Genomic DNA, 72,089 nt, shown 5'->3' on the forward strand with positions numbered 1-72,089 from the left:
TTATGCCCATTCCCAATACTACTCCAACATAAACCTAAATGTTTGCAAAATTATGATCGTCTTTTCAGTGCTTTTTCTTTGAATTTTATCTCTGTACTATTAACCACTGACTCTTCTACCCCAGCTGAGTAATTAGAACTCAGGCAGTTCACTGAGGCAGTTTTATATCTCATCCTTTACCTGTTTGAGAGGCAAAACCAAACAAATGCAGCTGTGTTTTCATCATTGAAACTGAACTGATTTTTCTCTTTAATAAAGATATGTAACAGATGCATCTTAAAAACCACACAGTAATACAAAAATTGTAAATCCAACAGATAAAAAATTTAATTTGCAAATATTGTCTTTGGGCTGACAGCTTCTGTATGACACTTAACAAAGCACAATTTACAGTCAGGGTTACAGATAGACCTTTAGAAACCGAACTGCTAAGGAAGCACCACCACTTAATAGTAGCAACACTGTGCAGGGTATGTTACCTAACATATTTCTGTTGCAGACCTGAATTTTTAGGGGAATGAACAGATTAAAGCAGCTTTCTTTAAAAAAAAAAAAAAAACAAAAAAAACAGATTAAAGCAGCTTTTTAAAAAAAAAAAAACCGAAACCTTAAAAAATCTTTAAAAAATGAAATAAAAACAAAACCACACAACTTTAAAGATATCAGTTCTCTGCTCTCCATAATTATTTCTTAATTTTCTCCTCTACCCTTCTTCCTCTGTGAATATTCAAGTCAAATGCCTATCTTAAAGAACTGCCTGTTCTAGGATCATTACAAAGTAAAGAATTTGCCTTGGACATAGTAACAGTGAAAAAAAATAGAATGATATTTAGGACTCATTCATCTTGGAACACTGGCAATCATCAGACTGTATCCAGAAGCATTAATATATTACAAGTTTAGTCACTATGACAAAGATACAGAAAAAACAAAGTAAGTAAATGTGAGAGAAACAAAAGCAATGAGACAATGCAGATGGATCTGGCTTTTACCATTTACCTTCTACTGTTTTCATTTCAGGGTCTTGGCTGGTATTGCCCCATGCAGTGTGCCCCAGCTCCCCCCAGCTATAAAAAAAAATTAAGCTTATACCATGTGCATTCTTGCTTTATGTTTCTTTTACCTTTCTGAAGTTCTCTACTGCCCCTTCAACTCTCAGGAAAACTAGAACCAGCCATCCAGTACCATCCATACTGCTTAGGTACTCAACCTTTGGATTATTGGCTGATCCGTTATTGTCTGGAGCTTCATGACTCTATACACACTATGGTAATGCATGAGTGAATGGGGTTCAAACTCTGAGAACACAAAGAGGAAAGTGGACTAAATTCCACTCTGCTAGTGTAAAACATAATTTCCAAAGAATCATTTTTCTTTTATTTATATTATCATTCAGAATGTTTACTGAGAACAGAGATAGGAGAAAAGAATATTTTGCCTGTGATACAGAGAAATAAATAGCAACTTGTATTTTACAGCTGATGAATATTCACCCCTAGAGGTTATATGACAGTTGGGTGAGTTTTCTGTCAGGGAAAAATAAAATCAAAAGATGATTCTGCAATGGAAAGTATATTCCCACTGTGAATTACTTTCACCTTGAAATACTCAAGAGAAAGCAGTTTATTTTTTTCCAATTAATCTGACCTTTATCAAGAGCTAGCACAGAAGAAACACTCATGGAACTAAGTACTTGTAGTCAGAGTGAGAAACATTGTAAATATATAGGCAGTATGTTATACAAACTGATGGAGAGGGTCTTTTAAGAGCATGTAGTAATAGGACAAGGGGTGATGGTGGAAGAGTGAAGATTTAGATTAGATATCAGGAAGAAGTTCTTCCCTGTGAGGGTGGTGAGGAGCTGGCACTGGCTGCCCAGAGGAGCTGTGGCTGCCCCATCCCTGACAGTGTTCTAGGACAGGCTGGATGGGGCTTGGAGCAACCTGGTCTTGTGGAAGTTGTCCCTGCCCATGGCAGGGGGTTGGATGTGTATGAGCTTTAAGGTCTTTCACAACCCAAACCATTCTGTGACATGATTCTGTGAGATACATTCAAGTGCCAAGGAGAAGTGGTCAGGAAGCCCTCCCTGAGTAGAATGCTCCTCACTGAGTAGAATGCTCCTCAAATTCATATCTTTGTAGACAGGACACACAGTTAAGCCTCAGCACCAATTTTTGTCTTCCCAATAGTAGGGACCTGAATTACCAAAAAGTCTGTCAAAGAGCAAAGCCTGCTGTCATTCACACAGTGAAGCCCTGGCTGGGGAAACAGATTTGGAATTGTTTGCAAAAACAAAAATATCTTTACTCAAAATCCCAGCTTGTGGCTACATGAACTATAATGTCAATATTTGGATTTTTTTTAATTCCCTCCTACTAACACTAAAGAGTGAAAAAGCTAAAAGGTAAGTCTGAAGGTTGATTGCTTTCACAAGCTAGAACCACACTCTCAACAGAATTGGAGGGTACTGGGTTGAGAATTGTGAAAATTAAAGAAAGCTCCAGACACAGAAGGATGGATTACAGGATCATCACAAACTCAAAATTGCCTCAAGCTAAATTCAGCCTGCAGTGTGCTCTGAGAGCACACTGATTGCTCTGAGAACAGAGGGACTAGACCTGAGAAAAACGGAAGAGTAGGTACTGATTTTCCTGTAAATGATCCAACCTTGTGTTAAGTCGGAGCACATGGTTATTTTTTATTTAACCATTTTCAAGTAAATTTTATCATCCCTCTCCCCACAATGCATTTTTCTCTGGTCTGTTGATGTGCAGCAAATGGGCATCTACCTTAGCCATCAAAATATTCACCTTATATTTGAAAACCCTATCTTATTACAAAACTGCCATAAAGTCCTAAGTGTGAATTTCACATAACTTCTTCTGTGTCACACTGGCAAAGACAAAAAGGTAGAGTTTAATTAGGCTGCTTCTCTCTAGGGCATATATTTCAGTTACAGTAATTCTTTATTGGTTTAGGAATATCAGATTTCAGTACAAAACCATTTTGGATAATTATGGGAACACAAAGTCTACTCACATTCATTGAGGGTACATAATCTAAAGTGACAGATCTTCCTTCCTCTTATAGGCTGAAATTATCAATCTGAAAGCTAATTTTAAAAAGTGAAATTGGAAAATGAGAAATTCCACTGGAATTTTTTTTTCTTCATTAATTCTTGACTGCAACTTGTGTAACTGACTGCAAAAAAAGAGAATACCTTGTAGAGGAGCAGGGACATATTGGAAGCAGGTATCTGCATCTGTGAGGAAACTATTAAGCAATAGGTAATGCTGCATGCTTTTTGTGAGTTTATTGCCTTCTACTTAATCTTACATTAAATTTACTTTACCATAAATTGTGGCTACAGGACTCTGCAGGATCAACCTCTAGCTGCAAATATATAAAGCATGTGCAAATGCTGTCAGTGCCACAGTTGCCAAGTGTTTTTGGCTAGGAAGCCTAAATTGACTTGTAAGTACTGCTATTCCCAGCCAAAAATAAGTGTGTATTGCCTTACATTTTTCTTTCCACATTTGTCATAGACATTTACATCAACACATAATGAGTAGAGGAAACACAAAGACATTTGAACAGAATTTTCTTTAGCTTGTCAAAAATGCCTTTTTCTCCCTTTTTCCTCGCATTAACATTAATTGGAAATGGGCAAAACCCCTCACATTAATAGCAATAAAAGCCGCACTAGTACATTAGATTTAATTAGCATCTAAAGATCCTACAGCCTGCAAGCAATTTCCACCCAGGAAACATTTTGTCTGACAACCATGTGCAGCCAGTTCTGATATGGTGTGGGGCAGCTTTTCCAGATCTACAAGAATAAAGGGGAGAGGACACAAATTCAACTAGAGGGGCAAGGATCAGGTAAGTAGGTCACACTAAGACTAACTGGGACAGCAGGGCAAACATTGCCCTCCTTATGAAAGAAGACTTTCCTATGAATAAAATCAAAACATTTATCAAAGATAACTGAAATCATGTTTACTGCATAGCTTCATAAATCTGAAATGTAGAGCTGCACAGACACCATTCAATCCTGGTAACATCATAATAAATCAAAAGACCAGTAACTTGAAAGTCTTTTATGCTTTTTAGAGTAACTCAAAGACTTATTCACAGCATTTGTTTTTTTCTGCCCTCCTTTATTTTCTGTCTTGTAGAATGTGTGTTGCCATCTATATTTAACAGCAAATGCAAAATACAGACAGCCTTACAGATCAGAAAGACTAAAGTTTCTTCTTGTTCTTCTGTTCCCTTCAGCTCACTCCAATACCTCCACCCCCTCTCTGCTCTTGTTTTTCTCATCTCCACACTGTTTCATTTATCCTCTCTTCCTCAGTCCCCACAGTTCCCTGTTGCTTCTCTTTCTCATCTTTCAGCTTTACCTCATCTCATTCCAGCTCTTGTGTTCTGATCTCTTATTTTCAAAAAATACCAGACAAGAAGGTACTAAAGAAATCAAAAGCTCTCAGTAAAGCTGCTGTTCTCTAAAGTACCTAATCAGACATTGTGCTACTTTTATTTTAAGATTTTTTTTTTTAGGACAGCTCTCTTTTTTCTTCTAATGTGAAGATTTTTTAATCTAAAACTTGTCCAAGTTAAAAAGCATTATTACTCCTTTTAAAGAGCACAGACATTTGCTAATAGAAGAAGTTTAGCTAATTCAAAATAACAAAATAACAGAACTTTATCAGTGATTCATTACATTTCCAGTTACTCCTGCCTATTAGTCTCCTTAGTCACATCGGTTTTGTTTGTTCTATATATATATTTTTTTTTGGTATGTTCTGGAACCACAGAGTTAATTTTGCCTCTGGGTCAAAACTGAACAGCCTGATATTCCCAGATCACAGTTCAAGCCAGATCTTGGGCAAACTATTTTAAACATAGTTCTGATCCATTTATGCTCTTTGTTCAACTTAGCCTTGCATTCTAGTTCTTGATGAATTATCTCAGAATCAGCTCTTTGGTCCTCTTGGTAAGAAAAGAAGACAAAATATCCCATCATAAAAGATTTCAAATGGATTTAGCACTCGGTTGTCTATAAGAAATAAGAGCACATTTAAATGCCTGGTTTGGAAATGGCACGTGTCTATTAAGTGAACTGGCCATTTCCACATACAAATGCTCAATTTGTGCATGCAGTCACGGTAACTGGATAGCTAACTTGCTTGAAAACATGGCTTAGCTTAAACTGCACATAAACAGACATCTCTTAAAAAATATCTGAGTATAAAGTTTTAATGATTCTTTCCAATGGGGCTTAAAGGGGTTTCTTTTTTAAAGCAGTTGCTTCCAGGCATATGCAAACAATTCTGTTCACTGCCACTGATTAGCATCACACAAACCACACTAAATCTCTTGTGATCTAAGAAAAAATTTATTTCCTATTTATTTTTGAGTACGCCAAAAGAGGGACCTTGAGGTGGTCAAAGTAGTGCTAGAGATAAGATGAAAAATTGTGATAGTCTGCCCCAGCTTTCTACAGAGTTTGTGCATACCATAATGTATATCATATACATTATAATTTTAAAAGAGACTTAACAGCAATAAGCAGCAAAACATGAGTTCAGAGTATTTTTGAATAAACACTGAAGGTTTCTTAGGTACATTGCACTGTTTATTCCATTACCATCATGATGTAAAGTTTTTTTTTTTCCCCAGGAGGGGATGAGGGGAGAAAGTATGTTAAAGTTCATCTAGAGCTGTAGAGCTGGCACTATATACTGCAGCTTTCTGTGTACTGTCAGTTCGCTATAACAACTGATACCTTGGATGAGGATGAACTGTGACATTGTCAGAAAGCAAGGACTGTATTTTGCACAGATTTCTGACACTATTTGAGACTGGTAAGATTAAAACTGTTGTGATTTTGTTTTGATGGGAGCTACTGTAAAAGTGCACTGCACTGTCTCCAGGGCAGGGCTGTGCATTCCTGGGTACAATGGGGGAGGAGAGAAGGATGCATTATGGTACAGAGACTCTGTTTTTCTAAAACTGAACTTAGAAATATTGACAAGCTGAGGGTAGTATGAATGTGATGATTGTTAAGGCATGGCATTAGAATTGTCTACTGTACAGTGAAATTTCCAAGTAGGCAGGTGAACGGGATACCCACATAAAGAAAAACATATTAATACAAAACACATATAAATTAGGGTGTATATTAAGAGAACAAAGCATGAGAACATCTGAACATAGCAAGAAAGGAAAGGTCCTTTTGATTGTGCACAGAGCAGACATCCTCCAGCAAGTGCCAGCCTCAGTCAGGAGTGTCAAATACCACACCACCATAGGAATGTGTGTTATCCTGTTTCTAGTCATCCTGCAGTACCACCTGGCTGCCTTTGCATTGTGCAGCTCATTAATCCAGAGTCTTTATTCTTGAGTGTTGACAATGCATATATATCATGATGACATATCTTACCGAGAGTGCAGCAAGAAAACGGGGAAAAGAAAGCACTAACACTAACTAAGCTCTGTTAATCTTCCACTAAGAGTTGCACCTCTCTGTTTTCAAAGAATCAGATCCAAAAGCTTGTAAAATTACTAGAACTCTAGAGAAGTCAACAGGTCTTTGGAATAATTATATATACACTGCAAAATGTAGAGCAAGCTTCTTGTGATCAGTAGGATTGGACTGATTCCTGTTGCTTTAACATTTCTCATTCCTTCAGCTATACTGTATAATGATTCCCTCATTTATCTTTTCCAAAATGGAAAGACATACAGGACTGGAGGGGATTTCCTGAGTAACCAAGTGTAACCTCTTTCCACCCATGGGAACAATAACACAGAAACCCTTTCACTCCCAATCGGTTCTTCCGGATAGGGCAGGGCCCTTCTGTCAGAGGAACACTCTACAATCAAAAAAATACCGCAAAAGCCAGAGATGCTGAACGATTAAAAAAAAAAAAAAAAAAAAGAGGGAGACAGAGATAAGTAATACAGATGGACCAGGCTTCCCACCCCAAGCATTTTCTGACCTATGTCACTTGTTTATAGATTACTCCAAATCTCTTCTCTCATCTTTGTAACTAATAGCCTGGAGTATAAAATTCTCACGTTTAGGCAATAAAGACAAGAAGCAATCCTACAGAAAAAAATAGTAGTCATGCCTATAGCTTCTCATCGGCATTTTCCTGTGTCAGGTATGTAGGTTTGTTAGGTTTTTCTGCTGCTACAAGTGAACCCACGTGAAGCTGCCTAAAGAACAGCTGCTGTGATCTGGTCCAGCATTGTGGGAACTCCTCCTGTGTGAAGAACTATCAGACAGCAGTGCTGTATGTCAGCTCCGGCTGCAGACCTGCGGAAAGAACTGATTCTAACATCACATAAGGCTGGTTAAAGCTTGCTTTGGCACTTGCTGAATAAATACATGATAATTAGATCAGAAGCATTATTGTCGACCTCACAGTCACTAACTCAGGGCATTTGTAACAGGCTGGTTAAATGCCATTACTCTCTAGAAGCCTACAAAGAAAGGATTAAACTATTACTGCTATTAATATTAGAAATAGTGCTGTTTGTTCAGGTGGTTGTAGCTGAGATGCATGGTTCTGTTCCTACATGTCTTAGGTTCTTCTGCTAATGATTTATGACAGAGGGTTTTATGTAGGCATGAAACTACTCACTGTGGCAGAAGATCTTCTAGATACAACTGCCCCAATGAAGGACCATTACAGGGCCAGTAACATTTCTCTGTATAGTTAAAACTTTATTTTTCCTCATTATTTATCTATTGGCTTCCAATACTAAATCAGTGCCTAAGAAAACCAAATCTACACTAAATCTATGGAGGTAGATTTTTTGCTTAACAAATGTCCTACAGTTGTTAGAAAAACATGTTGATTTTTAAAGAATTGAGAAATTGGCTCTGGCAAACTGTGGTAAAAAGTACAGGTTTTTTTTCTGCATTGATTTTTCAGAATACATCCTCAGTGCCATGTAATGCTCTATAGACATGATATATGATTATACAGCTGTGACTAAGAAATGATGTATGAAATAAACATCCCTGAACAATGCAGTGGGAATACAGAGTCTGTAAGGTACTGCATGCACTGGTAGCTGCCTTTTGTTCCATTTGGAGTCAAGGGAGCCAATGCATTTCAGTGAGGACCCAAATACCAACTATATTAAAAACCTTTCAGAATATACATATGTTCTCTTGAATGTGCATTATGCATTGTAAGGCTGAACACGAGAGTCGTTTGGGATCTTTGTTCAACCTGGGAAGGCAGGATGCTGAGTATCTATTCTAATCCCCTCTAAAGGGCCCAGAGCCGGTGGCTGTGTGCCAACAGCACTCCCAATCCAAGACCACCCCTGCATCTTTTACCGGGATTTTTTGCTCAGTTGCAGCAGTAATCAAATCAGAGTGACAACGCTTTACACACTTCTAGTATAAGCCTAAAATACAGAGCAATAAGAAATTAATTTTATTGTGACCGCTGGCACATTACTGCAAGTTTTCCAACTTAAGCTGCCAGAAATTTAAAAAAAAAAAGAAAAACAACAAAAAAAAAAAGGAAAAAAAAAAAGGGAGGGCTGGAGGAAGAAGAAGAGAAAACAGCCCCCCTTCCCAAAGACTGAAAGGAAGCCGACATAACAGAGCCTGTTCTTTAGGTAACAAAAAAACAGTTTCACCAGCCAACATCTAACTTGTTCCTCTTGTTCCTCCCAACCACAGAAAAGCAAGTACAGAGCTTCTAAAATTTTTCATCAGATTTTAGTTGGAGTAATGAGACATAATTGAAGCTGACTATACAGGTTTTTACTTCCATTAGAAGTTCCCTAAAAGTTGCTCTTCTGAGAGTCATAGACCTTTCACTGTGACATCAGCAAAACACTGTCCAGAGCTTGTGACCATGCTGTTAAAGTTTACCTGTCTTTGCACTATCTTGGTGTTTCTTTCAACAAATGCAGCAGCAATTTCTGACTTCAGGTCTGGTGTATAAACCAAAACTATTTCTTTCTGCTGAGGAAACTTCTGCTTGTTTCTGTATGCTTATAACACCTATGGAAAGGGTAGAATATTTTCATTTCTGTGAAACAAGCTGATCTTCCTGCCTCTGCCTTCCTCACCAATCCCAAATGTCAAGCCTTACACTTCTACTTATAATTCTAAACAAATAGAAAAATTATTAGGTATCCTTATTGTACAGACGAGAAATTATTTCTAAGTGAGGCTGAAAGGTGGTAAGCAAATCCAGAGTGCTGCTGCACAGCCTTTATGTGCTGGTGGAAATGTAGTTGGAAGTTCAACAGTGATAAAAATATCAAACTTCATTATTAGCTGCTTTTGTGAATGAAGAGTTTGTGTGCAATCGTTCACAAAAAAACTAGCACCAGCAGACAGCATTGGAGAAGACCCCCAAAAAGTATTAAATCAGGGGCTAACATATGTGTGAATATAAAACCAGATTCTCTAATAGTGTGTACTGAACCCCCCCATAATCCTTTATGTTGTCATGCTAGAAGAGCATGGTTTCTTAGCAAAGGCTGAGTACTGAAGAGGCTGCAGCAGTTCCCACTGTGAACACACTACCAGGATTCAGATAAGATCAGAAATACACAGTGTCATTATTCTTTTTGTTGTTGTTTTTTGTTTGGTTTTTTTTTATGAAAACTTCTCAGGGTGCTATTAATAAATAAAATAATACAATTATATTACATAGCCCTCCCAGCAGCTCTGTACTGGGATCACTACAGTAACAGCCCAGCAGTGCACCATGTAAAAGCAGCCCAATGCAGATAGAGCAAGGGAAACCCCAGTGTGAGCTCTGCTGTACTGCCCATGCTCATCGCTGCCAGTAATGCACCCACCCAAATCACAAAGGAGAAAAAAGCATACCTGGTACTGCAACAACTGCAGGCTTCAACAGATTCAAATACTTTGCCTGCAGACCAGCAGGGAAAAGCAAAACAATTTTAAAGCTTTTGTCTTTTGCTAATGGCATTCTCTGAGCTCTCTATTAGCTCAGCAAATAGCCAAGTTTTCTTTCTCTGTAAAAGATCTATTAATTCAAAATCAGAGTAGACAACACTAAGTCTGTGGTGCCTTATGAAGGGAGATTGGTTAACCCCTTCTTTGTAGAGAAGCCTCTGTCTTTATTTTTGTGCCTCAGTAGGTCCAAGTCCTCTTGGTTATTCTGTATATTTCTATAAAAGATTTACACCATTTTTCTCTGAACTCTACCTGAATTTATCACTTCCACTCACAGTAAAGTACAGACCACACAACGGCACTATGTGATTCAACATTCCATTTCTAATTCTGTCTTCAGATGAATACTACTAAGCTGATGAGAACTTCTTAGACTCTGGCAGCTTCCACTGACGTCAACTGGAATTGCAAGTTTGCAGTCAATTTAGTCCACTGCAACTAAAAGCACCCATGGGCCACTGATCTCTAATCTTCTTCCTCCCTTATAATTTTCCTTCTCAAATTGCACAGCGCATTCTGCATTTAGGGCACACTAACTCCTTATGGTAATGTGACTCACATTACATATGCCAATTTGGCAAAAATTGTTTTTTTTAAAAAAGTAGTCTGTTACAAATGTGACATTATAATGATAAATTACAAATATTGGTAAAAGGATTGGTATAAGACCAGTTGTTATTTAATTATTTTAATATCAATCAGAATTAGGCTTCCAAATTCTGATGAGTTATGGAATAATAGTAATTAGTTACTCCATTAGGAGGCTATTACTGCATGCCAGTGTTGCATTCTAATTCCCTAAAAGCTCTACTACAGTGTCTGTATGCATGCAGATAGAGCAAGGGTATATGAAAGAGCAACACAGTAGTCAGCAGGAATACTAAATTAACGTACAATGATGGGAACGTATGTTTATGGACAGTAGTTTAGAACATTAAAAATCAAAACCTGAAATTCTTCTTTGAGAAATATCAGGATGTACATGACAGCAAAATCCTAAATGAAACAATCTACTGAAATGAAGAAAGATTAAGTAACTTGTGGAGGGGCCTTGAACTTTTAATTCTCTGAGAAGATTGTGCATAAAATATGTAGACAACATAAGAAGAACCACAACATTAGCAATCCGGAAATTATACAGCAAATATATTACACTGAGGTGAAAAGGAAAACGATAATTCACTGTGAGGTTTTAACAGAAATAGAATGATATATAATTTTAATGAAACTTAATGAAACAGCTTGGCATTAAGGCAAAAAAACTGCCACTCAGAGGAATGATAAAGAAGTATAAAACAGAGAACTATTTCAAAATATGCATGGGGCTTGTGAGCATGGCTTCGTGATGGGTATGATGTATAAATGTCAACCTCAGAAAAGAAACACCAAAGTAGTAATGGCAGCTGAGGCTTAATATTTCTCAGTATTTTCGTTTTAGTTAGAAATTATTTTTATGGTTCATTTCAGTCATTATTTAAACATTGTTATTTCTGCAAACATGCCACACTGAGATAAGGTTTCATGCTGTATCACATCAAAATGCAGATTGGTACGTAACATCGGAAAGAGCTTTTATTGAGGTAACCATTTATTAAGCCATAGAGGAACGAAATTGCAAATTCTTAAAGAAAGGCAAGCAGAGGGAGAAGAGGCAGAGATATGTTACATTCTCTTTAATCATGAGATTTGCACAACATCAGAACAGTTATGATCTAAATAAAGTTTCTAGAGTCATCAGGATATTATACTGTAGCTGCTTCATTTAATCTAATGGTTTCCATTTAGGTAATTTTCATGCATTTTAATGTATTTAATGATCACCTTCCCTTGGCTGATTTCCTACCTCTGAAACTATATTGTACTTTATCTGCAAGATTTCAGATTCCAGACAATGATATGCAGAGAAAGACCTAAAAAGTTTAGTAAAGATGCTATTTTGCATTTTAAATTCCTGTTTACCATACCATTTTACTAATGTAGAAAAGCCTGAATATAATTTCAACCTGTAGAAAAACAATACTTGAGAGACTTACAGAGAAAGAACTTGACCTAGATTTTGGACTATTTCACATAAACAGAAACTGATGAAATTTCAGACCCTGACGGCACACCAAAATAAGCAGGAACTGCAATTCTACATTCAATATTTGGCAAACATGAACTATTGAGTAGCTTCACAGCAGGCTAACAAGCAGCCCACTGTCTGAATGTGCTTTGGCTTACGTAGGGAGGGGAGCACATTCTAGGTGTGATCAGAACCTGTGCATGGATTATCATACCCCATTAGCACACTGCCTCTGCTGCTAAGCACAAACACAGCACCTTCATATGAGCATAAGCAGTGCAGGCTTCTCCTGACAAACTGGAAATACCTCAGAGGCTCAACAAGGAGGATGCATCTTCCTCAGCAGACTTCCTCTTTCCTCCCCGTGGTGTCATGCAACTCCGGATTGTCCTGATCCACCAGAGTAGTATCCCCTAACCACTAAACACCAACCAGCTCTCCAAGATGGCTTTATCACTATAACACAAGAGTGTTTTCTGAATACACAAAGTAAGGGAATAACATTGCACCAGACATTTTAAAACTAATCTGAATGCAGAGCTGCTATGACTGCATGTGTAAATTAGGTAATTATGAATGCAAACAACTAATTATGTTCACCTGCTTGTGCAGTTACCCGCTTCGTGTTGGGCAGTTGAAATAATTGTGTGTGCAAATTAGACACACAGCTGGATGCAAATTTTACACTATACTGAAAGTTGGGTGAGGATTCAAAGGGGGTTGGGGTTATGGTTTTGTATTTTAAAAATACAATCCTGGATTTCAATAGGGTGTAATTTCACAGGTACTTGAAAAATGTCTTGAGTAGTGCAGTAACCTGAAGTATAGAAGGAAGTAGTAGATACAAATTTCTTATATATACATTTTTGGAAAGGAAAAACTTTGCTAAAATTACGAATGGTAAAAAGGAAGTAAACTCCACTAAATTTTGGATGTCTGAGTAGATTTAGCAAGTAGAAAATAATGAGATGGTGAAATTCACATTATAAAAAGTAAGATAATTAGCAAACCCAAAATGTCTCAGGGATGTTTTACAGTCCAAATAACTCTACTGTGGAACTAGAGATCTGAACGTTATACAGCTAAGATACCAACAGCATGAAGGTTCAAACATATTTAAGTGGGTGATTTAAAGGACCAAGAGTAAAAGAAGAAAAATGTTATCTGTCGTACCTGCAATTTATGCATGGTCAAAGGTTTGCTGGTCTTTGGTTTGTTGGTTAGTTTGAAGAGGAGTGTTGTGCTTTCAGACCTGTAGAAAGTCCTAGATGCTCTTTCCACTGCTTGTTTAGACACAGCTGTAGTTCCTGCAAATACTTTTTCTTTTTTATTCTTAATCTCTGGCATTTATTGTTCTCATATATTAATCTTTGGTTACTTTAAATCCAGCTAATCACTCAACATGTGCATGTCACAAATATTTGCAGCACTCTAAGCGTAAAACTAAAACCTCTTCAGAGCACATACAAAGTTCAAGGTGGGGTTTTGATTATAACTGGCAATATCCAGTCTGGATCATTTCTGGATTATCAGTAATAGAACAGCTTCCTTGTTAAAACAACAAACATGTGTCTGTTTTCTTTTAGCTCCTGATGACATCCAGTCTGACAGCAAAGGAAGCTACAGCACATTAATGTTTTAATCTAATGTGTTTCAGAGAAGGAACTTAATCTTTTCTTCTTAGTCCAAAGCCTAGCATCAGCAGATGGATGACAACAGAAGTCAGAATCTCCAACTATATTCTCTAACAGCCTCCCAACAGAAAAGTCAATTAAAACTTGACAGTGTACACCCTACAGATACCTAAACAGACAGAGAGCAAGAGTGCACAGAGACCTGCTGAGAAAGAGCCTTTGTGGTAGGTGAACAGTAGCCTAACACAGTCCTTGAACAGGCAGCAGCAGAGCCACTCTCCATTGATGGTACATGCTATTGCCAAAACTGCAATACTTTGCAGTCAATGGCCTCAAATCTTACTAGTTATCTTAGCAGCTTCTTTAAAATTAGTACCTTGTTTCTTGATGAGAGTGTTGTAATACATGTACGTGTTTTAAACCAGGATTGCAAGCTGGGGTTTTCTCAGTTCTAATGTCTGCTTCAGATTCTCTCTCACACATCCACACCTGCCATCAAATATAATTCATCTCCCTCCCAAATAAGGGGTACCGCATAAAATGGCCAAGAGCTGGCAGCACAGGTATGTTCATTACAGCCTGCATGCAAACAATCAGGACACTGCTACAGATCTCACAAAGATTTGTGAAGCACTCAGAGAATGTACAATGTGAATCAGATAATAGTTACCAGCCGCTCACTTGTTTCAGAGAGCATCTCCAATGAAAATGCAATACCAGCAAGTAGAGCAAGGACATATTATTATTCCTTTCTTGAAAGGAAATTTTCATTTATGTTTTTATTTTTAAAACTTAATAAAAACAAACTAAATTGATTCATCTTCATCGTAATAGCACGACATTGATAAAATAATGCTGGGTGATTAGTCCTCTGGTAAGCAAAACTATTGGTAAATTAGTTACAAAAACAGATACAGTATTTTGGGTGACAAGAATTTTAATTCTTTAGAAAAAAATTCAACATGCTATCACTCCAAGAAGTGATTAGATTGAAAAATTTGGGTTGTCACAAGAACAGATTTATTCTGAGTTTATGAATTCCTAATGAGGTTGTTTTTCATAATGATTAATGATAATTATCTTTCTAAAGTCTGATCATTTACCTGAATACTTCCTATTTGTTAGATACCATGAGTAAATAAGAATACTTCTTGCACAGAAGGTCTCCTAACTGCCTCCTAACTCTGCAAAGACATAGAAATTAATCTTGGAAATAAAATAATATATATATTTGTTAAATATGAAGGGACAAGATTCCTTCATACCATGCATCCTACCAAATAATAACAGAGAATGAAAAGAAAAGGAGCATTTTTTCCAACACAAAATCCAAAATAGGTGCCTTCTATAAGTCTGTAGGAAGATGGGGGAATTCGCAACTTCTCCTAGGAGAGGAATCCATGTGAGCAGCACTCTCCTGTGCACTCAACTCATTCCTGGACCCTCCCCTCTGTTGTGCTGCAGCTGAAACTAACCAAAGAATAGTAGAAACAGGGAAAACAGAAGTACATACTTGGAAGCTGCTGTTCTTTTGTTCCCATGAAAATAAAAGTGAAACTGCTCTGAGGAACCACAGCAACAACAAAGTCACTGATTTAAGTCATTGCATTCAGACTTTTTCTCTTAGAAACAGACATAATGAGTAGTACAAACAGGTTGGTTATAGGACATTTAGGAATACAGGACAGTATTTCACACAGTGCAATGCATCTTTTTGGTATTGTTATCCCCAAGCAAGGCTGTTTTGGTTACAAAGGTATCTCAAAAATGTGCTCTCCAGTCTTCCCCTCCTTCCAAAAGACTATAACTCTTTTTTTTTTGGCATGTGACAGCACATTTTGCTGTAGGAAACAAGGGTGTGTTTTAATAGTGAGACAAGAGATGTATTCTGCTGGAATAAATCATAAACCACAAACCACATTTTTAGTGTTTTTCTTTGGTTCCAGTCTTTGTTAAGCCTGGGTACTATTAGAACTCTACACTTCCCTGAGTTTTGCAGTAGGCTCTTGGCTAGGGTTTTTTTTTGGTTTGTTTTCTTTTTTCTTTTTTCTTTTTTAGTTTGTTGGTTTGGTTGGTTGGTGGGGTTTTTTTGGTTTTGTTTTCGTTTTTTTTGGTGTGTTTTTTCTTTTTGTTCTTTTTTTGTGTTTTTTTTCAAAACTTGAAGAATATCTGGAACTAGGGGATGTCTAGTATAAGGCAAATGATGTTTTCAAAGACTAGATCTCTATACTTACAGTGGTAACTCCCTGAGTGACTGTCCAACCATAACAATGGGATAAACACGTGTGTCATTCCAAGATTGATTCTTAATCATACACATTTCCTTATTTTAACTGTGATGTGCTGTACATACACTTTTCCTTCTCAGTTTGTATACAGCAAAACCACACTGAAATTGCTAATGGTATAGTACCAGAATTTGTACACTGAGTGATCCAGTGGCATCAGAGTATAAACAGAAGAGGTCAAAGCATTCAGATAAAGTATTTATTCAAGCTATCCAAGAATAAAACTGAATGCTTAAGTTTAGATCATCAAAAATATATAGATCAGGTATTTAGTACAGGAATGCTTTAAAAATACCAATTAAATCTAAAAGCTGAAAAATATATTCTCTTAAGAGAAAAATAGTCTTCTTACTTAAAAGACTTAAACATATTAGATGCACTTGGGCACTTTCCTGTTTTGGAAATTGGGCTAAACTTCAGAGTCACTTATTTCTTAAATAAAAAATCCTTTCAGCATAGAAAAGTGTTTTAATTTCACTCTTGAACTAACTGCTGGATGCCCGAAAAGAACATCAGGGATGTGTAAGATTGCCTGTGCATATCTCAGAAGTAAAAAAAAAACCAACCTGTTAATAGTTTTTGCAGTAAAATATGACTACAACTGTGAGACTTGTACCCACAATTGTTACTACTAAACTACAGTGAAGCATGCCCAGTTTAAGTTAAAATTCAATGGTAAGAACATGGTCATGTTTTGGAGCATACTTTGAGTTGGATATATATTAAAAGACACCAACATCAGAATAACTCCTTCAGAAATATTTTCAATAAGGAGAACAAAGGGACTATGTTTCATTCCTTACACTTAGAAAATGTTAACAGGTAGGGTTAGATGATTTAACAAACGCTGTTTTAATGAGACATCACTTTAACACTTGGTGCTGCAAAGGTCATATATGTTCTGCGTGTCTAATGCTCAGATTTCTTACTCAACAAGACTACTTAACTTTAATGAAGCAGCTACATGTAACTGTCTTTTTTTCTTTTTTTTTTTTTTTTTTTTCTCTCATAATTGTTCTGAACCATGGAAGACCCAAGGTACCTAATGATCTCTAGTTTAGCATTTTTTGGAAACAAAGAAAAACTGTTAGACTATAAGAAAAAAACACATCCTCAAGTATGCTAATGTAAACCAGGCATAAAATCAAATCAAAACAAATAAAATACAACCCAGCTTCTAAGACAGATTCTGAAATGCATGAATTCAGTCAGATTAAGAGATACGGTTACACTGTTGAGCCAAGATATTACATACCTTCATCTCACTGTGCATCACAGGTGAGCCAAACTAACATCATGAGCAGGAAGAATTTATCCCTGTCTGATACAACCTCATAGAAACCTCATGTTTCCCACACTCAGCAGTACCTGGAAGTATTTCCTACACAGGCAGAGCAACAAATGTGGGCTTCTACAACTGATGAGACCAAGATTCTGCCCTGGGAAAAAAACAGCTCCTTGACCTTAGTATAATTTGGATCAGGTCCAGGTAGGGCAAGGAAAGGAAGAATGGCACAGACAATGACAAAATCCAGAGACTTATTTGTTCTAATTGCCAAGTGAAAATGAGAAAGTTTGCTGTCTCTCTACTTCTTTAGTATGAAAAAGGCTGAGTATTGTCTTCAAAGGCTCTAAGAAAGTCCTCACTAAGATTTTGGAGTCTTGCAGCAAGAAACACTACAGCAAAACACCCTTGCAGTAAGGAAGTGCTAAGCATGTAACCATCTGCTAGATTTGCTCTTTTGTATTTTTTTCCGCTCTCAAATATTACTTTGAAAAGATTATGCATATAGCATCTTTTTTAAAGTTCAGTGGCTGTCCAGACAATCTGTTAAATATCTTTCTCAAAATTGGTCTAGAAATCCCTTTGTCATATTGATTCATCTTCAAAAGCACCTTTCCCATATCCTGAGTAATTGAAAGTTTCCCTTCAAGCCTCACTTATTAGAAAAAAACACTCCATTCAACTTTAGCTTTTTTACCACATCTTTCCCAGGAACTGACTTTTTATAACAAGTAGGAGTTTCTTTTTACTAAAGATCATTTGTTAGAACAAAATTATACTCTGCAAAAAAGATAATTAAAACTGAAGAATTAAACAAAAAAGCAGATAATCTATCATCTAAATTTAAGGAGAAAAGAAAAAAATAGCACAAATTATTTTAGCACTACTAAAATAGTACTTTATTTCTCAAGAGGTTGAGAACTTTCTTATGAGACATGGGGTGCCACCTTACCCATTTCAGCATTATTCCCCTAACATACTGCACCCATAAAAACATATCAAGGATAACAGATTCAAATAAGCATGTTCAGAGATTCACAGAAGCTAGTTATGGTACAATTCTGCTACAGAATTATGAATTCACAAGAGCTCGGGCTCTCTTGGCCAAAGCCACACTGTTGGACAGTAGTATCATACTGACTTCAGTTCTACAGGTTACTAAACTACACCACTGACCTTTTCTGAAAACCCAGACTAGTTCTGCCACTGCTTCATCCCATTCCCATTTAATTTCTCCAAAGCCATAATTTAGCTCTAAGCCTATTCTGACTTTATGCTTATTCCTTTGTTTCTTCACATTGATCTCACTTTTCTACATTCCTTCCTATTCAGCAGAGACAAGCACACCAGCATGTATCCTTTTGCGTCTATGTATAATATACAGGCTATATATAGACATGGCTATAGACGCTTTGGAAAGAAGCCTGTCCCCCTAATGAGTAAAGCTGCTGAGCATTTGGAATAAATATGATGTAGACCTGAGTGATCTTAGAGAGCTGTAGTTAAACAATTTCCACTGGGATGAAACATATACACTAGTGCATATCTGGCTAAAATAATCCTTTAGCTGTTAAAAGGCTACTCATGGTAGAGTATAAGCACAGCTCTCCAGGCAAAATGGAATGAGAAGACTGAAGCAGTTAACTCTACATTCATTTGAAATCAATTAATTTACAGCTACAAATCAATCATAGACTTCTTTATCCAGTTATTTATATTGAATTGTACTATACTGAGTTTTCCTTCCTGCAATGGTGTTTTTATGAAAAAATAACATGTTCTTGCAGAATATTAGTTAAAGGTCCGTTGTCCTTACAGTCTACTGCCTTCTTTTCACAGTAAACCTTGTTCAAGGTAAGACCAAAAACAATTGCTGCATGTGTCTACAGGCTTAAGCAACATACCAGAGCTTTGCCTTGTAACCTTGATTATTGCTGTGTCTTAAAAGACTAGCTCCATTGAAATTGATACTAAAGTGCTGGAGTACTAGTGGACTCACTGACGCACCACTGTGCTCCTCCTTGTTCTGCTCTTCATTAGTAAGGGGTCAATTACAAAAAAAAAAATAAATCCTTCACCCAGTATTTTAAACCATCAAAAAGTCAGTCTTGCTTTTGGGTAATTCAAGTTGCAACAGCTAATGTGGAGACATGTTAACAGGCAGACTCCAGGCTTCCATACACTATGATAATTAAAATATCTCATAACTAATTAGCAAGTCAAATTACTTTTCTGCAAGGTGACCTAATAACGCAATCTGTCATGGCAGCAATATGTGAGATCCCAATCTTTGGCCCAAAATCAAAGTTGGTAAGACCATATCATCGAGCATCTTATGCTCTTCTTGCTCTTCTAAACTAACATTCCAACAGGTATGAAAAGTGTTTAAACAATGTCACAGAACAAAATTCTGGCTAACATTTAACTAAATACAGTTTGTCATAGCTTATCATCAAGGTGCATAATAAAAACCACAATATGCTGGAGGAATTTATCTCAGCTTTTTAGTGTAAATGTGAGTCTATAGCATGTGTAACTCTAAAATAAAAGCATTGCACAATCCAAAAATACATCACCTGATTAAGAATAAGCAATACCTCAAGCTGAAAAATCTGTAGCGATGTTCCCAAATGCAGGTTAGAAGGATGACAATAGAATACAAAGAAAGGAAAAACTAATCTTAATTTGGGTTGGGAGATTTTGGGGTTGCATTTATCTTTTTAAACACGTGATTCCTTGTATACAGGGCACCTAATCTGCAGTATTGAAAGTTGCCTTCAGAAACTGAGAGGAATAACTAAAAAGATTGATAAAGCATATTGAAAATACTCAAAGCAATCCCAAGAGTCTGCTAGACATCCAGTAATTTGTGGTGTTGCAATAAGCAGCCATTAATATAACAAAGTACATGTACACATTATCCTCTCTAATTTTCAGAGAGATCCTTTTTGAATTGCAGTTCAGAATGCTCTCAACTTTACATATTTTTTGTTATTTCAGAATATATTCAGACTACCAGTCTTAACAAAATTCTCATCCAAAATTACCACAGACAGATCTGCAGAAACAGCAATAGCGTATATGCTAAACCTAACACTATTTCAGTTTGTTTGCTCTATTAACATTTATTTTCCTTTCTGAAGAAGATAACAGAAATTTATCAGCAGGTATAGGAAGTTTATACCACAGTAGTAATGTTTCAGTATACAACTCACAAATATATTTTAATGACTTAGTGTGACTTATAAGAAATATATTAAATTCCCCATTAAAAAAAAGCCATATTTATGAATCTGTTTTTAATACAGAGCATAAAGGGATTTGTCAAGAAACAGCGGCAGTATCGGTGCAGAAAAATTGCAGTGCTCTTTGCTCAGTTAGTTCTATGAGCAAGTTAAGGACATAGCTATGATTTTTTTTCCACCATACTGGTTATGACCATTTCAAACTTCTCTTTTTTGCTCCCTCTTCAGCATGCAACTGTTGCTTTTTCCCCCATTGGTTAGCAGGGCTGTTACTGTTTTAATCTAAAAAAAAAAATAAAAAATCAAAACTGGGTGCATGAGGTTTGTAACCTATTTAACAAATCTTAAAGTTGCCCTATCAGAACATAAGTGCTAAAGGGTTTTCTGAAAGTCTGTGTGAAGTATAGAGCCAGATTAGACCATCTGATAAGAGATTTAGATCACAGTATACAGACAGCATCTGTGTTTCAATCTGCACAACACTAATGGAAAAAAATCAACATATTTCATTGTAGAATTCCCTGAACAAACCAGAAGATCCAGCTAAATAAAGATTTAAATCCACTCAGTGCCTTCACAACATACTGATGTTATATACCTGTGAAAGGGGATAGGCAGGAAAAAATAATATACTGACCTCTTAAAATCTAGGAGTCTATCAGTTCATCTCAATAATAAATCCAGGCTCTGGATCACCATGCCCATATGTTAACCAATATTTTGAGTATTACTGACAGGTCTTGAAACAAATCTGCTATCCACAAACAAGTAAAACCGATTACTGTTTGTACCAGCACAAACAGTACCGCATTCCTTTATTAGCTGAGTGGAGCAGTATTCCTTCAGAGCCTGTTTGTAATTGTCTTGTGAAACTGAACCTCCTCCTCTCCATACAAATACAGACACAGAGCACTACTTCTATCACCCATCTGTTAGAGAGACTGGCTTTATTTCTTTCCTAAATATATTAAATATACCTTGACAAACAACATACCTTGGCTAAAATCTGAATTATTTAACAAGTCATGGTATGATGCTGTGTGAAAAACACACACAAGCCAGCATGTCTCTGATAAAGCACTGCTGGTTTCAATTTCTGCTCATTAACTCAATGCTGAATTCGTTGTATGTTAACCACTCACAGCTAGACTAAGATTAATTAAAAAAAAAAAAAAAAGGTCAAAACTTGCATCTCATTTAATAGATTATTATAGTACATTCTGTGGGGCAGTGGAGGAAAAACTTGAGAAAAGCCAAAAAAAGCTGTTTTGGTTACCGATAGTAGTCCATCTGCAGTACGAAGAACAACTTGATTTCTTTACAGGGAAGCTGACTCTGCTTTTCCACATTTTAGCCTAAGAACACTAGGATAAAGGAGGTAAAAATGTAACAAGTAAGAAAAATTAAACAGGGAAGGACAGAAAATTTATTTGTCAGTGTGGGTAAGAGAGGAACCACACAGTAAAAATACAGAGAAGAACAACAGAGACTGCAACAGAAACAGCAAAGAAGGTAGGATAATACTGAAGGTAATAAGAGTCTTGGAATAAAGGCAAACGTCTTGAGGGCGTGAAACAATAAAGTAATTCTTGAAGACATTTTATGATGCTACAAAACTTAACATAAGGAAAAATACAGAAGCTATAAAACAAGAAAAATAGTAACAGAGAAGATGAGACAACATAAAGACCAAAGAACATGATGCTTCAAGCAATGTCAAAGATTTTCTGAGCTCCGAATAAGTAAGAAAAAGAGTTAAAGCTTGAACCAACATGTGCTTCTCTAAACAGTACTCTTTATTATATATATAAAGCTATAAGAAACTGGATTGCAAGACAAGTCTTATGGTTTCCTACCTTTTAGGGTATGAGCAGTTAAGTCAACCTGAAAGTTTTCTAAAATCTATGACTACAGTAGGATGTAGCATGACCCAAAAGGAGGAGATATCTCAAGCAAATAAATCAGTTGGTGCTAAGTATCCAATTTTGACACTTAGACCACTCCATTATGTGAACCAGAGTATCTCAATAATAACTCTGAGGTGATTCCATCAAAAATCTCACTTTAGGTCTGAGCTACAATAGTCATGTAGGCACACCTTGCAAAGCTTGCAGTTATGAGCTCTAGGAAGAGGAAAGAGGCAAAGTAGTTAATTTTATTCAGCTAAGTCTATGGCATATATCTGCCTCTATGCACACTTTTTTAGTTGGTAGCATACAAAAATACATGGAGTGACAAAATATACATTCTAGCGGATTATGGTAATTCATAATGCATGATAGATTTATTTTTTTTCATTAGAAAGGACAAAACTTTACAACAGCCAGGACTCAGGCACTACATCTGTAAATCTACTCATTCAATCAAATGAGAAGTGCTCCCTTAAAGATTTTTTCTGTGACACCATCTTTCAGAAAGAAGACCTTGTTATCATTCCTTCAAAAGGTTATCAGGATCTTAATTTTTATCTTTAGTTTTAGAGAAGAAAAAACCTTCACACAGAAGGGAAAGGGAGCAGATGAAGTGCCCTGGCATTAAGATAAAGTCAGTTTGTAAAATGATTGCCTCAGAGTATGTGCTTCTGAGAGAATATTCTACTGAATAGTATTCCAGTCTCCTGTACAATCGCTGCCACCTTCAAGAGATACAAAACTAAAGGTTAAAGGAGCGCAATGGTGTGTGCCCAGCAGTTCTTGAACAGTGAGGAAGATGTCTTATTACTTGGTCTAAAACTTCTACAAGAAAATCCTTGATGTTTATTCAGTACCTATACGATGCTATGCATAAATCAAGAAAAAAAAAGCCCTAGTGATGATCTGGTAAATTGTCCATCTCTTTTACTTGTAGGTTTACATAGCAGACTAAATGTAACACAGTTTGAATGTAACAATGTCATGGCTGTTACTGCATGCAATACATATATTAGAAGAAAGTTATCTTGATTAAGATCCTCATTTTCTGATATCAAAAGCGTGCTTTATTTTGAATTTCACATATTCATCATAAAAGTATCACTAGGCAAAAAAGGAACAATACCTTTCCTGCAGAATTTCAAGTAAGATTGATTTAAACAAACACTCTGGAAAGGACCCTCTAAAGGGCTGGAGACATGTGGTGCCTCAGATTTCCTCTTCTATCCACCATGTCTCCCTTTGAAGATTTACAGGAGTCCAAGAAGTTTACAATCCTGGAAGAATGCATTTGACAAGACTTAGAGCAAAAAATTCAGAAGGAATCTCCTCCTACCTTTCAGATATTTTTATTTCCAGTACCATCAAATTACCTGCTGGATATAGGAGGAACAGTAGGATCAGCCTTTGAGATGTCACTTGATACTTGACCTTATATGATGTCAGTGCTGGGCTGAGGCCTAATCATATCTTAGTTATGTTCAAATTTCTTTTAACAGGCAAGCCAAAGACTTTATCAGTTTTAATAATGCTCATATGCATTTCAGACTGGTGTAACAAAGCGGCTGTATCTCTGGTGTGCAACCTGAATGGCTTTCTCTGGAAGAAAGGCACTGAGGCTGAGTTTAATGCTTATCATAACTGAAGTTTGAAAGTACGCAAAGATGACAAAAATTATTGGAAGTTCAATATATTGGAGATATCTTCGCCTTAATATTGGAGATCACGCGTGGCAGAACACTACACACACACACAGGCACAGTCCCCAAACTGGGTCATCACCCTGTGATAAAGAGTATTGGTTTTAAACTCTGAATTTCAAACCAATAAAACAGTGATTTTTTCAGTGATTTCATGCGCTGAGAGAACCGATTGCATCCCAAGATATTTGGGGGGGGGGTTCTTCTATTGAGTACCCATTTTCTCCTGCAATGATTACTGCATGAGCCTTCCCTCTCCTAGTATCTATCACAGTACTGCATTGCTAAATTTTAGGCAACAAAAACTGACACCTTTTAAGACCATGTGTTAACTGTTATCTTGATGAATCAAAATACTAACATACATGCATAATTGGCAGTCTAGGTTAGCCCTTCCTTACACCTCCAGTATCTCTCCACTTGCTGCAGTCAAAGTTTTTGGCACTTTACGCCAGAAATAAATCAGAATGAAGATGTATACAAAATACTCATTGGTCCACAAGAAACCTACATGAAATCCATACTCTTTATGCAACACTGCATAATTTTGCATGTTAAAATTTGTAGTTTTCATTATACTTTGATCTTTAGAATAATTGCTAGTGTTTCATTCCAGTTTAATTTTCCCTTGCCTTATCTACTGAAGATATAAGAGATAATTATTTGAGTAGATACACAGAAACATCCATGCAAAACTAACAACTTTCAAGTTATGTACAGGGTAGACTTCTTAGCATGAATTAAAAAAAAAAGTGGAAAAAGGTAAAAAGTGGTGGGAGGGGACAAAATAGCACTGATCCTCAGACACAGCTCTGAAACTTTATGAGAAATTACTTGGAGGGTCAGCATATCAAAATTATATATTTATAAAAGTTCCATCTTGTGCTGCAGAGAACTGTATTTCTATTAATATAAAAATTGTTTCTTATTAATAAAACTCAGGACAAAGTAAGCCAGCATGTTTGTGGTATCAGTGGATTTCATTTGCAGTTCTGTAAAAGATTTCAAGACTAATATAATATGCTTCCTCTTCTCCTTCAGCACTTCTTCCCAGAGCTTTTATTAAAACAGCATACTAAAGAACAAGAGAGATGCTTGCTTCCAACAACAGCAGGCCGAAGGTTTGTTTTCTTTGTTCTCCCCACTGCCAGGCTATTCAGTGACTGCTCATATTTTATAACCCACAACCTCAACATTCTGGAATGTCTTAAAAAGCACATTAATTAAGCTGCATTCAGCTGATCTTTTGTTTCAAAACCATATTTAGAAATACTTCTTCAAACTACAGTAATTCAAAACACTTGAAGTACACGGGTTTTGACTACATATGTTTGTCTCTGAGCTTCTGGCCTTCTCTCTCACTAAGGGTGCATTCTGAAACTCTCTTTTCTTCAAATATGCTAAAATCGATATTTTGTTGCAAAAGTTTACAGCAGTTTTCATAAAAGGTCAAACATTTATTTAGTTATTATTTATGGCTACTGGTGTAAGTCCTTTAGAAAAAAACTGAATTTGTATTAGATAAAAACCTATTCACCAGATAATATAAAATCCAACAGGAAGAAGTTTATCAGAATCTGGCTTTCTAGGAGAAGCCATCGTACTACTGACTCGGAGAGCAGTGCTATAACAGTGGCACTGATTCATTTTAAATGTCACTGTTTTAAAATGCCATCAGTTGAGAGAGCCTCTGGACAGCCTCTCCACCAGTGTAAATCAGCTTAGCTTGGTTGACTTCAGGAGGACCACAGTGATCTAAACCAATTGAAAATCTAGTCCTTTGAGCTGAGCCTTCATTCTCAACAGGGAAAAAAGGAAGAGCCAGCACTGCACAACCCAGTAAGTTTTTTGCAGATTCTCACACTACTTATTATCTATGAGTGCAGTTCTACTGCTGTTAGCAACAATGGGAACAACAGTACAAACCACAGCCACGACTTTCCTGCATCATGTTAAAAGCCCTACTCAAAGAGGAGTTTGATGACACAGCAGCAAAATCGTCCTGGCTGGCACAGACTGTAGCAATTGTTAACACCAATGCATCTCCAGTCATTGCTAATAACAGGTAAAAACCTACTGGAGTAGACAAGGCCAAAACGGGCCTTTAATCATGAGTGCTGGCAGGTCTGTATTACTGGAGGCTGCCACAGTACCCAAGTCTGTAAAAGACAACATAATGAATTTTTTATGTGAACAGTACTAGAGAAGCAGAAATAGCATTAAGAAAAATCCCTTAAACTGCTGGATCCTCCCAGCATCCCCTGATGTGACCTTTATTCCTAGCACAACCAAACTACCTCACCTGGAAACCAGCAAACTTCTAACCTAGAGATATTTTCAATTCAAGAAAATTTAAGAACAATAAAAGAAAACAAAATCAAGGTTGGTTCAGAAACTAGCAATAATACTTCACCATCCCCCCTTTTAGCATTTAAAGCATGTGGTTCAAAACTTCACCCATCCCATGGAAACCTATTTTGAGATTTGTTATCTCTACACAGAGAAAAGTCAAAGACACTGACATGATATTCCCAACAATAATGGTTCATATTTGTTTATATAAAGTACCTTTATCCATCCTTCTGTAAGTAACATTACAATTGAAAGGCATTTTCTATGAAAAAAAAATAAAAAAGAAAAAAATAAAGGAGGGGCCTACTTCCAGAAAATCATACCAAATAGCACTACACATTTAAATGCAAAAGTGACTAGAATTTCACAACATCAAAATGTTTTCCAAATGATTGTCCTTTATTCAGCCATGAACAAGCATGTTTAAATTATATAAAATTGGGCATTTCAAACCTAAATACTGGATTAAGGTCCCTAGTTTAGATAGCTGAATGACATCAATATTGAAGTTCACAACAAACGTAGAAATTAAAGTTCCCAAGCATACCAAGTTCATGCACCATGTCATTTCTCAAACAGATCTAATATATGGCTCACATTATATCACCCTGACAATAACCATGTGATTTAGCTTAGCTTTTCAACCCTCCTGTAACCTATTTTCTCCAAAAGAGAGGAGGAATGTCTTTTCAGACCCTGTCATGTCAACTTTTCTCGCACAGACACAGTAATACTCTCATCTCCTCTGCTTTTGGGAGCTGGCTCTGTGGCCTTTTACCAACACAAATTACTAGCTATAGCCTACAGTGAACTACGCTGAATGTGGCATTTTTAATTTCTTTTCTAATTAACCTATTTGCATGCATTTTAGTAATTATACAGCTTTGCATACCTAACAAGAAATATCCCACTGTGCAATGCCAACAGTTAATATAGCACAGTAATCTGCCTTCACCAAGACAGAGGAGATGATATTTAGGGAGAGCACAGAAACTTGGCCATTACATGTGGCCATCCCACTTATATTCCACCAGCACCCACAAGCTCTGGATGCTGGTGTCTGCAGCAAAATTCCTAATAGTACCTACTTTGATTCTTGCTCATGAGATTGACTAACCTCTTTCTGAAATTGAAGTTAATCTGCCTCCTATGGCTTCATCAAGTACTCCCAGATCTCTTACTGTGGAAGCTCCTCTTTATTCACTTTAGCTTCTGGTTTTGTGACTTTGCAAAGTTCACTCACAACCCCCCCTTTCCCCCCCCAATCCCTCACTCAAAACTGAGAAGCCCCAGTGTTTCCAGCTTCTCTCCAGTATCTTTCCAAAACTTCCTGTCCTTGACCATCTACCTTACCCTTCTCTGGCTCCACCATATCGTTCTTGAGATGTGGAGATCAGAACTGCACACAGGACTTGAATGTATTTCATACTTGGCCCAATAGCATCACTAGCAGACACCAAGCACTTGCCTGAGAAGATATGGTATTCACTGACAGCCAAGTATTTCCTCTGAGGTCCTCAGAAACTTACCCTAGACAGAGCACGATTTTCCTCTATGAAAACTGCTTCTAAAGCCTGAGGTAGCTTACGTGCAGTACAGCTAGTCATGCGGTCAGAAGACAGATACATGCAGAGCAATGAAGTCCATTTACTTTTATTACAAAAAAATTACTACTCTCTACCTCCCAGTTTCCAGCCTGAAACACTGTGACTGACACAAGTAAGTCTTCTTACCTTTTTACTGACAAATCACATGACTTCTCCTTTTTTAAAGGCACCACTATACCAATGCAGGTACCTGAGGTTCATCTGTCATAAACTGTGTATAGTAGGGACACATGTCAAGAATATGAAAGATGAACCTTTGGAAATGTCTGACAAAATGCCCATGGTACAGATAAGGCCTGCCTTGAGAGGCAGCATTTGTTGCTTCACACTACGGACAAAGTGCCACAATCCAGAGATTTCAACTCCTTTTTGCAGATTCAAACCCTACCAAAAAAAAAAAAGGAGGAAAAGAGAGTCGGAGTGGAACAAGAGAAAAATAGAAGTGCAACTGCAATATGCTGTGCTGATATAATTTCACTGCACTGCAGACTAACTTCAATATGTGAAGACTTAAACCAGACTGCTCTCTTCTATCCAACACTTGTCAGGGCTGAGGCTGAAAGGCTGAGAGCCGGCAAGATCACACTTTACTCCCAAAGCCAAGAACAGAAACCAGAGATTTTTTTATGATGATTCTTGAATCAAACACATTTTGCGGTTAATCATTTAGACTCTTATGAATTAACCTCTAGTTTGACCTCATTTCTGAAACACTTTGCTTGCTTCTGATCAAAAATTTGAAAACTGATGCCTGAAATGCATGAGAGATTGTATAGCATCAATTGTTCTGAACTACCTAAAAAAAAGACCTTCATTATAGTTCTATTCATTTGCCTTATTCTTTACACAACCAAAATTAAACACAAATAGGAGGATTAATCTGCTCTTGTGAGCCATAGTGCAAAAGGTGCACTACTTAATTTGGGAATGCTTCATTTCAGTACACTGAAACTGAAGTAACATTGTGGAGATGGCTGCAGTGTGCAAGAAATAGCCAGGAAGAACTTTGTTTTGTCATTTCTGAAAGTATAACAATGACAAAAAGAAACTCTACTAACAAGGTAGTGCTTTGATATGGATATCCTCCTTCCAGTCTGATTGCCTATAACTGCAGTGCTTTTATGGCAAGCAAACTATCCCTTTCAAGACTTTCCTTAACCCTGTCAGTTTTAATTCTGCAGGACAGGGTTATGAATATGCTATTGTGATCTCCTCTCAGGAGGTTACAGGGTGTTGGTTTCAGGTCATTCAGCAAAGCAGGACCAAAGAAAGCAGCATGAAGGCAAGAGTTCCTGCTCACAACAGCAACCCAAATTGTGACCCAGGATCATGAGATCTTATTCCAGAAGACAGAAACTGTAGTAGATATTCACAACTCCACAATTAGGAATCAAAGCACAAAATGGGAAAGTTGTAGTAGTAAGTGGCTAAGCCAAAATGAGCTTTTATAAAATGGAACAACAGAAAATAAAAGAGCTTACTGGTTAGAAAATAATAAAGGCAAAGCAATTAAATATACAACTCTTTAGGAAATTACTAATTTTGCATATCCAAATTATAAAGCCAGAATATAACATAAGCACAGTATTTAAGGAGAATTGGATGGGATGATGGATAATAGTTTTGAACTGAAAGAGGGAAGATTTAGATTAGATATTAGAGATCAGTTTTTCCTTGTGAGGGTGGTGAGGCACTGGCACAGGATGCTTAGAGAAGCTGTCTGCCCCATCTCTGGCAGTGTTCAAGGCCAGGTGGGACGGGGCTTGGACTGACCTGGTCTAGTGGAAGGTGTTCCTGCCCATGGCAGGGGCTTGGAACTAGATGAGTTTTAAGGTCCCTTCTAACCCAAACCATTATATGAACATGTCAGCATACAAGCTGAACTAGCGCCTTATCAACTGTATCAGCTGAGCTTTTGATTTGCAATTTTCAAATTGTTAAGCATTTGTTTTTCACTGCAATATGAATGAAGAATTTCCAAGTCTTTTTTAGTTTAAGATGAAGTTGCCCTCATATTTACTGTAGTCCTGTTCACATTGCAGACACAGAGGTTTTAACCTGTTACATGAATGATAATATTTAAATAAAAAAAAGCTGACATACAGTGTCTGAGAAATTACAATTTAATTTTTTCACATGTAAATCCTTATTAAGACATTTTAAAACAGAGAATGTATGAGATTTTGAGAAAAGATGATTCTTAAGAATCTGTTCAACTACAAGGCTGGACAAAGCAATCACAGCCACCTTAGCATCCTCTTAAGGCTCACCAGGCCTAACATGCCTTCCTCCAAAAGACACCAGTGGAATTTAGGCATAAATGTCAAGTGGGAAGCAGAGCTCATGAAGAATAAAACCAAGATGAAATATTTTTATAAGAGTAATACTGCTGAAAAGTATATGCAATAATGCGATTAAAGATGTATTGGCAAACAATTACTGTATCTGGTGGCATATGACAGTGAGACATCACTGAAGAAAAGAATTCTTATGCTAAGTAGCAATAAGGCACTCTATAGCATGGCAAATTGAAAATACTTTTTATCATGTGACATCAAGCATATGGTATGCTGATGACTGGTGAATGACAAACTTTGAAATGTTATTATTACCCTAATGAGAAAAACCTGACATAAAGGAATTAATTAGCTTTTAATTTATTTAGTATTAAGAAATAGCACAGACTCCAGATGGTAGTTTCTAAGGTTTTTAAGGGGGTGTGGGGGGGGATGCAGTCGCCTATTTTTTTCCTGTATCTTGGTACTTTATTCTAGGATGGCAAAACACGAAGTTATACAATTCCTCCAATTCTTGTTTGCTTTGAGAAAAAACTGCAATAGGTCTACTAGATTTAAAATTTAATCCTGATGGGGTATTAGAATATTTTTAAGGATGAGTTGCTAATTCAAAACAAATTATGCCTGGTTCTTTTACAGCGTTATTATGAGCAGCAGCTCATAATACTTGCATAAATGTGACTTTTCATGCCTTCAATAAATTTCAGACATGCATAAATTCAAGCCATATGTCTTTGCAAAGGATCAGCACCATTGAAAATCAAGGAGCTAGGCTAGGTTTTCCTTCTGAAATATACACCAACAGTATATTGCAAAACTGCAATATTTCTGAAATTTTAGATAATTCAAGCATAAAAATTAATTATAATAATGTATAGACAGTATTTTGAGTCTATGCTTTATAATCAACACTATTACATACAGCATAGCTACAGCTGGCTCTCATGATGTTCCAGGCACATAATTCTGTATTTGAAAGACATAAGGGCTTACCAACACCTTTCCTAGTGCATTTGCAAATGTGCACAGAGAACACTGGATTAGCTGGCTAAGCAAACTCTCCCACAAAAGATACAGGTGAACACAGATTTTAGAAAAGAGTGTTGTTTTCACAGCAAACAGTAAGCAAAGTTTCAGTATTTTTCATATCCTTGGGAGGCTGAAGGTTAAGTATGGTCTCATAACTGCAACTTCCCCAAAACTTAATTTTGCCATCACAGAAAGCTCAGTTTGGCCTTGGTTCCATTTCTGACTAAAATACCTCATGACAGGTTTATAGTACTAATTTCCTTTTCTACTGCACTCCTTATAAATGTTTTCTTTATAGCATAAATCACATTCCCAAGACCAGATAAGTAGAGACTCACAGAGATCATTTTCCTGGATTTTATATCTCAAGCATTCTGTAACAGATTCATGTTCTGTATTGATTATTCATAATGACAGGCCTTAATGACCTGAACTATTGTCATGAATAAATGAAATGGTGATAAAAGGTAAAGAACTTCAAAATATTTCTCAGGACTATTACTAACATGGTCACAGGGATTTCTAAAGGATACTGCTGGCTCTCAAAAGGAAGTTAATTCTGCTAGTAATATTTGTTTTCTTTTGGTTTTAGTAATGTAACTTCAGACACATAGATAAGCCTAAAGTCTATTTGTTTTTCTGAATTACTTTTATCTCCTGGGCCCTTGAATAAGAGGTACTAGTTTTGTAGATCTGGGAAAAAAAAATCTGCAGAGTCTCAAATCATTCCACCCTACCTACAGCTTTTTTCAGCCTGTGCTACAACCCAGACTGTTGATTCAAGGACCCTGAAACTAAACAGCACCATCACTCACCCCTGTCAGTAGCAGCAATGCTCAAATATAAATCCAGCCTCTGCAAAAATCCCTAGGTAGCTGCGACAGGGGAGGTCAGCTGCACAGACAGAGCCACGAATCCCATTTACCCCTTTGACATACAGCACCCAGGAGGTGAGTGAGATTCACAGACCCAAGGCAGGAGTCAGGACCATTATTCTAAATATTCAGCTAGATCAGCAGCTGAACACATGCTATCTCCAGGACACCCACCTAATGTAGGTGGTTCTGGAGATTGTGTCTACTCAATCCTCTCTCTAGCTGACTCTGCATGCTATTCAAATTTTCAGCCCTGGTGTCTAGCCACAATGCAGAAGTCTCCAACACACTTAAGACCACACACCAAATTCAAAGCACTTCTTTAGCCAAAAACAATTATTTGTAATTGTTTCTACTGAGGTAAAAGTGTGTGGCTTTTGGATGAAAACCATGGGACTTGATAAAAATATATATGTAAACTGACACTGCGTCTGACTAATAGGAAAGTGGAAGTTTTATTGCCTCTGCATGAAGCAGACGCTGTCCTCTCTCATTGACCTTGGTGTACCATTTGGAGCCAACCAGGAAATCATAATTAGGTGAAAAGAATTTGTTTAGCCTTTTCTTTCAACTCCCTGAAAATGTCGAGGAAGATACAGTCCCCTCTAAAGTATATTACTTAGTGCTTCAATTGCAAATAGTTGTTGCACTTTCTCCTTTCTTCTTTTTTTTCGCTATTCTTTCTTTCCTCTCTCTCTCCTTATTTCATTCTTTGCAAATTCTAATGGATTTCTGAGGTGGGGAACAGAGTATCCACTGGTGACCTCCTCAAACAAAGAATGTCACACAGTTCCCAGAAGTGCAAGATGCCAGCACAGTTCTTGTTCCACTGCCAGGACGGTCAGCAAACAGCTCTGCTTTCATCACTGCCTTAGTGCTGCTCTTTGAACAGGTTATTAGGTATTCCATGACCCATAAGCCAACATACATGATCTCCATGACCTTCTTACTTTTTCCTGAGACACAAACTGTGAAGCTTGAATCTTCGTCTAGGCCTAACTATCCCTTGTGGCCAAGAAAGCTCCATTCACTCAGACTTTTAGAGGATAAAGCAGGCATATCAGCCTCAGGCTATAAAATGAAAGGAGCATTACAAAAATATGAAAATAAAATGTTCCATTAAAAAAAGATTCCATTACAACTCAAACTTGTTCCTTGTTTCAGATCTGGCCTAAGACGATAATGTTTACTTTGCATACCACTCTGCTGAACTGGAAACTTTTATTAATGATGTGCTTCTGTTTTTTTAAAAATTATCATAACAGATGGATTTATAGGTCTAAAATAGTAACCAAATTCTAATGACAAAGCCATTTAATACACAGCTCAATTTCTGACAACTTAATACTTGCTTTGAAAGCAGTAGTCCCCAAACTAATATGTTTATATCCCAACATAAGTTGCACGTATATGTTCCCTTGCTAACTGCACATTCTGCTGTCCTGACAGTTAAAGCTGTTCTGCAGATTTTGTTTCTTTACTCTATTTTGCAGATGAATGCTTACATTATGAAAGAAATTAATATCAAGATGATCCTCAGATGTGTAATAAGTAACATAAAAAGATTTTAAAATGCTCTCTGATTCTTCAAAAAAACTATGGAGCTCATGAGATGCAAGTCTACATTCGCATATAAATGGAAATACACACACACATATTGATGCATGCACACACACAAAATACTTGTAAAATATCCCACATTTATTCTTCATCAGATTGAACCTTAAGAAATTAACTTTTAGATGACCCTTTATTCTAACTGCATGTTCTCAAACTATTTAATCACATTCTGTCCCCAGACAGCTTTTACTCAGGTATTTGACAAAGACAACATGACCAAGAGTCAGGAAATGGCAAGATAGTGCAAAATACAGCAGTTCACAGCAGGTTAGCTTTACCGAAGTATTTTTCATCATGGAATTATAAAGCAGTCATTAAATTAAACTGCTAACAGCTTCAGAGCAGAAAGAAAGGACTGAAATCGGCTTTCCATCTCAGGACTACAATTCTCATTTATTTCAGGGACTCCACAGCTGCAGCCAAGCATCACTGTAAGCCCAGTAGACAAAACAAATCAGTAGAGAAAACTAATCCATTCCTAGACACATTCATCTCCTTCTAAGGGTCTCTCACCTGCACTGCCTCACAGCTCTACAAGCTAGGGAATCTCTCACAAAGATAGAAACAGAGCTGTCATTTTGGGATATGGTACTGGAAAAAAAACATTAGCAAATTCAGCTGAATGGGGAACAGCCAGCTAAAGACGATGTCATGGAAGTAATAAGGTGGCTTTGGATTCTGCATTTAGGATGTTATCATAGGGCAGATACACAGTCTAGCATAATGAACATGAAACAATATCCACACAGGCAATTAGCTTTTTGATGACAAACTAAGGCAGACAAAAAAAAAAAAAACAAACAAAAAAAACCAAACAAAAAGTGCAACAATGCCCACACTAAACTTTTTTCCTCTCATCTGCCAGAAAAACCTTTGCACTTGAACCTGAAACATGACAGTACAGATTAGAATTAGAATCATAGAATAGTTAGGGTTGGAAAGGACCTTAAGATCATCTAGTTCCAACCCCCCTGCCATGGGCAGGGACACCTCACACTAAACCACCTAACTCAAGGCTCCATTCAACCTGGCCTTCAACACTGCCAAGGATAGAGCATTCACAGCTTCCTTGGGCAACCCATTCCAGTGCCTCACCACCCTAACAGGAAATAACTTCTTCCTTCTGTGTTGAGGACACCAGAACTGCACACAAGTGAGGTCTCACAAGAGCAGAGTAGAGGGGCAGGATCCCCTCCTTCAACCTGCTGATCACGCTCCTTTTGATGCAGCCCAGGATATGGCTGGTTTCTGGGCTGTGAGCGCACACTGAAGCTGGCTCATGTTCATTTTCTCATCAACCAACACCCCCAAGTCCTTCTCAGGGCTGCTCTGGATCTCTTCTCTGCCCAACCTGTAGCTGTGCCTGGGATTGCTCCGACCCAGGTGTAGGACCTTGCACTTGGCATGGTTAAACCTCATGAGGCAGGCATCAGGCCACCTCACAAGCGTGTCAAGGTCCCTCTGGATGGCATTCCTTCCCTCCAGCGGGTCAACTGAACCACACAGCTTGGTGTCATCGGCAAACTTGCTGAGGGTGCACTCAATCCCACTGTCCATGTCAGCGACAAAGATGTTGAACAAGACCGGTCCCAACACCGATCCCTGAGGGACACCACTCATTACTGGTCTCCAGCTCGACATTGAGCCATTGACTACAACTCTTTGCGTGCGGCCACGCAGGCAGTTCTTTATCCACCGAGTGGTCCACCTATCAAATTGATGTCTCTCCAATTTATAGACAAAGATGTCGTGTGGGACAGTGTTGAACGCTTTGCGCAAGTCCAGGTAGATGACATCAACAAAGTAGAAACAGAAGTAGAGATTGGCACAAGTAGAAGTGCTCAGAAATATAAAGGTGGAAGTTTTGATAATCTCCCTCTCATTCCTGTGTTACAAAGCAGTTCTACTCCACTGGAATGGATATCCACAGAATGGAAAAGCAGCTATTGGAAAGCAGCATCTCTAGCATTAGCCAGACACATTTTCCATTCCAAATACTAACTGCTTTAATTTTTTTTAAGTTTAAAGTAATAGACTGTCAGGACATGTTTAGTTGTCCCATGTTCTGTAATCGGGTATCAACATTGCTATCCACACAGTTCTTGCCCTTGCCAGGGTGTCCACATGTGAATAACTAAGATGGGAACTTCCAAAGCTGAATCAATATACATGTTTCAGCTACATTTAGTGTTGTTTCAAAGCTCCAGAAGTCTTCACTCTTTTGAAAGGCCAGCAATAGCTTAAAGTCTTGTTATACTCAGAAAATAAAGATAACTGTTGTCATAAAGAATAATTTGACTGATACACATATACGCACACACAAAAATGTATGTACAAAATACAGAAACTATGCAGGAAAAGTCAAACTAATTCAGAGTTTCTGTTATATTCATTGACAATGGGGTCTTATAGTTTGAAGCAATTACTTTTGTTTTCCAAACCCCAAAAGAAAGAGTTCTCTAGAAGGCTCATTTTCTGGTATTCTCCATTAATATATTCTCCTAGCTTCGTGATTACCTAACAAGACACAGTACTATTGATCTCATATGCTTGGTTGAGTTGTAGATTATGATATATTGAAGAAAAGTTCTGCTTCTAAGATATCTTGCTTTATCCTGGAGAACATTTCACAAGTCAAACATACTGATTCACATTTTAATAAAAAAGAAATTGGGACTTTTTTCTTGTTTCCTTCTTTCAAAAGACAATATCCCAGTCTCTTGTACTCTCTACTAGTAGAGTTCACACCTGAAAAATACCTTATCTAAGGACATCAGCCCTTTTTCATCCATTTTTAATACCCCTAAAATATAATAATAATAATAAAAAAAAAACAAAAGCAGGAATTAATTTTCACTTTAAAGAGCAAATGAAAGAAAAAAAGAAAAACAACCAAACACAAACACACAAACAAAAAACCCCACACTTACTTCATAACCTTACAAAGGAATTCTTTGGATTCAGGGATATTGTAGACTTAATTTTCTCAGATGCCATTACATTAACTGAAGCATGAGATCTCACCTGATCACTACTGTTTATAGTAACTCTTTCACAAGTAAGTTCCACATTTCATCCTATGTTTAGATTTCAAAACTTCTTCTTAGTTCAACATTCTGCAATGAGAAACCTATGCATGTTTCATCTTAGGTTCTCTAAAATCTAGAACACGCATACTTGAAACACATTAAAAAATTGCATTTTATTTCTAATATATTTTTTCCTGAATAAGATATTCCCCCAAATCAATACTTACAAATAAAAAAATTAAAAAATACAAAACAGATTAAGTAGCTCCTGAAGCATTCAAACATAAAAAAAATACACCACTTTCATTATACACAACAAAGTTCAATGATGAGGAGATAATTAGGAGTGTATGGGAATCACTACAAATTTGATATAAATAAATCAACTCAGGCATAGCTGAAGGCCTAATTCTACTTACATGACAAGAAAACCTTTTTTTTCCTTTTTAGAGGATGATCAAGTTATTGATATTGCTGAATGAAACAAGAGATAGCCCAGTGAAAATAGTAAACCTTGAACCAGATTCCTAAATCTGATTCAGGCTATTGCCCTGAATTGTCAGTTGGTGTTCTTAATAACAAATCAATATGGAGGGTAAGTGCAAGAGAGATGCATATGGATTAAATGTTCTGAGTGCTTCTCCTTACTTGCACTTACCTCTGGGTTTGTTTTTTTTAAACCAAATACACCATCCCTAAAGCCTCTAAACTACTTCTTTCAAGTGTGTTTTTTTCTCCATTCTAGTAATTCAACTCTGTGTTAATACAACTTTAAATATCCTTTAAAAGAGATTTGAGCTTTAAGCATTTGACACATTCTGGTTGCAGTCATAACAAAAGAATCTGTTCTCTTCCTAACTACTTTCAACAGAAAATATTTACAATATAATAACATCTCATTCACCAATATATACTACTCAGAATCCCAGACTACTCATCTTTAACCTCTGTGATGTTTTCACTGGGCTCTCAAACCTCACAGCAAAATACCTCTCTTTTTAACCATGCATTTTAACCTTTTGTTCTGTAATTTATGCTCAAATACACTGCCTCATCTGTTTTCTGTGAATTGAAAAAGAGCCTAACATTGCAGCTTTTGCTTTCATTCCAACTACGAAAATGAAGATTCTGCTACTGGACAAGTCTTTAGCAAAACTCAGGAGACATTCAAGCTGTGCTCAGATAAGTATCATGAATTAAGCTGTACTACACAAGGAAGAGGTAGTTAAGCAAATTCCTTTCATCTGTTAATTGGAAAAAAAAATGTCTGATGATGAATTAGGGCAGTTGTATACTCATTAGGAGCCAGCAATGAACTGGTGGCCCCATGGAAATCAACAGCAAAATTTCAATTAGGTCATGAATCTACCTCAAAGACTTTCACCTTTCACAAATTCTAAGTAAGTAAACCAGATCTGCTTGTAGAAAATCTGAAGGAAATAAGTTCCCTAAACATGCCATTGCCAACAGGGTATAGGGCACGGAAGAATGAAGAGAGTCGTCCTGGCTCAATACACTGCGCATCCATCCCAAAAGTATTTAGGACCTCATCATATGGGTTACAGTTGAGCAAGCAGCAACAGTACCTTGGCCAGGCAGACCTAGCCAGGTCTTCACGACTGCCCTGGGCTGCAGCAGCAATCTGTACACTACAACTGCACTTACGAGATCCTGCTTCCACAGTGCAGCTCAGCTGTTTCCAGAGACACATAGCTCAACCTTTTGCAGAAATTGGTAGGGGAGCTACGCACATCTAGGATCCCACTTAATTCTTAACTACTTCATGACTTTTTCACTGTTATACGGAGGTGGACATTATCCCTAATGGAAACTTCCTATAATAACAGCATACATTTAGGGATGTTTCTGCTTCCAAATAAGTTCTCATTTAATGTCGTTTTAAGATATTGTATTTTGCACAGTAAAATGAAACAGTTTTCAGCATAGATTAAAATAGGTGAAGAAAATGTATTTTCTTACAGGTGATAACAAACCTCAAGGTGATTCTGAGCATTACTGGTTAAGCTTTTTGTTTTCAAAGTACCACTTTTCTGAGTGCTATATGCACCTGTTCAACTTTTGAGAGAAAACACATGCATGCTTTTAACATCCATGTATTCAAGTATATTCACTTGTGTATGTTTAAAAGTACGCGCTGATTACTGCTAATAAGAATTAGTCTGAACAAGATCAAGATCTCTTTGCACTTGGTATGTCAGACTTTCTTTTGCCAACTCCTTTCTATTATGCCAGAAGTGTGCAGGCTTTTAAAAAGAAATATTTTGCAAAAAGTTCTTCCTTTGTTTCAAAGCTTAAAAGCTTCTTTCAGGAATGTAAGCTCAGAATATATTAAAAATGTCACATTGAACCTTACAGCAATAGAGTTATCAGTGTTTTGCTGTGTGTTGTCTATTCCTGAGTAGCTCTGAAGCACTTGAAGGACATCATGATAGCAATCTACAAGTGGGACTGTGTGTCAGGAGTGCTTAAGGGTTAACCTACATGAAATGCCAGGTGATAATAACTCTTATCTGCAGTCAGCATACAGAACCTGAATTCATGGGATTGCAGTGTTTTCCCAAGTCCTTTAATAGCAGCTAGAACTACAGTAATTTTGTAATTTCCTTACATTTGGGAACAGCTACTTACAATCCTGTTTCTGAGCTTACGGCTCATAACATATAGCTGTCAGATTTGACCGTTTTAAGTTGTTTCATAATCTTTAGTAATATTTCCCTGCCTGTATCTTTATTCAGCTCCTTTCATTGTACTGTATAATAGTCTTTGCAAGAGCTAGGTTATGCTATTTTACAATATTTCCTCTCATCCCATTCAATTACCAACAGTCAAATCATATGACTTGACATAAATTTAACTAGTCAAATTATTCATTGACAATGCCAGTGCTTCAGCTAAAGAAATCAAAACGTTTAAGGCAGTGTAGGAGTTCTCTTATTTTAGACAGTGACATTTTGGAGGAACGAAAGGCCTGTTGTCACCATGGTTGTTCAGTGCAGGTGCAGAGAAAGAAGCATGTGGGCAGTGTGACCACTCTGCCCCCGTAATGCTCCTGTTGAAGCTGTAGCAGGAGGTTCTTTGTCCCAGGGAGTATGGGGCCCACAGGAAGTGCAAATGATCCAATGGATCACTGAATGGAAGGGTGCAGAAATGCACACTGGACACCAAACAGCTTAACATTTCAGAAATTGCCACATCTGTCTTCTATACATGCTCTTGCTGGAGGAAAAGAGAACAAGGAGTAAAGGTATACGGCTATTGGAATAATTCAATGCATTCCCTAATAGACAGAAGCACATTTCCCCTCTACCATGTTTTAGAACCGCTAGATTTGTTCAGTACCACCAATTGCACTCTCAGAAGGCAACACCCCTGTGAATTATACATTGCATCCAGAAGTGACAATGATGACACAAATCACCCAGAGACAGACATAAAAAATGAACAAACTTCACAATTTTTTATTTTTTTTTAAAAGCTACTAAAGTTACAAATCACTGTCAGCTAGAAAAGGCTTCAGGAATGGTTTGGATATACCAGATAAACTTTTAATTATACTTGCAACTTGTCATAATTTTGTGTGTTATGTATCTGAAATCGATGTATCTGCCATAACGCATTAAGAGCTACATCCTCAGAGGGAACATCACAATGCTAAGCACTGTATCATCTAATTCTTCAGTGAATCCACAGCATCTGGGTAGATGGCCAGGCTCCTATACAAACAACAGGGAGACAGGCATCTAAGAATAAAGGACTACAGAAGCCATTCATTATATCTGTGCAGACACAGTAAATATAGTAACAGTAAATCTTGAGGAAATAAATGTATCCTAAGCTGTGCTCTTTAAAGACTTTCATGCTAGTTCAGAGATTCTTTTAAATACTGAAGGCATCACACATGGGGAGAGATATTTTTCTCCATTCCTATTTCTGTGGGATCAACCCTGTAAGGAAAATCTATGAAAAATTCATAGATAATCAAGGGGATGCTCATTTTGTAGCTCTGAATGGGTCTCAGGCACTTATGTTTCACTCTGTCAACACTTTGGAAGTGCTGGGTATGAACACTAGCAAAGCTTTTACACCTAGAGAACTTCCTTGGCAAAGAACACAGACTCCTCCGGAAAGCAACTGAAAAGGTATAGAAGGGAGGAAAAAAAAAAAAAAAGAAAAAATAGCAAAAAAGAGTTGCTCAGGATTTGTAATTTGCCCTGAGATACCTAAAAGAGAAACTGCTGCGCAATCAAGAAAGCTGAAAAAAAAACTGAGCAAATTAAACTAAGCTAATCTCCATGCTGGGTCAACTAGACTATGACCAATATCCAAGTTAGCCAATTTCAAGCTGACTCAGAAATCTCTGTTCTGCTAACTGTGCTGTAAACTGCCCCTGGAGGCCCCTTGCTTTTGTTTGTTTCTCAAACAGAATACATAAGCAATAAAATTTCTAAGTAAACTACTAGGAGCAATAGTATAGCCAGATCCTATTTTATATACTTATGGATTTAAATTCTGCCTTTCAAGTTGGTCCTTTAAGACATCCATAGAGCTTCCAAATTAGTTGCCTGAGATTTGAGCCATATAAGTAATGCTTTGAGAATCCATTGCTCAGGCTGTACCAGTAGTTACATTTAAAAACATCAAGGAATACTAAATTATTAATTCTGAATTAAGTTAAGTAATATGTGGTATTTAGCTAGATTTTTCATTTAGTTTACTTTCAAAGATGGGCTTAAAAGGACTAAGATACAAAGGTGGAGAAAAGATTTCATTCATGAACTTTGTTACAAGTGATTTTTGAACAAAACAGCAGGTTAGAAAGTAGTTTTCACAATAATATTCACTGAGATAGTTACCATGTGAACTATTGCATCCAGCCTGTTTTTCAGAAGTCAAAATCTGGAAGTTTTCAAACCTTTGGCCTAAACATGACAAGTATTGCAACATTTCTTGCTTCTGTTCAAGGAAATATCACTTGAAAACAAACAGTAAAGAAGATAAGCTATTAAGCTGGACCCCTGATGCTTCTAGTTCTTTCATCAGGTCTTATATCTGTTAACCTTTCACAAATGTCAGTTTAAAAAAAAAAAGGAGTTTCAACTACATCCCAATGCAAAAAATTCCCATACTCATTCTGCTAGACCACAGGCTTCAAAACCAGCTGCAATACTCCCCTAAAGAATTGAGATAGTCAGGAAGAATAAGTAGTACTATGCTGTAGCTTCATTTCCCACAATAAAATTTGGGTTACAAGTTGCTTTGTCTTTGCAGGTGTAATATCATAATTACTGAAACTGCATGCGGAACAAAGGGAAAAAGCATCACTATGAATAATAAGAGCTAGTTCAATCTTTTATTAAAATCACTGTTGTTTTCTACCACCTGGTAAAATTCTCTTGTTGATTTTCATCTCTCTTAGCTACAATAAACTTAATAAAACTCCTATAAAATATTTGCATATGCATTATGATGAGCTTACTGAGCTTACGGAACTTAACTGCAGTTACTCATATTGTTAGCTCAATATACAAGTGAAGTTAAAGTGCAGTCTACGAACTTTTTCAGTATTTGTTACAAAGTAAATATGGGTTTAATGAACTGTTAGTTCCCCTCTCTTGTTACTAGTTTCCTGCTCTCCGAAACAGTCTGCCTCACTCATTAGTATGAATTTTTTAGTGTTTATGGAGCACAGTAAAACAACTATAATTTACAATTAAGCTTCTATCCTTTCTATCCCTTCAGCAATAATGACAATTTTCTCTTCTTTCATGAACAGCCAAAACTTCTTATGCTAAAGGCCTTTCCAACCTATCACGTCCATAGAAGCAAAATAGCATAGGTCACAAGGAAACCACAGCCCACATGTAAATGGGTCCACACTCTCCAGTTTGTAACTTGAGAGAGAAAAGAACATCAGATAAGACTGTGGCTGTTCCCTTCAAGCAGTGGCAGAAATTATATGTACCTTCTCCTTAACTTTGGATAATCAGGTATTAGACATTTTAAACCCTGCTTTTAAGTAACAACTGAAAAACAAATCAAGCAAATTTCAGACCTGCAGTGATATCCCTTCCACTTCTGATTAAAGCAGACACATGAGATTGCCCTAGATTGTCATGACTGCAGTATACTTAACAAAACACAAGTATGAGTCCATTCTGGGTTGAGTACAAGAAATATAACTTAATATTCAGGAAACTCAAATGATTAGAGGAGTATGTGCTGGAGGGTCAGAAAGAATTTCTCTCTCCGTCCCTCTTCCCTTTATAAGTCTTTTAGAGGACTGAGATATTAGAAAAGGATTTTTTTATTTCAAGGCTGATGTATCCATGCAGTTTAAAGTCAACTCCTTGAGGAGATGGTCAACACCAAAGTAACATAAGTCTTGGTTAAAAAAAAAAAAAAAAAGAAGTAAAAAAAAAAAACAAACCCACTGCCATTACCTTGTCCCTGAAACACTGAAGAAGTTAGGAAGACAGTGTAGTCAATTGCACTGATTTCAAATGGAGATTTGGTAGCCAACTGTTACCCTGGCCTCCTAGAGTTAATAGCAGGTGCATATGACTCAGTGCTATTCAATACCTTAGAGCTATAATAAAAATATCCTGAAAATTTCCTGAGCTGAAACTCCTCAGAACCTTACAGCTTTCATCACAGCCTGAGGATTTTGTTTGTGTGGATATCACCTGGTCCAAGTTGTTCTCAGAAGATAATATCCACCAGGAAATCATTCATTTGGCAGGAATTTACCCTAATAATAGTTCTACTTTTCACATTCTTTTTGCTGATCATGTTTTACTGTGTTGCTCATGTGCTACAGTACCAACAGCAGCAGAGCTCACCTTGAACACTGAGAAGAGTCTGAAATTGATTTTGTTGGTTATTACAATGGTGGCAGCAGCTGACCTCACATCCAGCACTGTGCAGAGTGTAATTTTTGCACACAGTGTTGAAGTTGTCCTTGTTATGAGATTCTACTGCTTTGTAGGAATCAATGATATTTGGAAATGACAGTCTTGTGTTACCATAAAAGCAAGACAGTTTTGTTTTATAATGTGGATGGCAATAGCATATTACTGCTGCTTATACAACCAGATCATGTCTTTCAATATCCCTGACTCCGTGGAGTGACTTGTAATAATTACAGCCCAGAAACTGTTATAAGCATGTATTTGCGGAAGCACACCCATAAGAAGTCCTAAGGAAGTGACTCCAACAGTTCATGCAACTTCAGGTAACACAACAGCATATGTAAGAAAATGAGTTTTCATTAGAGAAAGTGCCATTATTAGTCTTCCATGTAGAAAAGACTCTGAAGAGTGGTCAACTGTTCAAGCAAAATGCAGCAACAGTGAAAAAAGTTTATTAATTTATACTAGAACCGTAAAACTAAAGACAGCAATTCCCAAAAGGTAATCTCCATCTCATCAAAATATCATCTCCCACTTAAGTTGTCAGAAAATGTTAATTAAGAAACAAAAACATTTCTGTTTGACTGAAACACACCAAGGAATACCAGATTTTTAGCTAGTGCTGAGCGTACTTCACAAATTTACAGCATTAAATAGCTCAGAACTTGATTACAACAGTCAAGCAATACAGGCAGTGAATGCCAGTGTTCTTTCCTTGAGCAGAAGGTCTAGATAAACACTGTGGTTCAAAATGCCTCAATCTACTACTTTATCCCACATATATAAATTAATGAAAACTTCCTTACAATGGTTTCTAGTCTGTTAACTTTAACTATAGTAATGACAATGAGCTCAGTTTAATACCTTGCATTATGTTAATCGTAATTAGTAATTTTTTTTTTTTTTAATATTCTTTCTATTGTTATTTTGTAGGAAGGAAGAATACAGTGACTATTACAACATCCTATGTTTATTCTCTTGGTATGAATTTAGACAGAACAAAAACTGATTCAGGCATATACAACTGGTCACTATCTCAAAAAAACACAATAAAGGAAAAGGATGTATTTTTCGCCCCCAAGACTTCAGTGCTGAATTATTTCATGCTTCTGGCTCTGTAGTTATACTTGACAATGTGTGCTCCCACACACAGACAGCAAAACAAAGATATAGATTAAATACAGAAATCTCAGCTTTATTTTGATTAACTGGAATCTGACACACTGCCAGCTACACCCACCTATTCACAGGCAGTTACCACTTGGGACCTTCTAACACGGAACTCAAATTGCTCACAAGGCCTGAAGCATACCAGTAATTCCCAACACACCTTTGGTATCATGTGTTAGGATACTAAAAAGTTATTATCACCTTATCTTTATTAAAATCACTATTTACTGAACACAAAGTCATGCCCTAACAAATGAAATCTCCCCCTAAAAAGTTTAACACTGAAGCCTTATTTTTGTAAAAGATGAAACGAGTAGTCTGACAAGCAGCAAACTGGGAGAGAGAAGATAAATCTTGATAAGAACAGGTTATGATAAAAGTGAACATAGTGCTTACCTTAGCGATTCTGAGATGTGTATATATAGGTAGACAAATAGCAGTCTGAGGTCAGGAATCTTTTTCATACAGTGAGATAAATATCCATGTATTTGTTCAATATCATAAATAAATGCAAATGTGGAAATGTCGGTAAATGCAGATAATTCTCTGTCTCCTCAGAAATACAAGCAGCTTGCTTTATATATCCCACGTGCCACTGGTTCCTGACGGATAACAAAGGAGAAAGAGGATACAATGGCTTCTCAGCTTCTCTAAGAGCTTATACAGAGAAGACACTGGGGTGTTAACTGTATCCAATTATACCTAGAAGATCTAGCAGTTACATACTGTAAGCTTTCTCTAAGTCAGACCATTGCAGTTATTCTTAGCTGCAGATATTGCCAGAATTCTGACATGTTTAAAAAACTCCTGCCAGACATAGGCAGAACCAATATAATTTTTAAAAAATACAGCCTCAGACTTAATATCTCAGATTTAATATAGGCTTTCCACTTTAGGGTTTCTGGGATTGAAATAATCTACAAGCTAACAGTTAAACAAGAATCTTACTGTTGTTTTTTAGGTTCCTCACTTCTCACTTGGTTCCACAAATACAAATACGATTTTTACTTTACGTCAGAAATCTGATACACTGGTTATTCAATTATCAAGTTGCTCTTTTCTTGCATATTAGCCACTGAGTAGGTATCAGACTGAAATATATTTAATCAAATGGTTTGTGAAAATGGCCAAGCAGAATGTGTCTATACAGTTCACTGAGCAAAGTAGTGGAAAGGCAGGAGGAAAAAGATTAAGTTGGACTTGATATACAGAAATAATTACCATAATGCGTACATGCATCAAGCTAAGTGCTGTATTTCTGAATCTGTCTTCCTACACAACGACTTCCTCCACATCATCCCCCATAATGTTTCCAGGTTACATCTGAACCAGTTTTATCAGGGCTGTACAACTGGTAGCTGAACATAATTAGTTAATATCGCTGGGATTTTAGAGTTACTGTACAGTGTTACAGTCATTATCAGATGTCTAAAACTAATAATGACCATCCATTTGTTGCATTAGAAAGAATCTTCTGGAAGAATATTCCACCTGAAAAGAAATTCATTCTGGTTCCTGTTAATACTGTGCTCAAAAAAAGAGCTGTGAGATGACACCTTGACCCACCAGTTACATGCCCATACTGCCTATATTAATTTTGCTTTGTACCAGAAAATGCCATTTCTCCATGATAACCTTTGGGCATAAAGCACTCCACAGGGCTCTGGAACAAAGGTACCACCTTTTCACAGTTACATGCAAGCAAAATCTTTGAAATTGCAGCTGCTTGCTACAAGAAAGTTTTCATCCCTCTGGGTGTAGCAGTCCCCAGATTACCTCTCCCTCATCCATGAGCTGCTGAAACCACCACTGTCTGGCAAGCTTATAAAAGAGCTTAAAACCATTCTACTGTCCTCCTCTTTGACTTCCCAGCCATAGCCATGCCTCTGTACAATTAAACCACAAACTATGTAATAATTTCAGTAAGTTAACTCCTCACAGACACAGAATTCCTGAGTTGTGGTTTAAGCCACATCCTTAACTCACCAGGGGCATTGATGGGTACTAAAAACAACAATAATCTAAAACAGCTTTAAAGAGATGCCTTATGTTCTTCAGATGCTCCTCCAATATTCCTTTACACTTACAAATACAGTCTTTAGATTTTGACTGTTCCTTGACCATGGGAGCTTGACCACAAGGAAGATTTTGTTTTCCCACTGCTCCCTCAGGAAAGCACTCTGGCTTTTATTTTGTACATGTAGCTCCTATTTAGGAAAGGAGGAAAAATAAGAATCAGACCTGACCCCCCATTAGTGAAGTCTAGATATTTATGCTTTATCCCTAAAAGGACTTTATAGTGAGATTCCATCTTTGATTTAAAACAGTAAATAATAGATTTTTTTTTTTTTTTAAACAGAAACCAGAACTTAAGATTGCTTCTAAGGAATCTCTCCTGGGATACCCAGGACATGTTAGTCTCTTGGACCATGAAGTACAACCATTCTTTTAAGAAATTCTACACAGAAGAAATTGCTGTAGAAAGGTCAGGATCAGCTGAAAAGGGACAGAGAAAACAGAGCTTGTGAGGTCAGTCAGTATCCTAGGCAGCAGTAATTTCAACCACAACTGCAGCAAACTGGTGCAACCCTTTACAACTGATGGAGACTACACCCACATACTGCAGGAGAGGTGCTTATTTCCTCCACTATTGACACACAATACCCAAGTCACAATGTTAGAGTTTTGCACAAAACAAAATGTCTCAGCAAGGAAGGACCTCTGACATTAACTTCTGCCCACTTTGGGTCATGAAATATTCCATCTGCCAGCAAACACCACCAGCTTGTCTTGTGAGGAAGCCTCATTATTCATAATGTTACAATGGTCATATAAGAGGATTTGGGCAAACAGGCCTTTATCTCAATTCCTGTCATCCTCACAAGCTTTGAGTTTTGCTTTTGTTTTTAAATTATGACATGGTTAAACAGGTCATTCCTCCAGTGCTTACTAGTCACATAAAAGTAGGAGAAATCGATATCACCAGACTCTGTGATCTGACCTTCACAGGATGTCTTCTTCAAGCATCTTATTGTTCTTGGTTTGTATGCATAATTATTATTTTTAAATAGAGTAACTCCTGGGTGCAATAATCCCACCCCTAACTGATCTGTAAAGAATATAGTTCCATGGATAACACAGCAACAAAGGAGAACAGCATTTCTTTTGCCCTGTCTCTCAATACTAGTTTAACAGCTTTTTGAACTTAATATGCCCAAACAATGTGAGATGTATACAATTAATATGATGGCAAAAACAACATAAAGCTTTGATGGAGAAAGCTATACATAATTTTTGTAAACCATAGGTTTTACAAAGCTTGAATTAATGGATTTATTTCATTGTTTTCCTTTTCAAAAGCACAGAACTAGCTCTAATTAAACAATATTACTGGATTCTTTGGTATAAACATTACAGTAAGGAAAAATGAACACTAAAGAAACTCGTTTGAATTCATATGGTCAGTAAATATTGATGATAATGATTTATTCTTCATCCTGTACACATTTTTTTAATCCTTTCCTTGGAACTCGTTTTGTTTCCATTTTCTACATTTGATTATCATACTGAAATTTGCAAGAAAAAACAATTTGCCAGCTAAATGTAAATTTATGAGAAATGCACGTCCTCACCTAGGCTACATGTACTTGAATTGGTGATAGGAAAGAAGTTCCAGGATTGCAACAGGATTGCTGATTTGTTTACACTTAGACATGAACAGAAACATATTGCTGAACAGGGGCCATATTTCCTTTTAGACTTTTTAATTGCCCTAGTTCTTAAAGTTTTACCACAGCACTGAGAATTTGGTTCCTCCCCTTTGCAACAGATTATGGGTTTTATGACTAACCAATAACTTTATATTCACTGGCGCCAAGATATACACTGCATCAATTTTCTTTCATTTTTGTTTCTCAAACACTACACACAAAGACACCACTATAAATATGTGACACGACTAAACGATGAAACAGCAGCTTCCTGCTGAAATTTTAAAGTGAGATAGACATTGTTTTAGCTGAGGAAGCCATTTAGATACCAGCTGTTCCCACTGAAAAGATGTGGCAGCCATCAGCAGAAATAAGAAATGCTCTCTCTGTACATATTGAAATGAGTTTTATCCTCCTTTCCATTCTGTTTTGTGTTCCTGCTGGTGAAAAAAGAAAAAAATTCATCTCACACTCATGTTTCTTTGCAAGCACAAATGTTAAATGAGAGGAATCTGTATCTTTGCACCCATACATGCTCTTAGGTTAAGTTCAAAACCAGGAGCTACAAAGCATATTTCTTCTGCACAGTAATAAACTGATGAACAGTCTCAGAGCTGGAATTAAAGGTAAAAGAAGAAACTTCTGTGCATCTCCGAAATTTTCCATATTTGTTTGTTTCTAGGTGGTGTTTATGCTTTATATTATAATTAGAAGACAATAACATTTATCAGATACCACTGCATGAAATTGCAGAATAAGTGTGGATAGTTTAGTGATACCTGAAAATAATTTTTTTTTGCTGTATCTGAGAATTAAGATTCATACAAATTACAACAGACACAGTTTGGAAAGCAACATACAGTTACTCAAATATTCTAGATTTAAATCTAGATAAAAGATTTAAAAGTCTATATATAGACTGTATATATATATATCAGTAAAATCTTCATATGGATATATCTGTTCAGAATACCATCTTCTAATGGTTGTGACAGAATATATGCTTGTGCTTTACATCTAAAAAAGAGATAATGAATTTGACAGAAGTAACACCTCTTCCTGATTATGGTATAAAAATCACTATATCATATTAAAGATGTTGCTTCTTTTGTCACAGGCAATCAGTTCTAAAAATCTGATTAAAAAAAAGCATTGCATTAGTGTGGTATTCTCAAGTTGCTTCTTATTAACATTTTATTGCATTATACTCTAATGACAACCAGCATTGGTTCCATTATTCTAAATAAAAAGTATAGTCATTTTCTTCTTAATGACTGAAGTGAAATGCATCCACAGGGACATTTTCGTTTACTCTCTCCTACAGTGTAACATTGTCATTAATACTCTTGAAGACAACTTGTAGACAAAAGTTATCTCTGCAGAGGCACCAGATATTAATTTTTAAATATATGTGTTCTCAGTCACATGCAAAATGTTAGATTTCTTCAAATACAACACCATCCATTCATGCAATATACAGGTAATTCCTTGAAATGTTTTAATGCAGCAATAAAACAATTCATTTTATGATGCTTGCACCAAAAGACCATAAGAAAAAGAAGCAAATTAAATCTCACATACTTTTGAGGCAGGTAATTGCCACAGAACTCAGGTAAAAGAGAGATTATGATTTGTCCATCTCTATGCTACCCAGCATGTCAAATATAAAAGGATGGCTATAACATAAGTTATTCATACTATAAACTGCATAAAGACAGGAACTTCGATTTTGGTAAGTGCTCCAGGCAATCAAATCCTGAAAGAACTGGGATACCTCTGTATATATATGCTTCTGTATGAACATGTAGACAAGGACAAATACAACCATTTTTCTACACTTTCAGAGCAATGCAAGAAAAACACATATCACCTGAGGGTATTAACCAAAGATCTGTTTTTTCTATACAATTAGAGCTAACTAGTAGGACCTCTTTGGAGTGTTTCCCAAACCACTTGTACAGGGTCTCCTGGAAAATCCCTATCCTGGCAGACATCAGGAGGGCGAAGGTGAGCACAGCAATACCTAGCAGCCACCACAAGAAAACCTGGAGTCCATCCTCTTCATTTAAGCTGGAGTCAGATGCCACTTGCTTTACAGACATGAAAGTGCAGGTGAAGATCCCCACAAACACCTGGGCTATGGACATGTAGTTAGATACGCTGTATCTTTTCTTCAAAATGATGATACCTAGAGCATGCTTGCTATGAGAGAACCTAATCTGAAGATCATGTGCAGTGGCATGGCGATAAGTTCAGGGCACAGTTATTCACCAAACTGACAGTGAAGAACATGGCCACCATGGTGAAATTTTTAGTATGGCTGGCTTCTTCCTCCCAGAGTTGGTTTCGAAGATAAAGCCTTCCACTGCAATAAATAAGAACTGGAAGAATGTCATTATGTTCCCACATCCTGGAAACTGCCTGGCCAGCAGCACCAGGAATACCACGTTGCTGCAGCAGCCGCTGGACACCAGACCCACAGCCACAGCCGGGTGCATGGTGTTGCCTCAAACAGCGAGGCAGATCTACTCTGCTCTCTTGAGACCTCACTTGGAGTATTGTGTGCAGTTCTGGTGTCCTCAACACAAGAAGGACATGGAACTGTTGGAACAAGTCCAGAGGAGGGCCACGAGGACTGGAGCACCTCCCGTATGAAGACAGGCTGAGAAAGTTGGGGCTGTTCAGCCTGGAGAAGAGAAGGCTGCGTGGAGACCTCATAGCAGCCTTCCAGTATTTGAAGAGGGCCTATAGGGATGCTGGGGATGGACCGTTCATTAGGGACTGTAGTGATAGGACAAGGGGTAACAGGTTAAAACTTAAACAGGGGAAGTTTAGATTGGATATAAGGAAGAAGTTCTTTTGTGTGAGGGTGGTGAGGCACTGGAATGGGTTGCCCGGGAAGCTGTGGATGCTCCATCCCTGGCGGTGTTCAAGTCCCGGCTGGGCAAAGCCTTGGTTGAGATGATTTAGTGTGTGGTGTCCCTGCCCATGGCAGGGGAGGGTGGAACGAGATGATCTTAAGGTCTTTTCCAACCCTAACTATTCTATGATTCTATTCTAGTAGTCACCAAAGTTGCTTCCTGTGCTCCATCAACTGTCCAGCCAAGACTTTCTCCGTTGTTTGCAGGGTTTGTTCTCTTTCTGAACCAGGTCACTGAGAGGCAGATGTGTCACTTACAGCCTAATGGTTTGATTTTCGAATTAACTGCCTGTGCTTATTTTTTCAAAGACACTTTAGAGTCAAAGGATGCAGAGATATGCTTGGGGGCATAAGGGAGTGTTTAAAGGAGGCTGGTATTAAACCCAATTGATTTCCAATCTAGACAGGTAACTGCCCAATACCTCTACATTCAAAATAAATCCTACCTTGTACCTATTTCCATCTTGGGTTTGTGACTGGTAGTAAAAACCCCTTCGCAATAAATTTTCAGGAAATCAATAGTTGCTCAGGACTTTGGTAAACATCAGTTAAAAGTGTACATTCAGAAACATAAATAGAGACATAGGAGTCTGTCCCTTGGTTGTTGATTATTACCCTTGTCCCTTGTTCTGAACCACTCACAAATATCTGCAGGAGCAGAAGGTGGTTATTTACATGACAGGCAACTGGTGCAGTCATTAGCTTCATACAAGGATTATGCATACAGGTAGAAACAAATGACTAATGGCATCCAAATTTCAAAACCCACCTTCTCAACCTAAAGAAAGCAACCTTGGATGGTGGCTTCAGTAGCCTCCAGCTATCTTTCCTCATTTACCGTTCAGCACTTCAGTTGCTTGCATTAATCCTGACTGCCATTCTCTCTACATCATACATACTTCACTATAACTGTTACCACCACCTCTTATAACAGTATGTTTGCTCAAGTCCACACAAACTTGGAATCAATTCCTGTCTTTCTAAGGGTCATAACTCCTTTTGCTAGTATTCAAATTACACAAAACTTTTGTATTCCCTGAGCAAACAAGTTTAAGTTTAGCAAAAATAAATGAGGAGCCCATGGTTTGAATGCTATAGGACAGCATTCCCTTGCTTCAAGCTCTCCTGTGTTCTCCAGTAAAGATCCTAGCGTGTTAATCATTACTTTGTTTTCAGGGTTTGCTTAGATTTTTAAGATTTCTTCTGGAGGTAGTTATTGTGTTACTACTACAAGACTAATTAGCTCAATACACAGTTTCATAAAACTCAATAACTTACAAAGTACATTAACACTGAAAAGGAAATAGGGTATGCACAAAATAAAGAAGTCTGAGCTGGAAAGCAAAATTTAAAAATGCAAAGACTACATGATAAACAAAAAGGGTCATAAATTGCAACAAGATGCTATATGAAGCAGTGTATTGTATTTCCGGATGCCAGATGAAATGCATTTTATTATCAAATACAAGAGATTTTAAGTATCTAAAACCTAACTAATCTGGGAATCAGCAGCTAAAAGAAAACTTTGAAGTGGTGACATTAATTTTGACTCCTGTTGAGTAAACAAGTGCATATTCTTATCAAGCACCATACTGCACCCTCATGAAATACAAAAATTTCTTTTGGGTTTAAGAAAGTGTCCACAACTACAGGGTGGAAAGCTATTGCAATTAATCGGACTATAACACTCTACAGAAAAGAATCCCAGACTCAGGCATTTGGGAAAACACTAATAACACAAATCCCAAATGTATATGGAAGTAGTATTATGAATTGCATCTTTGAAGACCAGCATTCTAAATAGTTTTATATTTTTTTCAGGTTTACTTTAATTTTAAAGTATATGCACCAACTGACCAGCTGAACATCTGAAAATCAGTAAGTGTGGCAAAAATCATAGTTGAATTCTGAGATTTTGTACTGCTTTTATTGTGTCTGAAATAAGACACTAATTTGGTTTTAATAAAAAGTAACTGAAAGTAATTTAGTACCAATTGATTGTTAAGGGGATACATTTTGTAGTTTCAAATCTATAGAAATGCAGTATAATTAACTGAAAACTTCATAGACAATAATGCAATTATAATCTCAACAATCTTAAACTTCCAAGTAACGTTTAAACAGTTAATTAAATTTTGAAAGATAGTGCTATATCACATCTATAAGGTGAATTACTGAAAAATGCTAATTGATATTTGTGGAGTAATCCAATTGAGTAATCTAATTTCGAGCATCTCTGAAACTAAAGACAACTTCAGAAATCTGACTTACAAACTATATAAATACCCAGATATTCATTTAATAATCAATTACATGTTAAATTATTGAATGTTACTCATTAGGTACGGACACAGCCAACGTGAAAGCAACCAGCTTAAGGTTTTCTTGTTCTACCATTTTTCAACATGCTGTATAAATACAAATCTCACCTAATTGCTCTAACATCCTACTTTTGAGCACATTGAGTGAAAGGTCTTTCTTTTGTTCAGATTGGTATGTTGGATATGCAGCTGCAAACTCAGAGCATCTTTTATGCCACCTTTTAAAACACATTAATTCTGCTGAAGCAGAGAACTTATATTCCTTAAAACAAAGACACAAGTGCCATATTTCCAGGTTTGATGATATCAGGGGAATCTTTGGTGTCCAGGAGCTCCAGGTGCTTTGCATTTTAACAAGGTTCCATTTTTCAGGTCCCATTCCTATTCCTGTTTGTCACCAGAGCTCCAAGTTACACAAAGGAATCTTCCTTGCACAGCAGCAGATTACAAAAGCTGTTTTCAAACCTCTGCTACTCTGTGCTGTTAAATCTTCACTATAGAAGAGAAAGCATTCCTTTGCCATTCTTTGCTTGTTATAAGGATACATTTTGAGATGGCAGTTTATGAATGCAGAAAAGCTTTATCCTAAATGAGATGTCAACTTGTACTTACTAGTAAGCATTGGTAGCTGTTAACTGACTGCTATTTTACCATACCTCCAACGAGCCATGGTTGAATTATTGGATTCTTACTGTTTATTTCCCCTCTCATATAAATTCTGTGTTTGTAACACACCAGATAGAGCTAAAATAACCTCTTTATCTGCTACCAAAATTAGGTACTTGCTTATTATACCTACGTCAGCTCTAAACTAAAAACTCACCAGGAGAGAGACTACTTCACCAGCTATATTTGCAGTTCTCAGCATAACGTCAATATTTTCAGAAACCTATGGTTTCTAAATAGATTACACAACTCAGTTTTAATGGATTTGACAAAGCAGTGCATCAGCACAAGAAGAGTCAGGAGGTGTTTTGCCAGATCAATTCTTAAATATGTTGAACAGCAGAAGTAAAGAGCTGCATAGGTAAATATAGTAGCATGCTAAGAGGTGTCATTTTATTTCTGGATTTCAGTTTTACAGTCTAGCCAACTTTACCACTGACATACTGCTCCTTGAGATTCAGTACTCCAGGACAGAAACTGTCATCAGTGCCTCTTCATGTAAACAATACAGATAAAAAAGGGGTTAAAAGTCAAATGATGGCAAGCTTGACTAAGGTGCCCCAAAGTAGCCATACTTTAATTTTATATAAAAGGAAAATAGAAAAACAAATCTTTCTAAAAATATTTTTTCTATTCTTTCTTGGGTTTGGTCTCGAGGCAAGAGAGTAGATTACTGTAATATCTGAGCTTACTGATACCTTTTTTTATAATTACTATTACTACTTATTTTTAAATTGCCCTGTAATGGCAAACATGTTAAAGAAATAAATAAAATCAAGAAGGGTGGCAAATAAAATGGAAAGTAAAAGTGTACCAGGGTGCAGTATTTAACACTGTTCACAGTACAAGACATTTCAAAGTGTAGGACACACGTCCACATTGCATCAGAACTATGGCTCTTTCTTTGACAGGCTTTTCTAAAAACTGTGTGACAGTTTTCACTGTGAGCAACACTGAAGGACAGGAAACTTGATTCCGTCATTTCATGGTTGTCAGCTCTACAGACAGGAAGGTATATTTCAGGACAACACACTTTGCAGCAGCTGCTTGCATGAATAAGAACACACTTCCATCATTAGTCATTTAACCCATATAATGTGACAACAACATTTATTACAGAAGCTTGGAAATTCATGACAGTAGCAAGAAGCCACAATTGTTCTTTATACAATTTGCATGTGTTGAGTGCTTCAAGGAGACAGTGTATTTCAACATCAATAAAATTTGTCTTCTTCCTACCCTAATTTACTAGGTAAAGAAGTGGTGAGATAGGATCATTTACCAAGACTTCAGAACCTTGTGAGAAGACATCGCTGGGTCAAATATCCCACTGTGACTGCTACAGTCTGGCAGCAGGTGACTCATGGTGCTCTCTCTTTTAAAAAGTTAAACCAAAAAGGGCACAGATTTTAGCATACATCTGAAAACCAATAACCAGTGATCATAAAGATTTAACTAGTTTTATCTATGACATGGTAGCAATTCTTATGATGAACTCATTCTACCCTTACAAAGTCCATACTGCAGCAGCCACCATTCAGCCTTCCCTGAGTGCCTCAGAGTAATAACTGGCTCACACATAACAGCAAGCTCAAATGTGCAGTCATGCCTCCCAGGATTTCTCTTCCCCTTACACATCTGTATGGAAGAATAGTGACTCAACCCTAAATGTACATTGAAGTCAAATTGCTTTGAGAAGTCTCAGTTCCACAACATCAAATACATGAATATGCTGTTTGGGTCGATCCTGTAATTTAAGAACACTGTAGCTGAAGGAAGTTTTGATGAAAAAAAGCCATGAGTAAGAACTGAATACTACAGAATTAAGGTAACAATTAAAGTTTATAAACTTCTTGGTATTTACTTTGAAGCTTCACAGCACCCATCATGAGTCTATTATAGCCTGATAAATACAGACCAAGCACTTAAGAGATTGTTGGGTTTGACAGTCACCAAATAAGGCAATAATGAAAGCTAAATTTAACCTGCTTAGATTGCTGACACTTTCCAGACTACTAATCAAATAAATGGTGAGTCGATGGTTCGGCATTCTACAGCCAAACTTTAGTTTGGGTCTCAGAAACTGCATCTGCTTTTAACATCTACAGCTCCTTTGCAATTAATGCTTGCAAAGAAATCTACATTTGTTTCTCTAAGTTGGATGGCTAAACCATCTAATTGAAATTGACTATAACAAAAAACAACAACAAAAATGACAACAACAACAAAAATGACAACAACAACAAAAAAACAACAAGAAAAGCAGCAAGTATTGAAAGGAAAACAACAAAACCCAAACCACTGCAAAATTAACTGAGATCACTTTGACCAGACATAGTAAGTTAACAATACAAAAAATCCTTGAGTTCACATCCATACTATCCAAGACTGACATTGCCTGCTCACACTATTCCATCAGGTAAGAAAGAAAGAATTAATACGCTTCCTTTAGAAGTCAATTGCTATGTAAATCTCAATTGTGCCTGTGAGCATCAATCAATGCCAAAGCTCTGATAAATTTATCTTGCATCTCACATATAATTCAAAATATAGTTCTAAGTCTGAAAAAAAACCACACTGCTTGCCATGTGCTATGTGGTTTTCTGTTTGTTTTCCAACCAGTTATGCCAGAGATGCTTCACACCTACCGTAATTTTTTTAACATCTGATGCGTAATGAGAATATTTTATCCAGCATAAGCACTCCTTTTTCTTTCTTCCCTCAACTTCTTAAGTAAAGTGATAATTAAAGCACTGTTTTATTGTCAATAGATGAACAGGGACTGGTTCCAGACAATTCCTTTCTAAAAGATCTTGAAACAAGCTCCAGAGACTTCCTACCTGAAAATAGAGAGCTGACAGAGTTCAGCAAAAGGACACCAGGTGTTGGTGCAGGAGTTCACAATGTTTTACAGAAGTGCAAGTCATAATCATTTGGAACTCTAGAACTTCCTCTCCAGGCTGCTGGTATTCACATGCATCCCATCAAAGCGCAGTGTCAAACCTGCAATCCTAAGTGATTGCCTTCTTCATGCCAGTTGTAAAGCAGAAGGTGCAGAAGATGGTGAAAGATAAATACCTTATTTCCAAGCCTCAGATATGCTCCAAAGAGTATGCAAATAATCCTGTGTACATTTTACATGTAAGATACCACAGCTGCATTTATAGAAAAATTGAGACTCTTTATGCAGTGTCCAGCATAAAAAATGTTGAACTGACTCTCTAATTTTTTTCTGTTTTTCTTAATGTCTTTTTACTCCACAATAATCCCTATCCTAAGCATTTCATAGGACAAGAGAACTCTGGCTATAGAGCTTCATGAAATATTACACTGCCACTCAGAGACAAGCAGCACAATTTTTGGCAATGTAGGTAACAATGTCATTTACAGTTTGGATTCCACACTGTCCCTCAAAAAATGCAGTTAAGGTGGATGATTGAGAACACCTCAGCAGAAATCCTCAGAAACATGTACGTATGGAACACTTCATTGCTATTGAAGTGTACGCCTCCAAGGTAACAAAAACAGAAGTTATGAAACAAATTTTATATCCCTACCACAGCTAACCCACTTGAGAATCCCAACATCCAGTACTGTGGCCTAAAGATCTGAGGTAACATTAAAAAGTACATTACGAAAAGAAGGATAATCTACTGGGTAAGAGGTCCAGACAGCATTATGCAAGCCCAGGCTTCAGCCTTGTGAAAGGTGTGATAACTACATTCCACTGTTTTGTGACTTCAGGGCCTGTGTGGATTGATGGATACATTCTCCATGATGCCCAAGCAGTTCTGCTTCAGAGGCAGGATTAGGTTCCCTTGCCCCAAAATAGTGCACTTTCCCTTCTAAGGGAAAACCCTCCTAACCTTCATTGGACTGCTTCCAAATGAAGGTCTGCAAGACCAGACTGCCTTTCAAAATACCGCAACATGTGATTTAAAAATAATTTTCCTAAATTTTTCATGCCTATGACCATTGCATTTAAAAGTAATTTCAAAAATTCAAGGTTCTAATGACTTTCATATTGTCTTCTTTTAAGAATTCATAAAGGAAACTTTACAGAAACAGCTATGTAAATATAGATCTTTTAATAAAAATATAAGATTCATAGAACACACTTAGAAACCTTGAAATATTTATTTTAAGTGAAAGGAATTAAGTCCTCAAGACAAATAGCTCAACATTCTCTGGCATACTTAGTGCTACTTTTTATTTGTTTTTAAGTACTTTTCATTCTTACCATCCTGGTTTGGATTCAAACCAGCACATCACAGAAGAAATGTTCAATATCTCATTACTAGTGTTTTCCAGCCTTAATCATTTCCACAAATACATTTGTCCCTTTGCATTCACACTTGGCTTAACAGATTCTGACAATGAAAACCTGAGTGAAGATGAAAAAAAAAATAAAAGCCTAAGTAACCATCATACAGCACTTATTTATAGGAAAACAAAGGAAGAAAACTGAAGTGTTACTTTGAACTTCTTTATATGTAAACCAGGAACAAATAATGATGATCTGAACCCTTGATTTACCGAAAACATGTAACAAAATTGTTTTACAACACAGCAAGGCTTAAATGGCATATTAATTGTACTTTCAATGATTACAAGCAGTGACACTGTATTTGCACTCTTCTGTCTATGAAAACAAGCTGATGCTTTTAGAATATACATACTATGTGAGGTTGCTTATATGAATTCATCTTTAATAACACCATCTGACATGGAAGTCACACGTGCTTTCTGCTAATGCTATGTACCAAAAAGATTGATATCTGCCTTCTAATGTCCCAAGCTTCCTTGACTATTTGGGAAAAATCAAGGAATAATAGGATAATTCTGAGAAACAGACGAGATAGTGTGATTATGTGTTGGGTAGCATCTTTGTGAATATTTCTCAATTCTAGCAAAATTTTATTACATTTTGTCCCTCAAAATATATCCTGAAGAGATGTAAGTAAGCAGTGAGATAAAATAATAAGGTGTGCTATAAAAAAGTACACCGGCTTTGTAATGACATGTAATTAATGTCACAAATGGGTGCACATTCATCAGGATAAACTAATCCTTAAGACCTTCATTTCCTAAATCTTACCAACCTATTCAGATATGCAACTATAAAAAAAGCTTCCTATGCAGCAAAACCTTAAGATCAATACAGCATTTAGCTCAAAGCCATTGTAGCACTGCAAGTGCAGGTACAACATGCTGATGAACTCAAGTTTGGAAATCACTTTTATAGTGTATCTCTGCACCAGTTTCAGTCTATTTCTAATAGAAGTGGGTAAGCAAGGAAAGAGAATTGCAATCATCAGTCCCAGGAAAAGACCTGAAGCAGAACTTCAGAATTAGGAGGAGACAGAACTAATGCTGCAAATCTGAAGTTGTGTTTCTGAGATGGTACATGAAGCTTGAAGGCCAAGTCAAAAATAACCTGAAGCTTGCCATTAGCTTTATCACCATAAACAATGATTTATGGTGGAAACCAGCACTTGTGGAGTGGCTTTTAAAAGAAATGAGTAGCTCTGAGACCAAATTATTATGAGCACTGCTTCGCTAGAACTGCACTGCCAGTTATTAGTCTTTAGATGCAATGCAAGCACAAAGACTGGAGTAGAAAATGCTCAGAAGCTTTAAAATATTTACAGCAGCAGAAGTACCATCTATATGTATCATGATAGTTGAGTTAATGCTCAATTTGTAATTAGAAGTGGTGGTTAGCAGAGCAGCATTTATTAGGTACACAAGATTAAAAGTAATTACGAGCAGGTAAAGAAAAAAATAGAACATTGGAACCCACAAATAACTACCAGTGACACAAGTCCTAAACTCCTTTGCACAAAATCAGAGACTCAGTAGGATTTGGGAGATAAATGTTTCTGGTAAGCTTTTCTCATACTCCTCATTTAGGTGATAAAACAATGTCTCAACTCTTAATATGCATTTGCTTCTTAGCTCCCTTGCTCAGAGTATCAACAAAGCTGCCAGTTTATAACATTTTTTGTAAAATTCTGTATGGGGGTAAGTTAGAACTACCTAGTTCCACTGCAGTGCTTGCCTTATGCCACAAGTAATTCAACCTGACTCAATCCAGTTCAGAAAATACTACACATTAGAGACGGAACCAACACACAAAAATTTTAAGTTCATTCACTCAAACTTATCTGATAAGGTTTGCTCACCAGCTGCCTATCAGATTACATTTATCTAGATATATGCAAAACATGTTAATAAAGTTCATGGAATGGCACACACCATACAACTACATAACCTCCTGCACCATTTATTGCCCTGTCCCTATGTCACCTGTTCTGGTTAAGGGTGAAGTGGCAACCAACCAGCAGGACAGCCAGAACATGGAGTAAACTAGAGGATTCCAGCCAGATACCCAGACTGGATCATTTCTAAACTCCTGCTGTTATTGGGGCAAGCACTGTCAAATTTGCCACCCCTCAGAAACTCAAGGCTGCAGTGTTACAGTTAATTTTGCACCTGATATACCACCTGGCACAACCTCAGTCACAGAGAAAAGAAAGGGCTAAAATCTCATCTGGTGCAGAGCTGCAGACTTCTGTCAGCTCTCTTGGAGTCTTGACAGGCTGTACAGCTGAAGCACTGGACCACGCTCCAAGAAAAGTGTAATTCAGATTTATGAGGAGACATTCCGTATCCAATATAATTGATTACCTACTGTAATGTGAACAGAACCTAATTTGCACTAATGAACCCTATGCATAATACAGCAAACCGTTTAATAATATGGAGACCACAAAATGCCAAGCCAGATGTCATTGATGGTGATAACAATTTTCCCAGATGGCGATGTTTCCTCTCCCTTTTTTTCCTGCCTTCAGGTTTGGGAAGATGGCATTTAACTTGAGAGATAGCTCTGATATTCAATGTCGATTAGTTTTGTGCCATCACAGTCTGTGTACTATACCAAGATGCTATCCTATTACAGTTATAGTATGGAAATGCTTGTCTGCTCTGGCAAATTTTGATAAATGTAACATCAGATTAAAATTAATACAACCATACAAGGAGAATCTAATCAAGACTGAAGCTAACACATCTCTGTGGATCTTTTAGAGAAGAAAAACAAGATTAAAACTCTTAAATTTTAAAACATTCAGTCATGGAATTGGTGTGGAAATGAAACAACACATACACATTATACCAATAAAAATGTGCCTTACTGGAAGCAGGAGCAGGGCGAAAGCCTGTGTATTTTAAAAATTATTCCATTCATTCACTTGACTTTTTTTTTTTTTTTTACATACTCAGACAGGTGATATAATTAACAAACTATGATTTTTTTCATGTGAAACAGTAATCAGCATGAGGGCTGGCAGTGAATGGCATGCATTTGTAATAGGAATACTCTTTTGTATTATATTTCTTAAAATTAGGAAACCTTTTCCTAAATGTAAGATGTAGCGTACAAGGACACAGAACTGCCCAAATTATAAAACGAAAAACTGAAATTCAGCTTTTTATGTCAGAATGCAAACATAGGTTCAAGTTAGTAGGAGCCTGTAACACAGATCAGTATGGCTGTTTTGGCGGGTTCACCACCAAACACACTTAACTTGCTATATTATTTTGATAGGAGACAGTCTGTGCACATTTTTTCCTGTATACACAATCAATCCTAGTGAAAATTATAGAAAATAGACTGTAAATAGATCTTCTCCTGACTTTGCAGGCTTCACCAGATTATAACACTAAAATGTAAAAGAAAAAATGTAAGGCTGAGTAGCAGATGAGACATTGCTATTAATGAAGAAAAGACGAGCATTCAAATTGAGAAAGCATCTTGATTTTTTCTATGCCAGCTGAATAGGAGAACATAATAGGAAAGTAAAACAGCTATCAGACAAGATAAATAGGAATACATCAACAGCGACTGTACAGAATTAGAATGGTGTAGCAAGAGAAGCAAAGTCTTTAGAAAAATATACTAAAATTTTTACTTTGCATTATAATGTCATCTTAGAAACAGATGGCAAAATGCCACTAGAACAGAAAGATGTCAAAAAATAATAGTGTCAGCAGCTATAAAAAGAGCTAAAAGATGCTTCAGACTACCTTGTGTTTGTAAGACAATGCTCTACAAAGTCTTAAAATAATTTTATATCTGCAAGCAAAATAAGCAGACACTGCAAACTCTTGTCTAGCCCACCAGTCACATTTAAAAACAGAATCTGAGTTCAGAATCAACCCAGATTCAGAAAATGAGAGTGTATTTAACGTATTATAAAAAAGCAGTATTGTCATAGCTCGTTATAAACTACACAGTTCAATACATGCTTAGGGTTGCTTATTACATTTATCGTGACTAACTGGGAATTGATAAGAAGAGGTAGTAGGGACTGATTTGGGAAAGCATGGTTTAAATATGAAGTCTATCAATGCTGTTAACAACTTTTGTATGATCTCTAATGAGTTCAAAACAAAATACAGTCTGGGTCTAATAGTACATAAGGATTCAGAACGCTTTATAGAAGACAATTTATACAGCACCATAATTCTCAAAACATTGTCATGCCTTCCTTACATTCCTAAGTAAGCCCTGACTGTTTATTTTGCAAGGAATAGCTCTTAGTGCCACACATAAAGGATTTCACATTAAATGGAGAGAAGGAAGAAACAAGATATGACAAACAAGGAAGGGAAAATGTGATATTAAGCAGCTATATATGCTAAAGGAGTCAGGTTTATTTAGACTACATTTTGTGGCAGGAGAGGCTTTGAAGAAATTGAGGCAGGAAACTGGCAAAAAGATGGAGAATGGACAGAGGGCAAGCTCCTCAACCCCACCTGCCTAGCATGTCAAGGTTGCACAGCCAGATGTTAGATTAGCTTTAAAGGGTCATTCTGGGAGACCTTGGGAATACAAACAAACAATCCTCTAAATTCTATAACCATGGTATGACTCCAAGAAATCCTACACAGCACAGAAGAACTGCTTATTCTTTGTAGCTGTTTCCAAGTTTGTACAAACAAGAGGTTATCCCAGAATTTTTCAGAAATATTGATATTAAGGCTTGAGTTGATTTTAAAATTAACTGAATCTAATGCATAACAAATTTCACAAAAAAAAAACAAACTATTTTATGTTAAGTTGCACATACAACAAGTCCCTTAATTCTCAAGGATTTATTGTATTTGTGGAGTTTTATAAATTGCAGCACATCTTCGACTGACTGCCAGATGCAAAGATCAGTGTCATGGGCTCAGTGCAGGCTGGGGATATACAGCAAAGGGCAACCCACTGCATCAGTCATAGCTATCAAAAACTTATGTCTGTAGGAAAACAGAAGTGTGGCATTTCGGTAAGTGCAGTAAGAAACAACAGACCAACAATATAAGAAATCCATTTTAGTTGTTAATATTTTGCTTTTTTATTCTTTTTTTTTCTATTTACATTTATGTATTTGTATTTAAACCATCTATGAATACGTCCTTATTTCCCAGTTGTCTTCAGAAGGATGGATGAAAGGGAAAAACTGCAGGGGAATCTGCCAGAATTAAGGTAGAAGTGGCATTTTGCTGACTTTAGCAAAACAGTTGAACTCTCCAACTTAACCATTTTTGCATTTATGACACAGGGTTTGTTAAATCATTTGGGTAATAAAAGACAGATTGTTGACTGGATCAGTTATTTTAAGGATGGAGAAAATGTATTTCAACTTATTCCCAAAGGCTGTGAAAGCAGCCATAAAGCAATCATAAAGCAGGTAAAGAGTTACTTTTATAGCAGGATAAATGAATGATAATTAGGCAACAAAACCAGGAGGCATAAATAGCTGGAAACCTTTGTTTTGCTTCCTTGTTTCATCAAGCCTTTAGGTTTGAAAATCCTGCTGACAACACTGAACATTTTGAGTAAGCAACTACTAGCAGTGACACACTGCCAACGCCAGTATGTTATATTTTGGCTACTTAACCAAATCATTACATCCAGTAATGACTCATCAAGGCAATGAATACTTGGTGGGGAGGACTGGGGAAGGCAGTTCCACCTACCAACACAATTCTCACATTCAAAATGGAAATTCACATTGTGTTGTAATGCAGAAAACTAAAGGCACATAGGCATTGAAACCCCATAGGTATAAACACATGGACATTTTCCTACTGATCTCTATGAATCTAAAGCAGCTACTTGCATCTCTCCTTCACTTAATACCTTGTGCCTGGCACACTACAAGACACAAGATGGGACACTATTGCCACCACCACATTCCTGTTCCTTCTCCATCTCAGTACTTGGGTACCTAGGCCATTCTCATCTCTTACCCTTGGGTATTTATAGAAATGTGCATCTTCATATATATATATATATATATAATATATATATATAACTATATACCTATGAGTTTTGTGGTTTAAGCCCAGGCAGCCACTAAGCACTACAGAGCCACTATAATCCATGGGTTGAGATAACAACTTTATAATTTAAGATAGTATGGGGAGAGGGGAAAGGGGGAGAGTGCAATAAAACCCAAGACAGACATCTGATGCACAATGCAACTGCTCACCACTTGCTGACCATTACCCAGCCCAGCCCCTTCCAGCCAACTCCCCCAGTTTATATAGTGGACATAACATGCTATGGCACAGAATAGCCTTTTGGCCAGTTTAGGTCAGCTGTCCTGGCTGTGCTCACAGCTTCTTGTGTACCTTTCAGTTTCCCTTGCTCTGCCAGTGAGAAGTCCTTCATCAGGGTAAGCGCTACTTAGCAACAGCTAAAACATCAGTGTGTTATCAGCATTATCCTCAGATTAAAGCCAAAACACAGCACTGCATCAGCTACTGGGAAGAAAATTATTCCAGACGAAACCAGGACAATAGGTCATCAACAAGGGGGTTTTTATTCATCCACACTTCCATCTTTCATTTTATTGTACATGCTATGCCAAAGCAAAACCAAGTCTTTTGAGCTCAAGATCTTTAAATGTAAACTACCAATTCAAAGCAAAGTTCCCATAGCAGGTCTAAAATGAGAGCACATGACATATCTAACAGTCAAGAAAAACCCGAAAAAGTCAGGCTAGTAGATATTTGCAGTTCATTCATGAACTAGAGAGAATTCACAGAGATGTGTAGACCCTTTGCACAAGAGCTGATCTAGCAATGCTGTATGATATATAGTAGTCCAGCAATGCTGTATAACATATAGTAGTCCAGCAGCATGGAGTCTTTGCCTAGTATCTGTACTAAATATTCACAGTGAATTCATATTCACCTTCACTAAATGTATTTATAACAAGTCCTATTTGTTCTTGTGCTAATACTTTCTTGATTTACCAGCTCTTTACTCCCTCCAGCAAGGAAAAGGCAGAAGCATCTGCTGGTCAGACATGCCAAGTCTAAGATAACAGGGCCTTCAGAAATGGTGTAGCACAGGAGAGATGTCCGGGGCCATCCAACATTTTACATCCTCTGGACTTTCCTATAATCCAGGTTCTTAGGTCCCCATTAGCTCAATTATGTTTAATCTAATGCATTCTTCTATGAGTAAACCCACACACATTTCACTATAGGACTCGTGACTTCAAGATTTGTTCTAAACTTTTGCAAAATGCTGTAGTCAGACTAGTAGGTTTGGGTCACAGGTTTGAATTAGATGCTGCAGCTGCTGTTTTCTGGTAATATTCTACCGGACTCAACTTGATAGTTGCACTGAAAAACCTTTGCTACCAAAGTATGCATGAAAGCAAACCTCTTCATCAGCTTTTCCGGACGGATTCTTTTACTCAGCAGACAATTCTAGTTCTAGGGTTTCACTGCTATCTTAGATATTTTTACCGCAAGTAATAGCCTTAAAGCCTAAAGTTATTTTTATGTTTAAAATAAAAATTAATTCATTGCAGCATCCTTCCTTATTCTATTTTTGAGGGGGAAAAAAGAAAACAAACAACACAACAACAGAAACCTAACAGCAAGTTTCTAACAGTTAAGTTCACAAAGGTGAAAAACAGAGACCTTTAGTCCTGTAATTCAGCCAAAAAAGTGGTTCGATATATTTAAGGTGTTGTAGCTGGTAGAAGGAATTCTGGGAACAATAGCTTTAAAAAGAAATAATTTGCACTGTATTTCACAATGTAATGAAGACATTAATTTGTGTTGACATCTTCAACACCACAGAGCATGTCTTGCACCTAATTGCATTCAACTCCTCCTCACCTTTATTATAATAATGGGCAAAAATTTCTCCCATGCGGTTTTGTATGGGTTTATTCTGCCTCTGAAATCTGTGAATCTTTATCAAGCAAACCAAATTAGAAATCCCTTCTTTGTTATCACCAAGACACTGGGTAAATTAATTTTAAGGAAGGTTTTACTCAAGACAGGATTGACCTCTTCCTACTCTTTCACCCAGTCAGACACTAAAGTCAGCACAGAGGGAGAAACTGAGGATGTGGTTCCCTCTACAAAAGAAAAAAAACAAAAAATGTCCTGACACAACTGTCATGGCTGCATGATTGTAACTGTCTTTCACTATGCAACACCATCTACCAAGTCACAAATTTGGCAAAGTATATATATGACATGGTTTCATATTGACATCTCTGGTGAGTCATCTACTTATGTATAATTAATTATTGTGAATGGCCACTCTAAGACCCTGCAAAACCACAACCTTCACATTCTCAGTATGATTCCTTTATATGTTAGCTTTATAAATAACTGCATTTCATAGCAGCTGAATTTGAAAATGTCTCATCACCAGACAATATTAGTGTTCTACAGTTTCTGCTCTCAATGAAACAATTTTCTAAGCAAACACTTTATGAATGGTCATCACGAATTTATGCTGACTAGTTGAAAATGTGTTACAGGTGCTCCTTTCTTCCCTCTTAATTATCCATGGTGCTGCATTAATACATCTTCAGCCTGCTGGTGCTTTCAGTATTTCCTAGGAGCCCACAGAGACTTCAGTGCTCTCTCTGCACATTTGGTCTAATCCTTTTCAAATTATATGATTATTTTAATTTCTCAAACTTTGCTAATTGAAGAGATCCTATCCCTTCTGTTACAAATCTGTGTAACGTCTATAAAGATGAGAAATTCACAGGAGATTTCATATGGAAATATGCTTTTGGAGAGACTCACTTACTGATGGATAATCTTTGCTACAAAACATACTAGCCAGTTACCACACAGTTAAACACGTACTCAGCTGGAACATAATTGAGCTTGCCCACTACAGTATCTTCTCAGAAGATAATATCCAAAACACAGACTTTGAATAAGACAACACATAGCAGAAACAACCAATGAAAATTTCACAAACAGAACAATGGCTTCAAAGTGACTTATTCACCTCAGCAACCAAGTTTTATCATCCGTGTCTGAGTATACACAGTGCATCGATATCTCTGGCATCTATTTCCATTAAAAAGTTAGACCTACTTAATCTTACCTAGCCAAAATTCTGACCAACTTGGCCTCTAAGGTCAGCCTTGCTCCAATCAGCAGGTTGGCCTAAGACATTCAAAACAGTCGAAAGCACCTTAGAATAAGTATTCCAATATAGCAGATAAAACTAAATTCACTACATTTGCACTTCTACAAATAAAACATTGGTGATATATGTCAATCCACCTTATAAATCCATGTTAAATAAAAGCCTCAGATCCTATTCAATCACTGTTGAATATTAAAAATTGAACAACGTCAATCCATCTATTTTCATCATCATAACTCTTTCTGTGTAAAGTGCATTTAAACTCTATTAACTGTAACCTAAAGGTTATTTACTAGATTTTTTTCTTTGCTTATACTCTACAGAATACGAAAGGAACATTAGGTAATTAAAACAAAACAGAGTCTAGATGAGTTTAATTTAAACAGAATATTTTCATGGTGTTATGCTAATTTAGCATTAAAAAAGAAGTAGAAGAACTCATGCACTCAGGCAATAAGGCACAGGAATTACTTTTGACTAGCTCACCACTTTCCAAAAGAATGTAATTCCCAAGCTGAGTTCTTAATCTGCTGTCCATCATCTGTATTCTTCAAGTTTTAATGTGTCATAAGAAACAGTGTAATACATAATCACTGACTTGTAGCTCTCATTCCATACTCAGCCCTTTACAAATCATTGCTGACAATAAGTAGTGAAACATATTTAGAAACACAGATTATGGTATTGATTTTCCTCTCACACCGGATCTCAAACATCTCTCCCTTCTACCTAGATAATCTTTGGATTTAAAATGTGCTTAAATTGACTTCTGTATGTTCCTTCAGTGACTTCATTGAATAGCCAGAAAGAGTAAAAAAGCCCTGGTATTTTAGTAATACCCTGGTAATATTTTAGGGTTTTTTTCCTAGACATTTGCACTGCATATGACTTCTTTACACAGAAAAATCTGTGAACACCGAAATCATTCAAATATAACAACAATCCTAGTGCTGCAGCACCCCTATAATACCAGCTTCTGATAAGCACTTGCAAATAACGTCAGTTCCTACCAACTTTTTCCCAGAGTTCTTCCCATTCGAAGTTAACCTTTATACATACTGTGACTGGAAAACAGAACACCTGTATTTCTCTGACAAATTACTCATAATAAAAATATATACACATATATATGTACATGTTATGAAAACAGTAAATACATAGCACCTGAAATGAGGCCATGTTAGAGAAAAAGGTTTTGAAGAATATTATTAAAATTTAGTATTAGAGGTAAATGAAATAATACGAAATTACTGAGTCTAGCCAGTATTTACCTATGAATTCCAATACAAGACAGATGAACTGTCTACAACGGGAAATTAAGCTTTAAGTATTTAATATCAACGATATTAAAGAAATTATGTCAGGCAACACCAAATTTACACAAAACTTCCAAGAACCATCAAAGACTAGCAAAAAAAGTTTTTTTTTTTCAGACTATGTGTCATGGTTTAAACCCAGCCAGACAGCTTGTTCACTCACTCCCCCCTTCTTGCCCTCCTCCTCCTGCCAGAGGAAAAGAATGCAACTCCCACGGGTTGAGATAAGAACAGTTTAGTAACTAAGGTATAACACAAATCACCACTGCTACCACCAATAATAATAATGATAAAGGAAATAACAAGGGAAGAGAACACAACACCTCAGCACCAGCCAACCAATAAGTCACTCCCCCCAGCCTGACCAAGCACCAACCAACACCTCCTCCAACCCCGCAGTCCACCAGCCCTTCCGGCTAACTCCCAGTTACATCCTGGGCATGACGTGCTGTGGTATGGAATACCTCTTTGGTCAGTTTGGGTCAGGTGTCCTGTCTCTGCTTCCTCCCGGCTTCCCCTCCTCCCCGGCAGAGTATGAGGCTTACAAAGGCCTTGGCCAAACCAAAACATCATGCTCTCGGCTGTCGTGGGGCTGAGCTCGGCCGCGGGGCTCGGCTCCTCCGCCGCCTTCTACCGCTGCTCAGCAGCCGCCTCCTTCCGCTCCTCGACCGCCCCGACCTCCTCCACCCGCAGCCGTCCCCTCGCAGCCTCCGGCCCCGCTCCCGCCGCCGTTTGGTCCCCGGGACCTCTCTCCCCTGCTGCTTCAGCAGCCGCCGGCTCTTGGGACCGCCCCGCCTCAGCTCCTCGCAGCCTCACGAAGACGTCGGTGAGGGCGAGGGCCAGGACGGTGAAGAGCAGCCGGACGGCCAGGTACAAGTCCACGGCCACGTCTGTCCCACCCTGCTGCTGGAGCCCCCGCATATTACAAGTCATTGCCATAAAGTACAGTGAGACAAGAACCTTAGCCCAGGCCCCACGATAAACACTAACACAGCAAATACCGGCTCTAAGTAAGTTACAACATTATGAAACTGAGATCAAGAGGAACAACTCTGAGAGCAAATAAATCAGCATTGTGATGAGTGACTATTAATCTGGTCAGATCTGTCGTTATCTCAACCCCTGGTGCCCCACATTGGGTGCCAAAAAGAGCTGTCATGGTTTAAACCCAGCCAGACAGCTTGTTCACTCACTCCCCCCTTGCCCTCCTCCTCCTCCCAGAGGAAAAGAATGCAACTCCCACGGGTTGAGAGAAGAGCAGTTTAGTAAGTAAGGTATAACACAAATCACCACTGCTACCACCCATAATAATAATGATAAAGGAAATAACAAGAGAAGAGAATACATCACCTCAGCACCAGCTGACCGATAACTTGCCCCCCCACCCCAACCAAGCACCTACCGATACCTCCTCCAACCCTGCAGTCCCCCAGCCCTTCCGGCTAACTCCCAGTTACATCCTGGGCATGATGTGCTGTGGTATGGAATACCTCTTTGGTCAGTTTGGGTCAGGTGTCCTGTCTCTGCTTCCTCCCAGCTTCTCCTCCTCCCTGGCAGAGCATGAGGCTCACAAAGTCCTTGGCCAGACCAAAACATCATTGTTATCAGCTCTGTTCCCAGGCTGAAAGTCAAAACACAGCACTGCACCAACTACCAAGGAGAAAAATGACTGCTACTGCTGAACCCAGGACACTATGTAACATGGTCAAGTGTAGACTACAAAGACAAAGAAATTAATATAAAAAAGATATACTGAAAAGTCAGCACTGCTTTGCAAAAAAGACAAAGGAAGTAAACCTGTTTAGGTTTCATCATTAAGGGAAGATACTAGTGAGATATTGAATAACTTGTACTGGGATATTTGCTGTTCAACATATTCATAAGTGATCAGTAAAAGAATGTATAATCATATGACAGAGCTTGCAAACAAATGCTTCTGCTCTGTAGATTAAAACAACATAATTTAAATTTTTGTGTATTAGGCTTTTACAATTTTAATTATGACTATTACTTCACTGAAGAACTACAAGAAGAAATAAGACTTTACAGTACAATGGCAGGTGAAAGTGAATGTAAATAAACACAGTCTAATTGCCTTGTGAAGAATCAACTTCATTTTTTTCATAAAAAATGACAGATCCTTAACATATTTTGGAAAACAAAAAAAAAATCAAGACTCATCAACTCCAAATTTAGTAGCTTCATACATTAGATTAAGAGTTATTACAAAAGGAACAGGGAATAATGTACAAAGAATCATTAGTCTTCTAACCATGGTGTATCCACATCTCAAACACTGCATATAGTTAGGTCATCACCATTTCAAATATTAGAGTGTAGAAGAGGAGAGTACAGAAGAATACAGAACCATGAATTTGAAAAGTGCAATGGAATGGATTTCACAGAAAGGAAACTACATGCAGTGATTCTGGAAAACAAGCGGTTGAGAAGAAATAGGATAGAGGTCTATAAAATGATGAGTACTATAGAGATAGTGAATAGGCAATGATTTTTCATTATTTGCCATTATTCAAGACATAAGTGGTATAAAATGAAATTATGAACAAGCAGTTCAAAACAACCAAGGAGGACTTTTTATTCACAACTCATAATTAAATCATACAGCTCATTACCCAAGCATGATGCTTCTGCCAAGAGCATAAATTTTTTCAAA

General features: G+C 37.2%; 1 long non-coding RNA gene and 1 pseudogene across 1 annotated transcript; both read right to left on the reverse strand.

Moving 5' to 3' along the window:
- Positions 1 to 38,890: 38,890 nt before the first annotated feature.
- Positions 38,891 to 57,511, reverse strand: LOC133271984 (uncharacterized). Its single transcript, XR_009744315.1, has 3 exons — positions 57,460 to 57,511; positions 40,947 to 41,055; positions 38,891 to 40,136 (listed from the first exon to the last, which is right to left on the reverse strand). It is a non-coding gene; the product is annotated as an uncharacterized LOC133271984 (long non-coding RNA).
- On the reverse strand, positions 50,545 to 51,229 carry LOC133271938 (nucleotide sugar transporter SLC35B4-like; annotated as a pseudogene).
- Positions 57,512 to 72,089: the final 14,578 nt, after the last annotated feature.

Source organism: Pezoporus flaviventris, unplaced genomic scaffold (genome assembly GCF_033815535.1).
Source record: "Pezoporus flaviventris isolate CSIRO_AGI_PZ_B2104156 unplaced genomic scaffold, CSIRO_AGI_Pfla_v1 ptg000027l, whole genome shotgun sequence".
NCBI classification, from domain to species: domain Eukaryota; kingdom Metazoa; phylum Chordata; class Aves; order Psittaciformes; family Psittacidae; genus Pezoporus; species Pezoporus flaviventris.